The 65,597-nt window shown below is 38.6% G+C and overlaps 4 protein-coding genes across 5 annotated transcripts; 2 read left to right on the top strand and 2 right to left on the bottom strand.

Moving 5' to 3' along the window:
- The first annotated feature begins 6,683 nt into the window (after window positions 1–6,683).
- LOC113326748 (serine/threonine-protein kinase RIO1-like) lies at window positions 6,684–12,546 on the top strand. The gene is made up of 22 exons (XM_026574404.1): window positions 6,684–7,087; window positions 7,197–7,316; window positions 7,408–7,500; window positions 7,585–7,664; window positions 7,850–7,963; window positions 8,236–8,309; window positions 8,535–8,611; window positions 8,724–8,807; window positions 8,889–8,981; window positions 9,063–9,170; window positions 9,262–9,315; window positions 9,397–9,708; window positions 9,822–9,920; window positions 10,005–10,078; window positions 10,340–10,423; window positions 10,712–10,785; window positions 10,896–10,972; window positions 11,118–11,201; window positions 11,288–11,380; window positions 11,476–11,583; window positions 11,687–11,761; window positions 11,869–12,546. Exons 1-22 carry the CDS (start codon window positions 6,806–6,808, stop codon window positions 12,223–12,225), a joined length of 2,616 nt encoding a protein of 871 aa, XP_026430189.1. The 5' UTR covers window positions 6,684–6,805; the 3' UTR covers window positions 12,226–12,546.
- A 1,885-nt stretch (window positions 12,547–14,431) lies between these two features.
- On the bottom strand, window positions 14,432–16,686 carry LOC113326935. The gene is made up of 4 exons (XM_026574592.1): window positions 16,447–16,686; window positions 15,520–15,594; window positions 15,221–15,436; window positions 14,432–15,023 (listed from the first exon to the last, which is right to left on the bottom strand). The coding sequence occupies exons 3-4, from the start codon at window positions 15,398–15,400 to the stop codon at window positions 14,721–14,723; spliced, it is 483 nt and encodes a 160-aa protein (XP_026430377.1). The 5' UTR covers window positions 15,401–15,436; window positions 15,520–15,594; window positions 16,447–16,686; the 3' UTR covers window positions 14,432–14,720.
- A 16,201-nt stretch (window positions 16,687–32,887) lies between these two features.
- Window positions 32,888–34,012, bottom strand: LOC113326492. The gene is made up of 3 exons (XM_026574212.1): window positions 33,712–34,012; window positions 33,067–33,623; window positions 32,888–32,983 (listed from the first exon to the last, which is right to left on the bottom strand). The coding sequence occupies exons 1-3, from the start codon at window positions 34,010–34,012 to the stop codon at window positions 32,888–32,890; spliced, it is 954 nt and encodes a 317-aa protein (XP_026429997.1).
- A 4,142-nt stretch (window positions 34,013–38,154) lies between these two features.
- Window positions 38,155–44,038, top strand: LOC113326686 (serine/threonine-protein kinase rio1-like). 2 transcript variants are annotated; one of them, XM_026574372.1, is made up of 22 exons: window positions 38,155–38,523; window positions 38,668–38,787; window positions 38,869–38,961; window positions 39,084–39,163; window positions 39,336–39,449; window positions 39,751–39,824; window positions 40,048–40,124; window positions 40,235–40,318; window positions 40,415–40,507; window positions 40,605–40,712; window positions 40,805–40,858; window positions 40,939–41,250; window positions 41,372–41,470; window positions 41,555–41,628; window positions 41,877–41,960; window positions 42,266–42,339; window positions 42,476–42,552; window positions 42,722–42,805; window positions 42,892–42,984; window positions 43,067–43,174; window positions 43,267–43,341; window positions 43,452–44,038. In XM_026574372.1, exons 1-22 carry the CDS (start codon window positions 38,236–38,238, stop codon window positions 43,821–43,823), a joined length of 2,637 nt encoding a protein of 878 aa, XP_026430157.1. In that variant the 5' UTR covers window positions 38,155–38,235; the 3' UTR covers window positions 43,824–44,038. The 2 variants fall into 2 exon arrangements, with proteins under 2 accessions (XP_026430157.1, XP_026430156.1); XM_026574371.1 differs by having other exon boundaries at window positions 43,449–44,038.
- Window positions 44,039–65,597: the final 21,559 nt, after the last annotated feature.

Here is a 65,597-nt window from a genome sequence, read left to right as displayed (position 1 = left end):
CAGTGCTCTCCACTGTTAAGTTGTTGTTTAATTTCAATTCTATTTCAGTTCATTTCTTAGTTCAATGCAATTTTATTTTTAATTGTTAATCATGTTCTAATTCCATCTGCTAGGGCTTAGATGAAGCCTTAAGAGATTACTGAGTATTAAGTTTTAGTGACTGCTCTTGTAAGTATAACTGAAGTAGAATGTTAGTGTTCTTGGTGATTGAAGTCACCTGTGATTGGGTGTGCTGTAAGAAGACACCCAATGCTAGGGGTGAACTAGAGAATTTAGGGAAATAACCATTCACCAATGTAACCATGAACCATAGGCAGGCTTGAACCTTAACCTAGGTTCATTAGGGACAAGAGGATAACTAGAACTGATGCTTAGGTCACAAGGTGGATTCAAGATGAAACCATTCACCTCATGCTAGCTCAATTTCAGCTGAACACTATACTTGGAATGCTAGAACTGTTAGGATATAAATCCATTAAGCTGTTGATTCACTTAAGCAGTTGACCAGTAGTTAACTGCCCAAGTGAGAAAGGTAGTTAAAATTCTAGGAAAATCACTGTCTTAATGACCATGAACATGCTATCTAGACCCAACCCTTAGATGCGCAGCAGGCATAGAACCTTCACTGCCATCTAGATAGTCAGCAAGCCTAGAAGCTTGCTGTTGTCTAAGCTAAGGACAAGTACAGGTTTAAACTGGGATGACTAGAGTGAGTGGAAGGGTGGAATCAAGGTCCTAGCACTCTCATTTCTTTACTTAACCTTGCATTGTTTACTGTTTGCATCTTAATTCACTCCAACTGCTTACTGTTTTTGCTTCACTGCCCTTAGCTCACTGCCAACAACATTGGTTGTGTTTCATCACAACCAAAGCTCTCAAAACTGCCTCTTGTTTACTGTCACTGTCACTTCACTGCTTTAGTTTACTGTCACTGTTTAAAACTAGCTTAGGAAAGTCTTTAACTTCAATTACACACCCAAGTCTCTGTGGATCGACTCGCACTTGCACACATTACAACCGATAACCGTGCACTTGCGATTATAACATGTAGGTATTTTCTCTTAGCCTACCAATGACGCATGCAAGTGAGCAACAAGTTGCGCTCATTTAAAAACAAACTATTTCGAACAGGGAGTCATGACATTACGTGCATGATTTTCTGGACTCTTTTGAGGAGTCTAACCGCCTCTGGAGCCAAAAAACCAAACTAACAAAAGAAAACAGAATAAAAACATTCCCATTATCATGACACACTTTCTCATGTTTCACTATCTTACCTGAGGCATCCCTTAGTGCTGCTTGTCTGACTATAAACGTACCATGTCATATGCTACTAACGGAGAAACCCCAGTAAGGTCAACACAGGCGTGCTTCCCGTTGGCCCATACAAAAGATAAGAACATCCGCTGACCTGAGAGTTGATCTCCCTTAATGCGGATCTGTCAAAACATTGACATCCGCTTCTTTCTTTGATGTGATACCGGCTCTCCATAATATATCATACAACATGTCCTTCACATGATCGTGTATATGTTTAAATCCTGGGTCTCCCTTGCAATGAACGACATGTTCATCAAAGGCGTCCAAGCACCCCGTGATACAGGAAGGACAACGTGTATCCGAAGGGTATAAAGGGATCATCAACCTGTATTTAAGAATTGTGCGAACGATACTCCACATGTTATATTTTATGTCCAAGGCCCTCCATGGGAATAGAGAGGATGAAACCCTGGGTATGTTCTGCCTGAAGGCAGCCGAGAACTTCTTTCTGTCTATCAGACAACTCATAAACTTTGTCCATGTCTTTAATAACTTTGCAAAAAAGCGCACTTGCCAAAGTACTTTGGGCTTCAGTGGGTGCGGTGTCCTTATTGGTAAAGTTGGTAAAGTAAAAATCGATAAAAGTTTCTTAAAGAGTCTTCAGAGATTTGTGAAAATTGCCATCCATGCTTGGGATGCCTCACTAGCAGTATATAAGACGAGTCCTCCACGTCTAATAGGTAAAGAGGATAACTTCCATTGAAGATCTCAAAAGAAAGAACCTCCACATACCACAATATCCTCTATCACCTCTCTCAATCCTCTATCAAATATCTTTTCCGCCTCATAATGTTAACTGGTTGACAAATACGAAGTCCAAACAACAATTTGACTCATGCATGTGCGTAAGAGTAATAATTCACTCTAAGGATCCCGAAGTTTTGATAGAACATGCATCAGCTCCACTGACTATTATGCTCTCCTAATGTCGAGTCCCTTCACAAACCCATCATTTAGACTGACAACCCCTCTTAATAATTTAATCTTTTTAACTGATCTTGAGATTTCAGCAGGAAACATTTCTTCGTTTAACTTCTGTCCATCACAATAAGGACAAAAAATGATGCCTTCTTAATATTTAGTATAATCCCAGCGCAGGCCCCTTCGTCTGGACGACCGTAAGTGCCTTTGCCACTTCTACAGTGTCACCAATAATAATACCATCGTCAAGGTACCAATCTTGTAAAGACAATTTACATTGTTCATTTATCTTTGCTACAAGCTGATGGAGCACCAAAGAAAATAGTGATGACCCTAGGGGGTCACCTTGTTGCACTCCTGCAGAAAAATAAATGTGGTAGTCTCCCACCTACAATCTCGCAGGTTAACCATATAGGTATTATACCCATGGAAATATAGATGAGCATATCTTACGCACCTCAAGTAGCATAGTTTTTCGGTCGACTAGATAGAAAGCATTTGTGAAGTCCACACTTAACATGGTGAGGCTACTATCTCTAAGGTGTTTACCGAAAAACCTTCCCACGGCGTGCAAGATTGCCTCCGCACCTCCAGAGACACCTACTCCAAACTGAAATTCTTGTAGGTATGCTTCCATGTCCTTACCTACCCCTTTCATATCCACTTTTGATACGAGCCAACGCCAAATCGTCCCAGCAGCAATTAGACGAATGGTCTTCTCCGACTTGAGCAGGGACGGACCCAGGATTCTCTCTTGGGTAGGGCTGGATTGTAACAGTCGATAATGCGGTTGAAGGGCGCGGTAATTTTTTTTGGAATACATCACATAATTAGTGGACAAATAGAGATCTACCCGTACAATACTAAATAGGTAGGGAAATAAAAGTTAAAACGAACACAAATAACAGAAAAACAAAGTGATTACCAAAAGAAAAGAAAGTAGGAGCAGAAAGGTAACATGGAAGAAGATTATTTACTATAAACATGACTTAAATTTTGATCATCTCATAGTATGGGCTAAAAATCACATACAATTGACTAAATACAACTAACATGTGGGCTAAAGTTTAACCTAAGTTTATACATTAAAAAAAATTTACTCAAAAATTAGGGACGGGCTATAGCCTCCTTTAGCCCCTTGCTAGGCCCGTCCCTGGTCTTAAGAAGAGGTGTTAAGGGTGTTGATGCAATGTATTATGTAAGACTAAGATGTCATCTCCCACCGAGCCACAAGTTGACAACCATTTTTACCGCCTCGAATAGATTAGAAAAAACAGTGGAGCCCTCCCCACAAAAGGCGTCTAGGATATGTTATGCTCGAAGACCTTTCCTTCCACACGAAGTTGCTTTAGGGAACAATTTAATACGTCTTAGGGTAGTTCCCTCTTCTTCCAACAAAGGCGCTTCCTGCAGTGGAATGATTGGTTTCCGCGGAGAAGGAATGCATGAGTGTATCCTTCAAGCTTTGTCCTTGTATTCACATTGTTTGGTGCTACCCCTAATGAACTAATGGCTTTAACTGCATCCGTGAAATGGTCATTTGCTACTTTGCACAAACAAGTAGTAACATTAGTACCAAAGCTACCGTCCTCTTCTTTGTTATCATCATTCACAACACAAGTTGTCCTTGGTATCGATAATACCTCCCTTAAGATTTTGTATCCCACCAGGTTCACTCCAAGTTGCCAACGCTTTGAGGATTTATTTTTGTCGAATTGATTTACGATTCTAAGATTTGCACTCCACCTTACCGTTAGATCAAATGTGCAAACCCCTTGCTCCTAATCTCCCCATCTGGGCACCGATGAAAATCCTTAAAAGGTCATACCACGACCCCTTACTCTCAAATTTGGAGGTCATTGAGACACTGTATCGAATAGGAGAAGTACTTGTAGCTTCAACAAGACCTAACTTCATTTGGATTGCACACCAGCCAGGTAACGAGTAGTTTCCGTGCGGAACCAAGAACAAAAATCAAAGATTCATGAAGGAAACTGTACACAAACAAAACTAACAAAACATAAGAGGTGCGAAAACTCTAAGAAACCGCGTTCACATTGATAGAATCGATACGAGAAACTATAAAAAAAACAAGCACGTTGAACAACCAACACCACCCTAACACATTGAGATGATGGTGGTGGTGGTGGTGGTGGGAGGGAAGAAGAAGGTGGTTCAGGCGTTATTTTATGGTGGTTTCAGGTGTTGTCCGATGTTCAGAGAGTTGGTCTAGGCGCTGTGAATTTTTGATTTTTAGATTTGAAATTTAAAACTCCCGCCAAAACTGAACTGTCTCTGTTTGTCTCGAACATCTCAATGAAATAATAACAAATATGGTTTTCTTTATTAGACTTCAGATTCAGATCATACTAAACTCTCCCTCTTACTCTCTAAATTATCTCCATATTAATTTTTAGTATGATTTTGTTCTTCGTACGCAGCAAAAAGATCCCCCTCCACGAATTATTAATTTTTCTTTCTTTAACAGCAGATTCTTGTTTACAATTTATTTTTATCAAATACATTGGAAATGATACTTGATTTTAGGATTTTTGTTGTGGATGAGCTGACATGTGTTGAAGAGGAAAATGATTATTTGATCGATACGAAACATCCCGAGTTAACATTAAATAATCGTCTCACGTACAGATCATATAAAATTTTGAAGTCATTATCCAAATCAGCTAGCCTAATAAAATCTTGTCTCAAAGCAATTGCAACCATAAGCATCTTAAAGGTGGAGTTCCATCTGGTATCTACATCTAAACCAACAAACCTTGCATCAGGAAGCTTAACTTGGGCAATATCACATTCAAATCTCTCTTTCTAGCCTGACTTGACTTGACATATTTCACACGCTCTCTAATTGCATCTATAAATGAAGTATCTACTTTCATTCCACATAAGACAATCAAATGTAATACATGATTGTACACCTCATTTGGAACGAATCCCCATTAAGAATTAGACAATCTTTGCTATCAAGCCATGACTTCAGATTTGCCATCATAACATCATTGGATCTAGCATTGTTAGCAGCTACATCAAAAGTTTATTATCTATATTCCAATCTAGATCTACTGATTTCGCTACAGATACTAGAACTTCTTCAGTATGTGATGATGTCACTAAAATGTATGCTAGAGTTTTGTTAATAATTTTCCAGTTATCATCTATGTAATGCATTGTCATACAACAATAACCATTTTTTGTATGCTTACATGTCCACATATTTGTTGTTAAACTACATTTAGATGTTATTATGTCAAATTGTTCTTGTAATTGCAGTTTGAACTCAGCTGTTAGTTTCATGATATCATCCCTAACTATATTCCTAGTGTAAAGCTTAGCAGCAGGATTCAGAGACTTAACAAACTCTCTAAAATATGAATGCTCAACTATAGTGATTGGATAACCATGCTTAGCAATCATATTGGCAACAAGTATCCTAGTTGCATTTGTATCATACTTCCAATTAGCTAACTTAGTGTGAGCATTACCTGTTTTCATTGAAGTAATCTTTCTTTGTCCAGGCTTATTCTCTGGCTTTTTTCTGCAGGTAGCTAAATGAGACTTCAAGTGTATAGTTCCTTAGTTACTTGGTGCTTCAATTATCCTCTTTCGATGCTTGCATTCAGCTATAAGTATCCCAATCTCCTTCCCATTTGGTAATTTCTTCTTTCCAACTTTTCTCTCAAAATCAATCCATATATCATACCTTGTTGAATGTAGTTTTTTATTTTCTTCAGCTACAAATGGATCTTCCTCTACTTCTACTTCTACTTCCTCTCTGTGACGAATCGTAGGTGTAACAACAACAAGTGTTAAATTAATTCCTGAACCGCTGTGCGTTCTGGTAATTGTGATGCCATTGAAAGTGAGTGATTGATCGAGGAACCAACATGGTTTGATGCCCTTTCGCTTTGGGATATGATTAATTTCACAAATCTGTAACTGAGATGCCATAATTTCAGAAACCCTAAATTGAAAAATTAAGTTTTTAAGATCGAAATTGAACTCAAAACAAATAGAAGAAGAAACCTTAGTTTAATCACACATGATTGAAATAGAGAAAAAGATGATTTTCACCGAATTGAGAAGAGAATGAGTTTTCAAGAGGGAAGGTGAATTTTTTTTCTATCTTTTTCTCTCTTTTGTGACGACTGAATGAGAAGAGAATGATTTTTCTGCAAAGGATGTAGGCTAAGTATAGTAATTTGCACGTACAATACACACGTTATCGGATATAAGGCTAACAGAAACTTCCTTAACCGGTGTCATTACATTAACAGACGAGTATCTGATAACCTTTATGTCGGATATTAGCCCAACGACAGCCCTACGCAATTAATGAATGTATTTGGTTTTTTCTTCAAAAATAAAATAATTGTAATTGATTTGTTGATGAGGACGTGTCATCGTCTGTGTAAGAGGAGATTTCATCCATAAAACGGGTTCCAAGACGAACTGGGAATAAGACTAGGATTTTCACCTCTTTCTTTTCTTCTTACTCGTTCTCATCAGATCACAAAATTCGTATTTTCACCTAGCAATCTTAATTACCATGAACAATACTACTACTTTGCGTTCTCAAAACCATGATTCTTATCATCAACAACGAAGAATCCCTAAATCGAAAGGTAGAAGAAACCCTAAAATCGATTCGGAAGAAGAATTTTCGTTGTCAGATAATGATGTAATTGGAGAAGCAGCTTTAAGTTGGTTACATTATTATTTTAAAGATGATGGAGCTGTTGTTCATCTGTGTTCTAGACTACCTGGAGGTCATCTTCAGCCTACCTCTAATCGAAACCCTAACCATCAACATCGACCTTCCCCATTACAGGTACCAATATTATTTTTGTGTTGAGTTTATTTGTTCATAATCTACTTTAGTTTATTTCCTTGCAATTTTACTTTTGGTGAATAATGTTGCATAATTTGTGAGTCTCTAGGAGAGGGAAGGCAAGGAAAATATGAATACTGTTACAACTGCTATGCGTCAAAGTCTCCGAGTAGCCGCCAATGGCGCAATTAAAACCACTGACAAAAGATACTGTGCTACTCTTGAACAGGTTAGGCTTCAATTTTTAGCTGTTTTTTGGAATTTACCATTCAATTTTACTATGTATGCTTAACTCGTTTAGCTTATGTTCAAATTGACAGGCTATTGATGCAAGAACCCGTATAGTGTTGTTGAGAATGCTGAATTGTGCTGTCATTGATGACATTAATGGCTGCATTGCTACTGGGAAACAAGTAGGCGTCCTACACTGATATACATCTTTTTTCTGATATTCTCAATGTAGTTATTCTGATATTCATAAAATTATTTGTCAACAGGCCAATGTTTATCATGCGACAAAACATGATGGTCAAGAATTTGCAGTAAAGATCTATAAAACTTCAGTTATAGGATCCAAGTAAGTCTGTCCACTCATCTTGTTTTCGTTAATCAGGAGTCCTATTCTATGCCTAGTAATACCAGATATAGAAGCTTGATTTACCCGAAAGAACAAGCAATAAATCTCGAGCTGCAATATTTTTGTTAATTCATGAAAGAGTGATGAAAAAAGTATGTTGATCATGATGGGATTTTTTACTTCAGGGACAGGGATCGTTATACACAAGTGGATTATCGTTTTAGGCATCGTTACCGCAAGCACAATCCCTGGAAAGTGGCTAAGACTAGGGCTGAAAAAGAAATGAGTAACCTTATGAGGTAAAGCAACCCTCACATATCTTTTTGTTTCTTTTAGTATGATTTTTAATGTTTATAGACACTCACTATATATCTCCGTCAGATTGGCTGCTTTATGGTTGTTGGTTCATAACCTTCAAATGATGTCTAGCTAGTTTTCCTTTGCCTCCTTGACAGAAATTGTAACTGTGAGGCCTAGTACTGCATATATTTAATATGAAAAAGAAAATATTGTCTCTATAGTGTAGGATTTATGGTGTTACTTGTTAAAGCTCTCTATGTTCTGAATCCAGGCTAAAGGCAGCAGGGATCAGGTGTCCAACTCCAATACATTTGAAGCTTCATGTGTTGGTTATGGAATTCATAGGTATGTTTTCTTCTCTTAGGTTCCTCTTGATTAAAGTCCTTACGGGGAAAAGTTTCTTCTGTCCACTTTGATTGGTCGAAGTGCATCGAGACCTTCAGTTATGGCTTCAATTGTTCAGCTTATTAGTATGTAAATACCACCAAATGCATGTGAATCTTCGTCCCTTCCAACTGTTTGGTGTTTCTGGACATTTGGTTTGAAGATATTTTTTTTTATTTTTTACAGGAAAATCAGGGTGGGCTGCTCCTCGTCTCAAGGATGCAAATCTGTCTCAAGACAAGATGCGTGATTGCTATGTACAGGTGTGTCAACATCCTTAAAAAGTTATGGACTCCTCAGAATACCTGTTTGTGTTTGATTTGTTTTCATTGTTATGATATCTTAAGAATATGTACTCTTTGATGAAATGATCAGGTTATTTTGGTGATGCGGAATTTATACCAAAAGTGCAAACTGGTGCATGGAGACTTGAGCGAGTATAATATACTCTACCACGAGGTTGGTCCAACGGCCTATCTTTTCACTGTTATCTATTTATTATTTTTTAATCATCGATATGTTTTCCTTCCAAATTTGCAGGGTAACTTGCACATTATTAATGTTTCCCAATCTGTGGACCTTGACCATCCTCTTGCGTCAGACATCTTACGTCAGGATTGCATTCGTGTTTCTGTAAGTTGGTTAGGATTCAATTTTCCTTTGGTTCTGCATATAAACAAGAAGTGATGTTATCAACCCAATTTTGTGGTGTAGGATTTTTTCTGGATGAATGGCGTGGGAGTTATGACCATGTGGGAACTGTTCGATTTCATAGTAGATTCATCTATTACTGATGAATCTGTGGGATGTTATTTAGAAAAGGTTTGATGCTCCATCATCCATATTATTATGCTCTAACACCCTCAACCTGTCATAAGTATTGTCTGGCTTAATGCATTTTCAATGGTTACAGATGCAACAGAAGATTTTGTTTAGGGATAGTTTGACGTATGTGGACGATAGGAAGGTAAATAATCTTGAGCCAAGATCCTTGTCAAGCTTAACAAAAAAGTCGAAAACCTTACAATTTTATCTTTTGGCTTATAAGATGTTCAGAACGCTTGCTCAACAGAAGGACGCCGAGGAGGATGTTGACATGATCATGGATTACCAGGATGCCATGGATTTGACAATTATAATTCCAGAATTCGAGGAATCTCTTTTGCCAGGTCAAGAGCAGTTGCGGCTACTAATGCAGCCAAATAAATGGAACATAAATAATATCTTTGAACGAACAGACATCTCAACCAGCAGTGGAACAGATGAAAATGGCGATTCTAGTGATACACAGGAAACACTCCCTGCAGATAAAAAAGCAGCTCTAAAAGAGAACAAGAGAGACCGTGCTTGTGTTGAACAGGTAAGGACATTTGTTTAGGCATATAATGTTATTCGCTATTGAAATAATGTTCTTACTTGAAATAATGTTCTTACTATTTACATTTAACTCTTTGACTTATGTTAAATTAACAGGCCATTGACATTGATTCAAGAACTCGTATGGTGTTGTTCAAAATGATGAATGAAAAAATATTTGATGAGATTAATGGCTGCATTTCTGCTGGGAAACAAGTAGGCGTCGTATACATCTTTTTTCTGATATCTCAGTGAAGTTCTTCTCCTTGTAAAGTCATTTGTTGCCCCTTTTATCGATAGGTCAATGTCTATCTTGTGTCAAAACGTGATGGTCAAGAATTTGCAGTAAAGGTCTATAAAACTTCAGGATTCAAGTAAGTCTCTTCACTCATCTTTTCAGCTTGTTTTTGCTAAACATGAGTCTTATACCTAGAAATACTAGATTAATATAAGCTTGAGTTAACGGAAGAAAAAGCAAAAATTCTCGAGTTGAAAAATGCACAAATTTAAGAGAATTCTTTTAGCAAAGAGCAACCGAATATTACTGTTTCTTTGCTCACCTGCAATCTCTTTTGTTATTTGTGAAAGAGTGATGAAAAAAGCATGATGATTGATTTTTTCCATTGCCACTTCAGGGGTTTTAAGCAGGGTGACTGCAAGCAGAATCGCAGAAAAATGGTGAAGACTAAGGCAGAAAAAGAAATGAGGAACCTTGTGAGGTAAAGTTAGCAGCAATCCTTACATCTCTTTTTTTTTTTTAATCTTTATAGACTCTTCCTATATATTCCCGCCAGATTGGCTACTTTATGGTTGCTGGACAGATGCACTTTTTATAACCTAAAAAAATGACACGTAGTTAGTTTTCTTTTGCCTCCTTGACTGGAATTGCAACTGTGAGGCCTAATACTGCATATATTTATTAGGAGAATGTTTTTTTTGTCTCTGTAGTTTATTAAGACCGCAGTATAGGATTTGTGAGGTTAAAGCTCTCTATGTCCTGAATTTAGGCTAAAGGAAGCAGGGATCAAGTGTCCAACTCCAATACTTTTAACGCTTCCTGTTTTGGTTATGGAATTCATAGGTATGTTTTCTTCTCTTAGATTCCTCTCGAGTTGGGTAAGACCTGATTAAAGTCCTTCATGGTAAACTTTCTTCTATTAATTTGGTTTGAAGATTTTTCTTTTTTTACAGGAAAATCAGGGTCAGCTGCTCCTCGTCTCAAGGATGCAAATCTATCTGAAGACAAGATGCGTGAATGTTATGTACAGGTGTGTCTACATTCTTAAAAGAATATTGCTCTTCAGAATACAAGTGAACGTTTTAATGTTTGTGTTTGACTGTTTTCCTTGTTAACTTATTGCCGCCAAAAATGATGTGAAATTAAGTTTGTATTCTTTATGAAATGATGATCAGATTATTATGGTGATGCGAAATTTATACCAAAAGTGCAATCTGGTGCATGGAAACTTGAGCGAATATAATATACTCTATTACGAGGCGAGTCCAACAACTTATCTTCGCATTGAATTATATATTTTTTTTATCATCAAGCTATTATTTATGTTTTCCTTCCTAATCTGCAGGATAACTTGCACATTATTGATGTTTCCCAATCTGTGGACCTTGACCACCCTCTTGCGTCAGACATCTTACGTGAGGATTGCATTCGTGTTTCTGTAAGTTGGTTTGGGATTCAATTATACACCTACTGTTTCCTTCCTTTTTATATATAAACAAGAACTGACGTTATCAACCCAATTGTGTCCTGCAGGATTTTTTCAGGATGAATGGCGTGGGATGTATGACCGTTTGTGAACTACTCGAATTCATAGTAGATTCATCTATTACTGATGAATCTGTGGAATGTTATTTAAAAGAGGTTTGATTAATGCTCAATCATCCATATTATTATTGCTTTAAGTTTAACCCCTCTAAACATTTAGAAAGCATTGTCTGGCTTAATGCATTTACAATTGTTACAGATGCAACAGAAAATTTTGGCTATGGGAAATGTGTTCCCCGTGGTTGATAATACTGCAGATTGTATTTCTGGGAAGGTAAATATCTCACGTCATGATCCTTTTCAAGCTTAGTTAAAATTCGAAAACTTCCATATCTTATTGGTTTTGAGTCGTGCATTCCAATGACGCATGATCAATCGAAGGGCGCCGTGGAGGATGTCAACGGGATTCCAAGTGGCCAGGACATCAGATGTTTGACATATCCAAAACAGCCCAAGGAATCAGACATAAATGGTACCTTTGCTGAACAGACCAACAAGTTTGGAGCCATATCTGGGCCAGATGAGGAGCAGCAGGAGGCACCCCCCACGGACAAAAAAGCAGCTCGAAAAGAGAACAAGAAGAAAGTCAAAGAAGAGGAGGAGGCTGGCAAGAGTACACATGGGACACTCCCTGCAGACAAGAAAGCTGCTCGAAAAGATCACAAAAAGAAAGTCAAAGAAGAGAGGAGAGAGGCTCGCAAGAGTTTAACTTTACAAGATGTGATGCGAAGAAGGTAATATTAGGATTAGCATAGACGGAGCTGTGTGCTTCTCCTGGATTCAGGGCCTTAGAATTTGACATCTTTTCTTGAAGTATTGACATTGTTTTGTTTGTAAAAGAAAAGCAACAGCATGTTGATATCTATTGTGGTAGAGAAGGAATGTCAAAGACAAGTATTCAAGAATCTACTCATGGAGTATTTGCCACTAAATTTCTGTACAACATTGGCTCTAGACAGATCAGTTTCTCGAGTGGAGGAAAATGTTGCATCTAAAATTAGGGAAATAACAGTATCTTGTGCCTGTTGGCTGTAAATAATACTTACCATCACTTTTCCACATGAACCTTCCAGACCTGATATATTAGATGGCTAGCTCTGAGACTTTCTCTTAGCTAGTCAAGATTCAAGGTTTCACATATCAACGACCAAGTTTTATTGTACCGTGATTTAAAGTTGAATCGGCCAAACTATTTGGCGCCGACAAATGGGACCTGATATATTGTAAAATTTAAAGAAAATCTGATGGGAAAATGCCGAATGAATTTCCACCAAGGTTATGCGCACGGTTTTCTTTAGTTGCCTGCTCATGATTTCCAGTGCTGTTCCAACTTTTTGGATGCGTAAGAGGAGATTAGGCTTCATACATACAGTTCTGTTTCTAATGAAACAAAAAATAAAAACCAAAATGAACCGAGAGACGGAAACAAACACTAGAGCAGAAAGAAGTACTCGGACAAACATAAGCATTTTTATTTTTCTCCCTAACAGCAACTCCAATGGAATTATATATCAAATTAGCAAACTTGCCCGTTCAACACCTACAATAAGACTGGCGAACACTTGACGTGGATGGGTAAACCGATACGTCTCAGGTTGAGCTGAGCTTCTCAACCTGATACGACTGCACCAACTTGGGCCGAGGCCTGACTCAAATCGGGACAACCACATCAAGTTAAGCCCATCATAGGCTCAACTTGAGCAGATAGCTTTTTACATTTTAAAGTAAGTTTAGTTGGTTTTTAAATTATATAATTATATTTAGAGCCACTATCAAATTTTATTATTTAATTTATTAAAACATGTCCCATGAAACCACAAATAAATATTTACAATAAAGCCACATTAAAGTTTGCCTAAACCATACAAAATATTATAAGGTTTCTGAAAGTGAGTTTCGAGAGATTGAGCACGAAGAGTCTTCCTAAACCATACAAAATATTCGTTCTTAGGTCAGTCTTCGAGAGAAAAGCAGAGATGAAGAGAGGGATCATATAATTCTAGGTTTGAATACGAATTGCTCTGAGAATTTGTGAGAAAGTTGTGTTTAGATTTGAGAAATAGAAGACTATATTTAGCTGTCTCTAATCTCAGGTCGTTGTAGATATGGATTACTTGCCATACACAACACTTATCATGTTTCTTCAGGAATAAATAGGTATAAACTAGGCTGAGTCGTTTATAACTTTATTCTACCGTCTTTGTTCTCTTTTGCAGTGAGAAATTCCCTGTGATCATGTGTTGAGAGTGAATATTTTTTATTTCCGAGTTGGCCAAGTCGCCAAGATAGAGAATATTCTCTTGGTCGTGATAAGACAGAATATGCCTCAGAGATCGTGTGTAGAGTGTGAGAAGAGCTGAGATTAGGCTATTCCTCTTCATGGACGGTCACATAAGTCACGTGGAGGACGTACTATTGTCCGTAGATTCCGTTTGTTGAGCATGTGATCAAGAAAGCTTATCAATTTTTTTATGATAGACATGTACAATTCTAACTCAATTTACTAGCCGTGAATGTGTTTCAGATGCTGAAAACTAGGTTTGTGCCCTAGATGAGGCTTGTGTCGGAGTTCTGTGCTTGTACTAGACTCTTCAGACGAGCTGGTTCAGCTCAGTTTATCATGAGGCCAGCTGAGGCTTAACTTACGAGATTGAGTCTCTTTTCAGCTGGAACATGTTTGAGTTAAAAAGAGAGGCTTGCGTGTTCAATAAGGGTTACCTCAAGTCAATGTTTTTGGACAACGTATCTTCCAAAGACATGCTAGGAGTCTTTTACGATTTAGTATGTATACTGGGACTGATATGATCAGCGTACCTCGCAGGGGTGTACTAGAAATATGTCGAAAGATCTAAAGAGACAAAACAATTAACTAATATATTTTGCATGGATGCACTAGGAATTATTCAAAAGGCCTCGGTAAGTAAAATCAAAACAAGATTTAAAATTGAGATACTAATATATTTTTAATTAGATAAAAGCAGGGCTCTGAAACCTGCTGAAGCTACAAATCCGTAAAAGTTACACTTCTTTACATGTTTTGAGTGTCTTCTTCTTTACAAAAAAGATGAAACTCGAAACCATACAAACTTGCAAGTTTGACTAAACCCCAAAATACTTACATCCGATAATTAAGATCCCAAAATAGTTACATATATAAACCCAGTAAATATACCCAAAAAACTTACATGTATCCCAACCATGTCTTTCCCAAAAAAAAAGTTCCAAAAAGTCAGTCAGTGCACCTCCACAGAAAACAGAACTTCTTCATTAAAACGCAGCATCATCGGTGTGGGAAGTAGAGAAACCGAGTGTTGAGGCCAGAAAATCTTGTCGCCTATGTTAATATCACGAAAAGTACCATTGCCATCGCAGAGACTTTCATAAGGCAGACAAATTTCTTCAATGCAGACCAAATGATATTCATCATTAGTTGGAGGCCTATTCCTATCTATACATCCCAAGGAAACACAGCTTTTTCTCATATTTCTCACAATTACTTTCTGGATTCTAAGTTGACAACCACCACCATCCACACCCTGTAAATCATAGCCACATCCAATATGGCAATAAGAATTACTGATGTACAGAAGAAAAAAAATGCAAACTAAATAGGAACTGTGGAACTCATTTATCAGACATAACACCAATCTCAACCCAATAAGAAAATCAGAGCTCGACAAACTGACAATAGAAAGTAATGAATTACAGGCTAAAAACTAGTAAAGAGTGTTACCTGAGCATTAGCATTGTTGGTCTTGGAATTGCAACTCAAACCAGCCATTAGTGTCTCAACAGTTACCTCGAGACTATGGACACGATCTTCCACAGCTCTAGTCTTCAGCACTTGTTGTCGTAACTGCTTCCTAGGAAGTGCGGAAGCAAGCAGTTCAGTCTTTGATATCCCACCTCCCATTCCTCGAACACATCCCTTATCATCAACTCCAAACACCTATGAAGAAGTAAACAAAATTTGTTAGCTAGTAACTAACAACATTTTTTTGCAAACAATAATACAAATTCATGTGCACCCACCTTGGCAACTGCATCTCTGTCCAAGTGGGTTTCCTCTATATACTGCTCGGTTTCATGCAGCTCTCTTACCTGTGTCTGCAATGTACATCAGATTATATGTATGGTGTGAAAATAGAATTGCTCACAACTTGCCTGCAAGTATACAGGGACAGAAATGTAGCTAGTGGGTAGGAAAAAGGGTTGTCCACAGGGACTAGGTGGGTGTATCTTGAAATACTAAGGTTTTTCTTCACTGATTAAGTAGTGACAAGAACTATTTTGAGTTGTGTTAACACACAACTACTGAGATGATTGCAGTAGTGAATGACAATAAAGGTTGACAGTGGCTAAGTTATGAATCCACCTTGTGTCACAGCCTAGCAATATGAATTCTAGTTATGTGATTGTCCCTTTGGTTTTAGACAGGGATGTAAGTCCTTGCTTACATTTGTTCCAGGGTTCCTTTTGATGGCCTAAGTGGATTGACAACTAGAGTTCTCTATACTTAGTATTGGTTGGCTACTTGAAGAACAACCTAACACAAGCCTAAAGCCTAGTTATTTCCAAATATCCTAAACATGATAATCTACAAGACATGCTTCAAACTCACACTGCATTGGCTAAAACATCAAAGCTTCATCACACCTTAGCTGGAGATGTTTAGCTCATCACTAAGCTAACACACACAACAGGAGATAAAAATAATCTACACATGCTAAATCAACTGACAATTAAACTTTAAACATAGAACTGAACTGAAATTGAAATTGAAATTATAAATAGAAACTAAGAATGTTGTTGGTACCAGGCTAATCCCAGTATGCCTTTACCCAATATCCATACCCCCTATTTATACCCAAAATTAGGGTTCATGCACAGTTCTCCCCAAATTCCCAAAACAGTGAAATTAGGTCTAGGGTTTGAGAAATTGATGGGTTTAATCCTTACCCATAGTGCTTCTCCTGCTCCTCTTCCTTCCCATGCTGTCTGTGATGTGAGATGAAGCGCTGAAATCACCCCGTACTCACTTCCTACTCCACTGTTCTCAACCTAATCTCTCACAGTGCTAGAATCAAGGGATTAGATTGAGAAAAGTTGAGATAGGGACGATTGCGATGATGGGATTCGATGTAAGGTGACTAAGATGGACTTTGGTGATGATTGATGGCGACAGGGAGTGGTGGAGGAGATTCTCGATGGTGAAGGAGAAGGGGCTGTTTGGTGTTGTGAGATTAGGATATATGGGTTGGGTTGCTGCGGTGTTTATCAGGTTCATCAGAATTTGATATCCAGTGAGTGGAAGCGTCACATCTGGATCGGATCTAACGGCAAGATGGGAGAATATATTGAGAGACCGTTGGATGCAGAAATTCAACGAAACTGACGGCGAAGATTAGAGTTAGGTGCTTTGATGTGAAGCAGAATCTTCAGATTTCGATGCACTATGATGAAGCGACCGTAGGATGCTGAGATGATCCAATCTGACGGCTGAAGAAGGAGGCGGGTATGGATATTGGAAATGGGTTTGGGTAAGGGTTTTGGACCTTGAGTATGCCAAGCCCAAATCTTCTTTAAGAACGATTCTTCCTTGTTAAGCCCATTTCTAGCCTTTTGGTCTTGCACACAACATTCTTCGCGGCTTCCTTGTGTGATTCCTCTCGGCTTCCACCACTTTTCTGCTCTTTTCGCTCCGCAATTCATCCAAACTTTATTTATAACCTAAAAATACAAAATTAATTAATAAAAATATTTATTCTTGAAAACAATGAAAATACAGAATATGGGATAAAATATAGAATTAATGCACAAAAGATGAGTTAAATGCCAATAAAAAGGGACAAAATTATACAATATTTGGCACTCATCAAATACCCCAAACCTGAATTTTACTTGTCCTCAAGTAAAACAAAACTAAGGAAATCCTACCTATACCACTGTCGCTGGTCTCTCGAATGCATTTAGCATATGCACTAAGCCTTTTAAACCACTAAGTGTCCCTAGTGGACGAGTTGAAGTCGCGTGAAGGTTTGCTTAGAACTTACCTACAAAGTTCTAGGACAAAATATAAGCTCAGATTCAATGAAATGTGACATGTGCAAGACAGTTTAAGCTCACAGCAAAATGGATATGTCAATCTAGCTGTCAAAGGCACAATCCTAGCACTGATAACAACTAAAGACAAGTGATAAGAGTGTAAAGTGTATCTATACATGTTAAGAATGATCAGAAGTTATGAATGGCAATCGCTAAGAGATAGTTTTTAGGCTAAGAACTGAATTCAAAAAAGAGATAGTTTTGAATGTTCACCCAATGAGTTGGTGATATTTCAGTTTACTCGCGTTATACATCAATGGTTGCACCTTCCTTGCTTATTACAAGACTATTTACAACAAAAAGATAACTCTTATTTACATAGACTACTCTCTTTTATTTTTGGACAAGAGAGAAATATTTTCTTTAACATGACAAAATATAAAACTTGATTTCTTTTTTTTTTTTTTTTTTTGGAGATAATGTGAACAACAATTTACATCACACTAACAATTTTGATTAACAGAAATTAAAATTTACATGACACTTTGCAAGAGGTAGCCCTTTTCGATGCACCCGGTCAAATTCAATGGTTGCTTTTCTTAATGTATCCTCCAACTTCTATCCCAGCCAACCAAAGAACAAGTTAGTCAAGTCTCATTCAGTATTCTAAATGATTGGCAGTCTACTTAACCGATCAAACACCTACCCGAGGCTAAACATGTAATGGTAGATCGTGCGTGTGCAAATTTCTTATCAACATGTGAATTGTGCTAGAATCAGGGGTGCCTTATCATCTAGACTAAGAACCCTACGTTAACATATATGCACATGAATCAACGTTTCAAGGTAACTGAGCTTGATTTTTAATTTTTAATTTTTTTTCAAAAAAAATGAAGAGGTATGTTTTCCTATTATAGCATATTATCAGGGTATCTACATCTACCCCCAAACCTAAAAGAAACAGTGTCCTCAATGTTTCAAAAAGAAAAGAAAAACTGTACATGAAAGAACGGAAATCACAAGAAAAGAAAGAGCATGGAATGTTTAACCTGGTTTATGTACAAGGGTGGACCAGCTTAGTCCACATAGACTGGGTCCTCCAGATTGGTTTTTTCAATGTCAGGTGGAATTGGTTCAAGGAATGGCTTTAATCTCTGCCCGTTGACTTTGAAAATGTTGTTATTGGCAACATCTTCCAGTTCCACAGGTCCATGAGGGAATACTGTGCGTACTAGGAACGGGTCTGTCCATCTCGAACGCAATTTGCCCGGAAAAAGATGCAACCGCGAGTTATATAGCAAAACCTTCTGACCGGGTGTGAAAGACTTGCGAAAAATGCGCTTATCATGAAACACATTCATCTTCTGCTTGTACATCCTGGCACTGTCATAAGCATCATTTCTCAATTCTTCCAACTCGTTGAGTTGGAGTTTCCGTTGAAGACCTGCCTTATCAAGAGAAAAGTTAAGTTTCTTGATTGCCCAGTAAGCACGATGTTCTAATTCCACAGGTAGATGGCACGGTTTTTCCATACACTAGACGATAAGGGGACATGCCAATCGGAATGACCAATCCTTCCTAGATGGGTTAACCGTCTTCTCTAGAATATGCTTAATTTCCATATTGGACACCTCTACTTGTCCACTCGTCTGAGGGTGACACGGAGTTGCAACCTTGTGAGTTATGCCATACTTGTTTACTAAAGACTCAAAGTACTTATTACAGAAATGTAAACCACCGTCACTGATGATAGCTCTAGGGGTACCAAAACGTGAAAATATGTTTCCTTTCAAGAATGAAAGTACCACCTTGTGGTCGTTTGTTTTGGTTGTGATGGCTTCTACCCGCTTAGAAACGTAATCAACTGCGACTAGGATGTACAACTTGCCGTCAGAAATAGGAAATTGACCCATGAAGTCGATCCCCCAGACATCAAAAAGCTCAACAATCAGAATAGGATTTAACGACATCATGTTTCTCCTCGAAATTCTTCCTAGATTTTGACAACGTTCACAAGCAACACAGTAATCATGGCAGTCTTTGAACAACGATGGCAAATAGAACCCACACTGCAAGATCTTTGCAGCGGTTTTCTTGGCACTGAAATGGCCTCCACATGCTTGGTCATGACAGAAAGATATCACATCTTTCTGTTCAGTGTTGGGGACACATCTCCTAATGATTTGGTCCTGGCAGTACTTAAACAAATATGGGTCATCCCAAAGGAAATGTTTAACTTCATCCAAGAACTTAGAGCGGTCTTGTCTCGACCAACGTGAGGGCATTCTACCTGTAGCGAGGTAGTTAACAATGTCAGCAAACCAAGGAAGGTCTGAGACAGACATCAGTTGTTCATCTGGGAATGACTCTCTAATCAGCTCGAATTCATCAATAGACTCTATGGTTAATCTAGACAAATAATCAGCAACCACATTCTCACAACCTTTCTTATCACGGATTTCGAGATCGAATTCCTGTAATAAGAGTATCCATCGAATAAGGCGAGCTTTAGCATCCTTCTTGGAAAGAAGGTACTTCAACGCCGCATGGTCAGTGTATATGATGATCTTAGATCCTATCAGATAAGATCTAAATTTGTCTATTGCGAAAACAACAGCAAGAAATTCTTTCTCGGTAGTTGAATAATTGAGTTGAGCATCATTAAGGGTTTTGCTAGCATAGTATATCACATATGGTAGTCTATCGACACGATGTTCTAAAACAGCACCAACATCATAATCAGAGGCATCACACATGAGCTCGAACGGTAGCTTCCAATCTGGTGGTCAGACTATAGGAGCGGTAGTGAGAAGAGTTTTTGATTCCTCCCATGCTTTCACACAAGCATCATCGAAATTGAAGGCAACATCTTTGGCGAGTAGACTACACAGAGGTCTTGAGATTTTACTAAAGTCTTTGATGAATCGCCGGTAAAAACCAGCGTGACCTAAAAATGATCTAATCTCACTCACAGAGCGAGGTTGTGGTAAATATTGAATGAGGTCAACTTTTGCTTTATCTACTTCAATTCCTTTTTCCGAGATGATGTGTCCTAGAACTATGCCTGAGTTCACCATGAAATGACATTTTTCCCAATTCAAAACCAGATTCAGTTTCTTACATCTAGATAACACAATGGCAAGATGTTTCAAACATTCGTCAAAAGAGGAACCAAACACAGAGAAATCATCCATAAAGATCTCGAGAAAACTATCTATCATGTCAGAAAAAATGCTCATCATGCAACGCTGAAAAGTAGCAGGTGCATTACACAACCCAAAGGGCATACGTCTATAAGCAAATGTCCCAAATGGACACGTGAATGTAGTTTTTTCCTGATCTTCTGGTGCAATGTGAATTTGGTTATAACCGGAAAAGCCATCTAGAAAACAGTAGTGACTTTGTCCAGACACACGCTCTAGCATTTGGTCTATGAAGGGAAGAGGGAAGTGGTCTTTCCTCGTTACTGTGTTCAACTTCCTATAGTCAATGCATACTCGCCACCCTGTGGTTGTACGAGTAGGGACTAATTCATTCTTTTCGTTCCGAACTACAGTAATGCCTGACTTCTTAGGCACAACTTGAATGGGACTAACCCATTTGCTATCTGCTATCGGGTATATGATACCTGCATCAAGTAGTTTCAGGATTTCTCCTTTTACTACATCTCTCATGTTAGGATTAAGTGTCCTTTGCATTTCCCTAGATGGTTTGGCATTCTCTTCGAGATTAATGTGATGCATGCAAACAGTGAGACTTATTCCTTTGAGGTCTGAGATGGTCCATCCTAAGGCCTCTTTGTGTTCCTTAAGTACTTCTAAAAGCTTACTTTCCTGTTCCGTGTCTAAACATGATGAAATAATAACAGGTAAAGTATCATACCTAGGAATGCATACTTCAAAGTACTAGGCAATGTTTTCAATTCAAGCTTAGGTGGTTCAACAAGGGATGGAACAGACTTGGAATCTGACAGTGGGAGTTGTGTTACTTTGTTCTGCTATTTAGTGACATCCATTTGAGGTACAGTTTCTAGCAAGGATTGAACGTTACTAATGTATTCGTTATCATACAACTCCAGATTAAAATTCTCCAAACATGCTTGTAGGGGGTCAATTGATAAAACACTAGTCAAAGAATCTTGTACTATACTTTCAATCATATTGATCTCATGCACATCATCATCATCAAGATCCACAGGTTGTTGACTAACATTAAACACGTTTAATTCTACAGTCATGTTTCCAAAAGACAGTTTCAACACTCCGGTACGGCAATTAATGATCGCATTAGACGTGGCCAAGAAAGGACGTCCTAAAATAACAGGAATGTGACAGTCTGGGTTTTGTACAGGTTGAGTGTCTAAGACAATGAAGTCTACAGGAAAATAGAATTTGTCAACCTTAATCAAAACATCTTCCACCACTCCACGAGGAATCTTGACAGATCGGTCCGCCAGTTGTAGAGTGATAGATGTTGGTTTCAACTCCCCAAGACCTAACTGCACATAAACAGAATATGGCAGTAGGTTAACACTTGCACCTAAGTCTAATAATGTTTTATTGACCTTGTGTTCTCCTATGGTGCATGAAATTGTTGGACAACCTGGGTCCCTAAACTTGAGTGGAGTTTTGTTCAAAATGATGGAACTCACCTGTTCAGCTAAGAAAGCACTTTTATGCACATTAAGCTTGCGCTTTTGTGTACACAACTCTTTAAGGAATTTAGCATATGCTGGGATTTGCTTAATTGCCTCAAGAAATGGGATGTTGATGTCAACTCTTTTGAACATCTCTAACATCTCATTATAGTGGGTGCTTTTATGTTGTGGAACTAACCTCTGAGGAAATGGGGATACCGGAACATGAGGTGGGAGAGGGATGTTCACAGTGGTAGATTTGTCGGATTTATAAATGTTTTCAGACTCATTTCCTAAGTTGGAGGTTTTCTGTGGTGGTGTAGGCAGTTTTAATTTTGAATCAGACTCATTAGGTTTGCCTACATTGTTCTCAATAGTTTTACCACTTCGGAGAGTGGTAATGGCATGGACTTGATCAGGTGAGTTTTCATTGCAGGATGTTGTGCCTGTTTGAAATATACTCTTTGGATTTTGTTGGGGTTGGCTAGGGAGTTTACCTTTTTCTCTCTCACTCATTGCATTACAAATTTGACCCATCTTTTGTTCTAGATTTTTCTGACTTTGCACAAGATTCTGGACAATCTCCTCAATGTTGGATAATTTCTTGTCAGCAATTGGTTGAGGGTATGACTGATGCTGAGGGTTCATAGGGTATTGATACCCTTGATTGTTCTGATATCCCTGATTGTTTTGATAGCTTTGGGTGGGTTGAGATGGTACTTCTTGAACAGGGCCTTTGGACCATGAAAAGTTTGGGTGGTTTCTCCATCTTGGATTGTAGGTCTGTGAATAGGGGTTATGCTCTTGTTTTTGAAACATAGCATATGCATGTTCAAGCCTAGCTTCCTGGACTGCAAGTAAATCTGGGCAGCTATTGAGTTCATGGTTGGGATCATGACAAGCAGCACATACAGACATTTCGACATGTTCTCGGAGAGTAGTGGTGGAAGGTTTTGTATTTTTCTGTAGTTCCAACTCTTCTATTCTCCTAACTAATGATGCAATCTTTGCATTTCCCTCAAAATCTGACTCAATCCTAAGAACCTTAGCTACAGGTGTAGTCTTTCTGGGTTCACGAATGGATTCCCACTGTTGCGTCTTTTCAGCTACTTCAATCAAGAAGTCCCAAGATGCATCAGCAGTTTTGTCTACGAATAGACCATTGCACATTGACTCAACCGTTGTTCGGGTGGACACATCTAGACCCTCATACAAAATTTGCACAAGTCTCCATTTTTCAAAACCATGATGGGGACATTGGAGCAATAATTCATTGAATCTCTCCAGGTATCTAGCTAGTGTTTCACCCTCTAATTGTACAAAGCTATTCAGACTTTGACGAATTGTCGCAGTCTTGTGATTTGGGAAGAACTTTTTGAAAAACTCCTTTGTGAGGTCGTCCCATGTCATGATTGATTGTGGTTGTAAAGCATACAGCCAGGCCTTTGCTTTTTCTTTCAAAGAGAAAGGAAATAGCCTTAACTTTAAGGTTTCGTTGGACATTTGAGTGAAACGCAGAGTTCCATAAAACTCCTCGAATTCTCTCACATGGTGATAAGGGTTTTCATTTTCAACCCCTCTAAAGACAAGAAGCATTTATATTGTGCTAGATTTTAACTCATAATGGCCAGTGGCTTCTGGTAGGACAATACAGGAGGGATGACTTTCCCTAGTTGGGTACATGTAGTCCTTGAGACTACGGGGTTGGATTACTTCGTCTCCCATTGTTTCTGGTTGGTCTGGGCTGTCTACCTCAGAACTTAGAATTTCAATTGGTTTTTCTTGGTTAATTCTAACAAGTCTGTTTGTTTGATCTCTAAAGGTCACAATCATGTCCCTATAGATACATCAATTAACATGTTATTCAGACAGAGCAATCGAAAACAAATTGGGTAACAAAAAGTCCAAAGTTTGGTTTAATTGGGTTTGAAAATTTTGGTTTTAAATGGGTGAAATTGTTTTCTTTGGTTTTTAGACTTTAAAGATAAAGCCTATATGGGAATTTTGGTTTTTCAAATGGGTATTTGGTTTTGAAGAAGGTTTAGTTTTGGCCCAAAAATTTGGTTTTGAATGGGTTAGTTTTGGTTTTAATTGGATTTGGAATTTTGGTTTTAGGAAGGGGAGTATGGCCCAGTTGGGAATTTGGAGTTCGAAGCCCACTGGTTAGTTGAAAAACAGGTCCAGCGTTTGAGGCCTACGTTGGTTTTACTGGGCTGGGAAGGAGGTTGCGGCCCACGAAGCCCAGTTTGTGTTTGAAAATTTAAATTCGTTTTGGCCCAATTGGTTAAGGCCCAATGTTTGCTGGAAAACTAGGCCCAGTTGGGCTTGAAGAAGTTTTGAAAACTTTAGTTTGGGTACAGCTCAGAATTCAGAAACAGAAAAATATTACAAGCCCAATGAATTAAACACAACCACACTTTCTTTTCTTGGGTTTAGGCTTACTAGTTAGCACAGCCCAGCTGCTCAGTAATTGTAGTTGCACAGCCCAGTTGGGCTTTTGTTCTTTTCCAGCAGCTTTGTGCTCAGCCCACAATCTGGCAGCAGAAACACAACAGCTTCAGCTGCACCAGCTAAGCCAAGTTGCTTCAAGGCACAGCAAGAAGGGCACAGTTCAGCAGCAATGACACCACAGCAGCAGCAGCACCACAAGTCCAGAGGCACCACAAGGCACAGAGCAGGACTTTAGTTGTACCTGCAGCTCAGCGAAGAAGATTAGGTTTCAAAGCAACTCAAACTTGTTCAACAAATGCAGAGTGACTACTGCATAGCAATGGAGTTTAAGGACAAATGCACAGGACAAGATGCAAAGTGATAATATGCAAATTAGATGACAATATAACCAAATTGTAGTTGCAACATGGCCTAGATGGCTGTGAGATTCAATCTGAGCTGCAACTCAGGGCAAGCAAAATGATGCTACAGCTTATGCTAGTTCAGGGCAAGTTTCAGTGAGATGTAGAGTTACAATCTCACTGAGTAAATATGCATACTAGGATGCAGGACAATGGCTTAAGTGAAGGCTACAACATGAAATGCAAGGTTAACAACAGGATTCAGGGGATGATGACAAGTTACAGATGCAAAGTTACAGGTCAAAGTTACAGGTCTAGGTTAAGCTACAGATGCAAAGTTACAGATGCTACAGATACTAAGTTATTCTTACAGCTATTATGATATATTCTAAATGCTCAAAGCTACAAAGACAGTTGGAACAGTAAGAAAACAGGGAACTAAACACATATATACATTACTTGGGTTGAAATTAGTGAAGTAAATATAGAAATCCCAGCTACACCGCTACCGAGTCCCCGGCAGCGGCGCCAAAAACTTGGTGTGAAAATAGAATTGCTCACAACTTTCCTACAAGTATATAGGGACAGAAATGTAGCTAGTGGGTAGGAAAAAGGGTTGTCCACAGGGTGGACCAGCTTAGTCCACATAGACTGGGTCCTCCAGATTGGTTGTTTCAATGTCAGGTGGAATTGGTTCAAGGAATGGCTTTAATCTCTGCCCGTTGACTTTGAAAATGTTGTTATTGGCAACATCTTCCAGTTCCACAGGTCCATGAGGGAATACTGTGCGTACTAGGAACGGGCCTGTCCATCTCGAACGCAATTTGCCCGGAAAAAGATGCAACCGCGAGTTATATAGCAAAACCTTCTGACCGGGTGTGAAAGACTTGCGCAGAATGCGCTTATCATGAAATACTTTCATCTTCTGCTTGTACAGCCTGGCACTGTCATAAGCATCATTTCTCAATTCTTCCAACTCGTTGAGTTGGAGTTTCCGTTGAAGACCTGCCTTATCAAGAGAAAAGTTAAGTTTCTTGATTGCCCAGTAAGCACGATGTTCTAATTCCACAGGTAGATGGCACGGTTTTTCCATACACTAGACGATAAGGGGCATGCCAATCAGCGTATTATATGCTGTTCTGTAGGCCCATAAAGCATCATCCAATCGGAATGACCAATCCTTCCTAGACGGGTTAACCGTCTTCTCTAGAATATGCTTAATTTCCATATTGGACACCTCTACTTGTCCACTCGTCTGAGGGTGGTACGGAGTTGCAACCTTGTGAGTTATGCCATACTTGTGTACTAAAGACTCAAAGTACTTATTACAGAAATGTAAACCACCGTCACTGATGATAGATCTAGGGGTACCAAAACGTGAAAATATGTTTCCTTTCAAGAATGAAAGTACCACCTTGTGGTCGTTTGTTTTGGTTGCGATGGCTTCTACCCGCTTAGAAACGTAATCAACTGCGACTAGGATGTACAACTTGCCGTCAGAAATAGGAAATGGACCCATGAAGTCGATCCCCCAGACATCAAAAAGCTCAACAATCAGAATAGGATTTAACGACATCATGTTTCTCCTCGAAATGCTTCCTAGCTTTTGACAGCGTTCATAAGCAACACAGTAATCATGGCAGTCTTTGAACAACGATGGCCAATAAAACCCACACTGCAAGATCTTTGCAGCGGTTTTCTTGGCACTGAAATGGCCTCCACATGCTTGGTCATGACAGAAAGATATCACATCTTTCTGTTCAGTGTTGGGGACACATCTCCTAATGATTTGGTCCTGGCAGTACTTAAACAAATATGGGTCATCCCAAAGGAAATGTTTAACTTCAGCCAAGAACTTAGAGCGGTCTTGTCTCGACCAACGTGAGGGCATTCTACCTGTAGCGAGGTAGTTAACAATGTCAGCAAACCAAGGAAGGTCTGAGACAGACATCAGTTGTTCATCTGGGAATGACTCTCTAATCAGCTCGAATTCATCAATAGACTCTATGGTTAATCTAGACAAATAATCAGCAACCACATTCTCACAACCTTTCTTATCACGGATTTCGAGATCGAATTCCTGTAATAAGAGTATCCATCGAATAAGGCGAGCTTTAGCATCCTTCTTGGAAAGAAGGTACTTCAACGCCGCATGGTCAGTGTATATGATGATCTTAGATCCTATCAGATAAGATCTAAATTTGTCTATTGCGAAAACAACAACAAGAAATTCTTTCTCGGTAGTTGAATAATTGAGTTGAGCATCATTAAGGGTTTTGCTAGCATAGTATATCACATATGGTAGTCTATCGACACGATGTTCTAAAACAGCACCAACATCATAATCAGAGGCATCACACATGAGCTCGAACGGTAGCTTCCAATCTGGTGGTCAGACTATAGGAGCGGTAGTGAGAAGAGTTTTTGATTCCTCCCATGCTTTCACACAAGCATCATCGAAATTGAAGGCAACATCTTTGGCGAGTAGACTACACAGAGGTCTTGAGATTTTGCTAAAGTCTTTGATGAATCGCCGGTAAAAACCAGCGTGACCTAAAAATGATCTAATCTCACTCACAGAGCGAGGTTGTGGTAAATATTGAATGAGGTCAACTTTTGCTTTATCTACTTCAATTCCTTTTTCCGAGATGATGTGTCCTAGAACTATGCCTGAGTTCACCATGAAATGACATTTTTCCCAATTCAAAACCAGATTCAGTTTCTTACATCTAGATAACACAATGGCAAGATGTTTCAAACATTCGTCAAAAGAGGAACCAAACACAGAGAAATCATCCATAAAGATCTCGAGAAAACTATCTATCATGTCAGAAAAAATGCTCATCATGCAACGCTGAAAAGTAGCAGGTGCATTACACAACCCAAAGGGCATACGTCTATAAGCAAATGTCCCAAATGGACACGTGAATGTAGTTTTTTCCTGATCTTCTGGTGCAATGTGAATTTGGTTATAACCGGAAAAGCCATCTAGAAAACAGTAGTGACTTTGTCCAGACACACGCTCTAGCATTTGGTCTATGAAGGGAAGAGGGAAGTGGTCTTTCCTCGTTACTGTGTTCAACTTCCTATAGTCAATGCATACTCGCCACCCTGTGGTTGTACGAGTAGGGACTAATTCATTCTTTTCGTTCCGAACTACAGTAATGCCTGACTTCTTAGGCACAACTTGAATGGGACTAACCCATTTGCTATCTGCTATCGGGTATATGATACCTGCATCAAGTAGTTTCAGGATTTCTCCTTTTACTACATCTCTCATGTTAGGATTAAGTGTCCTTTGCATTTCCCTAGATGGTTTGGCATTCTCTTCGAGATTAATGTGATGCATGCAAACAGTGAGACTTATTCCTTTGAGGTCTGAGATGGTCCATCCTAAGGCCTCTTTGTGTTCCTTAAGTACTTCTAAAAGATTAATTTCCTGTTCCGTGTCTAAACATGATGAAATAATGACAGGTAAAGTATCAGAAGAACCTAGGAATGCATACTTCAAAGTACTAGGCAATGTTTTCAATTCAAGCTTAGGTGGTTCAACAAGGGATGAAACAGACTTGGAATCTGACAGTGGGAGTTGTGTTACTTTGTTCTGCCATTTAGTGACATCCATTTGAGGTACAGTTTCTATCAAGGATTGAACGTTACTAATGTATTCGTTATCATACAACTCCAGATTAAAATTGTCCAAATATGCTTGTAGGGGGTCAATTGATAAAACACTAGTCAAAGAATCTTGTACTATACTTTCAATCATATTGATCTCATGCACATCATCATCATCAAGATCCACAGGTTGTTGACTAACGTTAAACACGTTTAATTCTACAGTCATGTTTCCAAAAGACAGTTTCAACACTCCGGTACGGAAATTAATGATCGCATTAGACGTGGCCAAGAAAGGACGTCCCAAAATAACAGGAATGTGACAGTCTGGGTTTTGTACAGGTTGAGTGTCTAAGACAATGAAGTCTACAGGAAAATAGAATTCGTCAACCTTAATCAAAACATCTTCCACCACTCCACGAGGAATCTTGACAGATCGGTCCGCCAGTTGTAGAGTGATAGATGTTGGTTTCAACTCCCCAAGACCTAACTGCACATAAACAGAATATGGCAGTAGGTTAACACTTGCACCTAAGTCTAATAATGTTTTATTGACCTTGTGTTCTCCTATGGTGCAGGAAATTGTTAGACAACCTGGGTCCCTAAACTTGGGTGGAGTTTTGTTCAAAATGATGGAACCCACCTGTTCAGTTAAGAAAGCACGTTTATGCACATTAAGCTTGCGCTTTTGTGTACACAACTCTTTAAGGAATTTATCATATGCTGGGATTTGCTTAATTGCCTCAAGAAATGGGATGTTGATGTCAACTCTTTTGAATATCTCTAACATCTCATTATAGTGGGTGCTTTTCTGTTGTGGAACTAACCTCCGAGGAAATGGGGCTACCGGAACATGAGGTGGGAGAGGGATGTTCACAGTGGTAGATTTTTCGGATTTATCAATGTTTTCAGACTCATTTCCTAAGTTGGAGGTTTTTTGTGGTGGTGTAGGAAGTGTTAATTTTGAATCAGACTCATTAGGTTTGCCTACATTGTTCTCAATAGTTTTACCACTTCGGAGAGTGGTAATGGCATGGACTTGATCGGGTGAGTTTTCATTGCAGGATGTTGTGCCTGTTTGAAATATACTCTTTGGATTTTGTTGGGGTTGGCTAGGGAGTTTACCTTTTTCTCTCTCACTCATTGCATTACAAATTTGACCCATCTTTTGTTCTAGATTTTTCTGACTTTGCACAAGATTCTGGAAAATCTCCTCAATGTTGGATAATTTCTTGTCAGCAATTGGTTGAGGGTATGACTGATGCTGAGGGTTCCTAGGGTATTGATACCCTTGATTGTTCTGATATCCCTGATTGTTTTGATAGCTTTGGGTGGGTTGAGATGGTACTCCTTGAACAGGGTCTTTGGACCATGAAAAGTTTGGGTGGTTTCTCCATCTTGGATTGTAGGTATGTGAATAGGGGTTATGCTCTTGTTTTTGAAACATAGCATGTGCCTGTTCAAGCCTAGCTTCCTGGACTGCAAGTAAATCTGGGCAGCTATTGAGTTCATGGTTGGGATCATGACAAGCAGCACATACAGACATTTCGACATGTTCTCGGAGAGTAGTGGTGGAAGGTTTTGTATTTTTCTGTAGTTCTAACTCTTCTATTCTCCTAACTAATGATGCAATCTTTGCATTTCCTCAAAATATGACTCAATCCTAAGAACCTTAGCTACAGGTGTAGTCTTTCTGGGTTCACGAATGGATTCCCACTGTTGCGTCTTTTCAGCTACTTCAATCAAGAAGTCCCAAGACGCATCAGCAGTTTTGTCTACGAATAGACCATTGCACATTGACTCAACCGTTGTTCGGGTGGACACATCTAGACCCTTATACAAAATTTGCACAAGTCTCCATTTTTCAAAACCATGATGGGGACATTGGAGCAATAATTCATTGAATCTCTCCAGGTATCTAGATAGTGTTTCACCCTCTAATTGTACAAAGCTATTCAGACTTTGACGAATTGTCGCAGTCTTGTGATTTGGGAAGAACTTTTTGAAAAACTCCTATGTGAGGTCGTCCCATGTCATGATTGATTGTGGCTGTAAAGCATACAGCCAGGCCTTTGCTTTTTCTTTCAAAGAGAAAGGAAATAGCCTTAACTTTAAGGTTTCGTTGGACATTTGAGTGAAACGCAGAGTTCCACAAATCTCCTCGAATTCTCTCACATGGTGATAAGGGTTTTCATTTTCAACCCCTTTAAAGACAGGAAGCATTTGTATTGTGCTAGATTTTAACTCATAATGGCCAGTGGCTTCTGGTAGGACAATACAGGAGGGCTGACTTTCCCTAGTTGGGTACATGTAGTCCTTGAGACTACGGGGTTGGATTACTTCGTCTCCCATTGTTTCTGGTTGGTCTGGGCTGTCTACCTCAGAACTTAGAATTTCAATTGGTTTTTCTTGGTTAATTCTAAAAAGTCTGTTTGTTTGATCTCTAAAGGTCACAATCATGTCCCTATAGATACATCAATTAACATGTTATTCAGACAGAGCAATCGAAAACAAATTGGGTAACAAAAAGTCCAAAGTTTGGTTTAATTGGGTTTGAAAATTTTGGTTTTAAATGGGTGAAATTGTTTGCTTTGGTTTTTAGACTTTAAAGATAAAGCCTATATGGGAATTTTGGTTTTTCAACTGGGTATTTGGTTTTGAAGAAGGTTTAGTTTTGGCCCAAAAATTTGGTTTTGAATGGGTTAGTTTTGGTTTTAATTGGATTTGGAATTTTGGTTTTAGGAAGGGGAGTATGGTCCAGTTGGGAATTTGGAGTTCGAAGCCCACTGGTTAGTTGAAAAACAGGTCCAGCGTTTGAGGCCTACGTTGGTTTTACTGGGATGGGAAGGAGGTTGCGGCCCACGAAGCCCAGTTTGTGTTTGATAATTCAAATTCGTTTGGCCCAATTTGTTAAGGCCCAATGTTTGCTGGAAAACTAGGCCCAGTTGGGCTTGAAGAAGTTTTGAAAACTTTAGTTTGGGTACAACTCAGAATTCAGAAACAGAAAATTATTACAAGCCCAATGAATTAAACACAACCACACTTTCTTTTCTTGGGTTTAGGCTTACTAGTTAGCACAGCCCAGCTGCTCAGTAATTGTAGTTGCACAGCCCAGTTGGGCTTTTGTTCTTTTCCAGCAGCTTTGTGCTCAGCCCACAATCTGGCAGCAGCAACACAACAACGTCAGCTGCACCAGCTAAGCCAAGTTGCTTCAAGGCACAGCAGGCAGGGCACAGTTCAGCAGCAATGACACCACAGCAGCAGCAGCACTACAAGTCCAAAGGCACCACAAAGCACAGAGCAGGACTTCAGTTGTACCTGCAGCTCAGCGAAGAAGATTAGGTTTCAAAGCAACTCAAACTTGTTCAACAGATGCAGAGTGACTACTGCATAACAATGGAGTTTAAGGACAAATGCACAGGACAAGATGCAAAGTGATAATATGCAAATTAGATGACAATATAACCAAATTGTAGTTGCAACATGGCCTAGATGGCTGTGAGATTCAATCTGAGCTGCAACTCAGGGCAAGCAAAATGATGCTACAGCTTATGCTAGTTCAGGGAAAGTTTCAGTAATATGTAGAGTTACAATCTCACTGAGTAAATATGCAGACTAGGATGCAGTTACAGCTATAGAGAGTATGCATGACAATGGCTTTACTGAAGGCTACAGCATGAAATGCAAGGTTAACAACAGGATTCAGGGGATGATGACAAGTTACAGATGCAAAGTTACAGGTCAAAGTTACAGGTCTAGGTTAAGCTACAGATGCAAAGTTACAGATGCAAAGTTACAGATGCAAAGTTACAGATGCTACAGATACTAAGTTATGCTTACAGCTATTATTCTATATTCTAAATGCTCAAAGCTACAAAGACAGTTGGAACAGTAAGAAAACAGAGAACTAAACACATATATACATTACTTGGGTTTAAAAACTAGTAAAGAGTGTTACCTGAGCATTAGCATTGTTGGTCTTGGAATTGCAACTCAAACCAGCCATTAGTGTCTCAATAGTTACCTCGAGACTATGGACACGATCTTCCACAGCTCTAGTCTTCAGCACTTGCTGTCGTAACTGCTCCCTAGGAAGTGCGGAAGCAAGCAGTTCAGTCTTTAATATCCCACCTCCCATTCCTCGAACACATCCCTTATCATCAACTCCAAACACCTATGAAGAAGTAAACAAAATTTGTTAGCTAGTAACTAACAACATTTTGTTGCAAACAACAATACAAATTCATGTGCACCCACCTTGGCAACTGCATCTCTGTCCAAGTGGGTTTCCTCTATATGCTTCTCGGTTTCATGCAGCTCTCTTACCCGTGTCTTCAATGTACATCAGATTATATGTATAAGTGGAAAACATAACTACAAGGAAAACCAACAAAGAAAATATATGCTGGTCAATATAAAACCAACAAAGAAAACTGGACTTACGACATATTGTATGCATTTTACATCGTAACAATCAGAGTCCATTACATCAAGTGCTTCTTGAGGGATTTCTTGGTAAACATTTGTTGCCAAGTATACAACAGTTCTTGACACACTGCCAGTTGGACTTTGTTGTTCCATAATATGACGACGACGTGCAATGCCATCTCTTCCAGTTGTATGCAAAACCTTGAGTAGCTTCTTTGATTCCTTACCTATCTCCCTTAGTTTCTGATCTTCTTCCGAATCATGCATTTTCACAAATTTCTCCCAATCATCGCTCTTCACACCTTGTGGTCTATTGTTCTTTCTTTCGGCAACAGTAGAAAATCGGTCACACCATTTCTTTAAAATTGTCTTTATGTTCTTCCATGACTTATTTTCCATCCTCAACGCCTTACACTTGATAACTTCAGGTACCTTGTACTCATTCTTGATGACTCTCCAGATTTCTTCCTTGAGACCACATGGAACAGACCTCCAATCCTCAATACATGGTGGGACAATATTCCTGGCTATCGTTCCAACTGTGGTAGCATATTTCTCAGAACCATCCTCTATTGGTTGTTCCAGAGCATTGAATTGAATTTCCAAAAGGTGATCATCTACAGAAAACAAAACAAATGGAAGGTCAATTGATAGCATTATATATATATGACATAAAGGAAACGGAAATAAAGTGTCGTATGTTACCATTAATCCTGTTTTCCTCGGTATTGTCAGCTTCAATATTTTCTTGATGAAAAGCCTCATGCCATCCATTTACCTCAGCCTGATTCCCATTTCCATGGATTGGAGAATGATCACCATTTGAAGAAGACACACGATGACTCCCTTCACTTGGACTTGCAGCAGCGTGATCACCATCAGTTGATGGAGACCCTTGTGAATTGAGCAAAGCCCTCGTCCAGTTAGCTTCACTTGACCTAGGGGTAGTACTTGCAGACCTAGTACTTGCAGATCGGGAACGACTACTTGTCGGATGTCTCGGCATAGTTACCTGAAAAAATATCAATTGAAAAGCTAACCACCACAATACAAACCTAACTAGCTTGGAATAAAAAACAACATCATTCTAAATCATAAAGTATACTTGAGAGCATTCAAGTCATTCAACAACATTTCAATCTAAAACTTAACTATCCGGAGGAATCAAGTTGCCAATAAGATATAAAAACTGGTATGTAAAATACATTTAACACGTGCCAAACTATAATGAAACTAGAATCAAATGACTGGACCTATGGGGATACAACCAAATTATAATTAAGACATCTGAATATAAATCTCAATAAAGAACTTAAACTTGAATCTTGAGTCTCCAATGGCATGGGGTAGTTTTAAGTGGAAAAAACTCACCTCCAAACACTAGATATACACTAAATAGATAATGAACTACTACAAAGTCATCTTGAAGTGCATAAAATTTCACATGACATCAGTAAAGGCTATATAGAATAGCAGCATTAACACATGGGTACTATCTAAAACAATATAAGAGAAGCATAAACGATAATTTGGATGGAAAGACACTTATATCACTGAATGAGGCTAACCTGGTCCAAAAACTCATTTGTTTTATCTCTATATTATCTTCAATAACATGTTCCTTTTCAAAAATAATAATCAGAAATGAAATTGACGAGAACATACCATGGTTATGCAAAAAGAACAAAAGGAACCCATCACATAAAACAAACATAACCAATTAACATAGAAAAAACTATACTAAAAGGGTTACAACCCTAAAACATGATTTTGTTCAAGCAACACAAAACCCAAAACATGATACACAAACCAAATCAACATCATAACTTAACTAACCCTAATACATGATCCACATACTAGATTTAAACTCAGAAATTAACCAATTATCACCCAAATCGAATAAAATCAGCTATACCTGATGAAAAACAGAACTGCAACTTAAGTTGTTGAGAACTACGTGAAATCAACCAAGAAAACAACAATTGTTAAACCCCCGTGAAAAAAATCGACCAGTAAAAGAAAAAGAAAACTTAAATCCAAATCCAAATTCCTAACTGTACCTGATGAAGATTTGAACTACAACTGAAACTGGCGATATTTACCTGAAATTAAAAAATAAAACACTAATTGTTAAAACCCCATGAAGGAAATCGATCATTTAAAGAAAAAGAGAAGAGAAAGAAAACTTCAATCAGAAACCCTAACTACAACTGAAAAATGTTGAGATTTACCTGAAATCAACAAACGAAACACTAATTATTAAAACCCCATGAAGGAAATCGTTCATTTAAAGAAAAAATAGAAGAAAAAGATAACTTCAATAAAAAAAAAACCCTAACTGTACCTTATCTGAACTACAACTGAAACTGTTGAGTTTTACCTGAAACCAACAAACAAAACACTAATTGTTAAAACCCCATGAAGGAAATTGATATTAATAGAAAAAGAGAAGACAAAAAAAACTTCAATCAAAAAACCCTAATTATAGATGTACCTGATGATTTTGAAAATCAAACCTAGTTGCTACACAAGATGTAAAAGGTTAATCTTAAAGAGGTTTTCTAATATAAGGGCTTAATTAGATTTCATTGATGGAGTTCAGAGAGAATAAGAAGATTTTAGGATAGGTTTGGTTTTTTCTCTGAGTTTTTTTTTTTCTTTCTTTCTGTAAGTGAACTAATGGAGAGAGAGAGTGGATGTGGGGAGATATATATCCATCGATACTAACGAGGTGAGAAAGGGAGGGAAACGGGTTAGATTTCCCGCCTAAAAAAGTATCACTGGTTCAACTAGGTCTAGCCGTCTCGGTGTGGGTTAATAACTCGGGGACATGATGGTAATTAATTTTTTTATATAACGACTGTTTTTAGCGCTCTGGGATGTGCTCCGAAAATTTATTACATCCTAGACTGTCTTGAACCGTCCACGACCCATTGACCGCTGATGAGGGTCAAGGACGTGGGTTGGGAATACCCTCTTTCCCACTTGTGATTAGGTATTCATGATACTTTTACTAACATTATAACCTGCATAATAAGAATAATTGGTAGATGTTTTGAAATTACTTTTAATATTGTACATACTTTTATGTCTCTACAAATCACATGGACTCTTTATGAATCTCAATTTTGGTCTCTACAAGTAACAAAGACTCTCTAAATTATTCTTAGAGATTCACTAGAGATCTTTAGATTTTCAAAGAATCTTCGGGAGTCACTCAAATATAAAAGTTATGAAAGTCTATAAAAATCTCATTTGACTACCTCCATGTAAGACTAGAAAATAAAATCAAACTAAATTAAGAAACAAGTCTAAACTAGGAAAGAAAATCCTAAATTAAGATATAAACTAGAACTAGGAAAAGGAAATCCTAATAAGACTTATAACAGGAAATAAATAACTTGTACAGTAGGATGTCCTACATCATAATGCGATTACGTGGCTACAAGGGCTAAACTTTAAGCGAGGTTGCTGATAGAGGGCACCGGTCTATGGGATTTGACAACCCTCCCCGGTGAATTGGTATCCCATTAGAACCGATTCTTTTAAGTAAGGAGTGCAAAATCTACTTATAAGGGATTGCCAGTGGTTTGAAACTCGTACGGGACGGTCTGTCCGAAAGGAAACCCACGAACCAGTAGTGAAATCGGGTTGGTTTGATTGTGACCCACTAATAATTACTGGCCTTTCTCTTGTGTACCGGGTGAATAGGACAGTCGGACCAATAAACCATCTGAACCGGGTTTTTTATTTGTCCAACAATAATATAATTTGTTCTAAAGTAAAAATTAAATGAACGTGAGACTCGAACTGTTGACCGCAAGGTCTTCAGAAAAGTGGCCGAGGCCGAGGTATTTATTTTAATTATGTGTAATACAGTGAGATTATTTAAGTTAATTGATAAGTTAAAGGCAATTAGATTCAAAATAATTTTAACAAAACCATTACATTTAAATCAAACTTAACTAATAAATAAGGATTAAAATTAGTTACATCAAACTAATCAAGGCGGTATTGATCTTCATTTTCTTCCGGGGCATCATTGGCATTAACATCGTTTTCCACATTTTCATACTAGCCACGTTGTCCAGGGACTTGTTTTTCCATATTAATTTCCCTGTTCCGTATAGCAAGTTGTTGTTGATTCATTGTTGAAGTGTTCAATGAGAGTTATTTGTTCATCGTAAAATCCATGTAGTGTTGTTCTCGCGAAAGAGGACTTTTTTGAAGCTGACTTATCGCATTTCCACGGTCCCAGCTTCTATCTTGTTATACCTTCAGCTCGAATTCCTTGTGCACACTTCTTCTACTGCTCTTTGGGCTACATCCCTCGCTGATTTTCCATCTTTCTGACCTCTTCCTCTCTTGACATTGGTGTTAACGACAAGATCAAAGTTGTGTTGTTCCTGAATATTTGGAGACCCAACATATGGAGATCCATTTTATTCCGTTGGGGAAGCAAACCCACCATTTTGAAAATCCAGTGAGATTGGACGATGTGGTGATTTTGTAGGCACTTGATTAGCTACCAAAAAATATGGATTAAACTTGTTAAGCACCTTCAGAATGGTGAAACACGACACATGTTGGAAACCAGATATGTGGGATATTTGCCACTCTTCCCGACATCTTCGTTCCACATCTAGTTCATTTTCACCACTTCTTTTGTAGCGCCACATTTGTATGATCAAAGCTACGTATCCATTGACGTCTTTGCTAATTGTATGAAAACGATGAGAGAACCGCTCGACATCACGACTATTGATGTTACTGGTTCCTTAGCAAAATCCTTGAAAATATTTCCATAAAAGTATTCTTTTCTTGCTGGCAACCATTGATTTGATGTACTGTAAATAATAGATACAAAGGGAGGATCCATGGACACTCTTAAATGGACAAGGTCGAACAAAATTTGCGCCATTTTCTCCGGCAAACTCAAACGACAATGAATTTAAGTCTAATATTTTATTGATATGTTCTTATTACAAGACTCTACATTCTTATCAAAAATGAATGCAATTTGAGATAACACAAATGAAAACGGGTGGCACCCTGCTGACCGGAAAGCATAGATGACCACGTGTCATCAACTCATCATATGTGTAAGAAGGGATTCATTACTCATACATAAAACGGGTTCCTAGACGGACCGGGGATAAGTACCCTATAAAACACCTCTTTCGTTCTCACAAAATCCGTCTGTATTTTCACCCAGCAATCCTAATTACCATGGACAATTCTACTACTAGTTTTCGTTCTCAAAACCATGATTATCATCAACAGCGACGAAGAAGCCCTAAAGCGAAAGGTAGAAGAAACCCTAGAATCGATTCGGAAGAAGAATTTTCGTTGTCAGATAATGATGATGTAATTGGAGAAGCAGCTTTAAATTGGTTAGATTACTATTCCAAATATGATGGATCTGCTGTTCATCTGTGTTCTAGACGACCTGGAGTTCATCTTCAGCCTATCTCTAATCGAAACCCTAACCATCGTCACCGACCTTCCCCATTACAAGTACGAATTTTATTTTTGGTGGATTTTTTGATAATCTACTCTAATTCAGCTTCAATTAGGTTTATTTCCTTGCAATTCTCCATTTTTTGGTAGATTTTTTTTGTTTTTTTTGACGATGCTGCATAAATTTGTGAGTCGTCTTAGGTGAGAGAAGGCAAGGAAAATACGAGTTCTGTTACCACTGCTATGCGTCAAAGTCTCCGAGTAGCAGCCAATGGCGCAACTAAAACCACTGACAAAAGATACTGTGCTACTCTTGAACAGGTTAGGCTTCATTTTTTAGCTGTTTTTTGGAATTTACTATTCAATTTTACTATGTCTTTTAGCTTATGATCAAATTGACAGGCTATTGATGCAAAAACCCGCATGGTGTTGTTGAGAATGCTGAATTGTGCAATATTTGATGACATTAATGGCTGCATTTCTACTGGGAAACAAGTAGGTGTTGTATACATCTTTTATTCTCAATCAAGTTTTTCTCCTTGTAGAATCATTTGTCTACCCCCCCCCCCCCCCCCCCCCCCCCCCCCCCCCCCACCCCCCCTTTTTTTTATCTACAGGCCAATGTTTATCATGCGACAAAATATGATGGTCAAGAATTTGCAGTAAAGGTTTACAAAACTTCAGTACTAGGATTCAAGTAAGTCCACTCATCTTTTCAGCTTCTTCTTGCTAATCATGATTCACATCCCTAGTAATAGAAGATTAATATAAGCTTGATTTTACCGAAAGAAAAAGCAGAAATTCTCAAGCTGAAAAATGTCCGATTTTTTTAGTAAAAAGTATGATGATGATGGGTTTTTTTACTTCAGGGACATGGATTGTTATATACAAAGGGATTGTCGTTTTAGGCATGGTTACTGCAAGCACAATCCATGGAAAGTCGCTAAGACTAGGGCAGAAAAAGAAATGAGTAACCTTATGAGGTAAAGCAATCCTTGCATATCTTTTTGTTTCTTTTAGTATGTTTTATATCATGTTTACAGACACTCACTATATATCTCCGTCAGATTGGCTGCTTTATGGTTGTTGGACAGATGCACTTCTGTAATAACGTGTGAATGACATGTAGTTAGTTTTTCTTTGCCTCCTTGTCCTTGGCAGGAATTCTAACTGTGAGGCCTAATACTGCACGTATATTTAATAGAAAAAATTGTCTCTGTAGTGTAGTATGATCTCAGGATTTATGATGTTACTTGTTAAAGCTCTCTATTTTTCTGAATACAGGCTAAAGGCAGCAGGGATCAGGTGTCCATCTCCAATACATTTGAAGCTTCATGTGTTGGTCATGGAATTCATAGGTATGTTGGTCTTCTCTTAGGTTCCTCTTGATTAAATTCCGTACGGGGTAAACTTTCTTCTGTCCACTTTGATTAGTCGAAGTGCATAGAGACCTTGTATTATGGCATCAATTGTTCAGCTTATTGGCATGTAACTACCACCAAATGCATGTGAATCTTTGTCCCTCCAACTGTTTTGGCGTTTCTGGACATTTGGTTTGAGGATCTTTTTATTGTTTTACAGGAAAATCAGGGTGGGCTGCTCCTCGTCTCAAGGATGCAAATCTATCTGAAGACAAGATGGGTGATTGTTATGTTCAGGTGTGTCAATATCCTTAAAAGTTGTGGAGAGAATATTGCTCCTCAGAATACAAGTGAACAAAATGTTTGTGTTTGATTGTTTTCATTGTTATATTTAATGAAATGATCAGATTATTATGGTGATGCGAAATTTATACCGAAAGTGCAAACTGGTGCATGGAGACTTGAGCGCATATAATATACTCTATTACGAGGTGAGTCCAACGGCCTAACATTTGCATTGCATTGCATTATTTATTATTATTTTTTATCTTCAAGCAACTGTGTATGTTTTCCTTCCGAATTTGCAGGGTAACTTGCACATTATCAACGTTTCCCAATCTGTTGACTTTGACCACCCTCTTGCGTCAGACATCTTACGTGAAGATTGCATTCGTGTTTCTGTAAGTTGGTCCGGACAATTGTGCATCTATTGTTTCCTTTGATTTTTTTTTATATATAAACAAGAACTGATGTTATCAACCCAATTGTGTCTTGCAGGATTTTTTCAGGATGAATGGCGTGGGAGTTATGACCATGTGGGAACTGTTTTATTTCATAGTAGATTCATCTATTACTGATGAATCTGTGGAATGTTATTTAGAAAAGGTTTGATGCTCCATCATCCGTATTATTATGCTCTAACCTCTCTAAGCGTTTAGAAAGCATTGTCTGGCTTAATGCATTTCCAATGGTTACAGATGCAACAGAACATTTCGTTTAGGGATAGTTTGATGTCTGTGGAGGATTGGAAGGTAAATAATCTTGAGCCAAGATCCTTTTCAAGTTTAACTAAAATTCAAAAACCTTACAATTCTATCTTTTGGCTTATAAGATGTTAAGGACGCTTGGTCAACAGAAGGACGCCGAGGAGGATGTTGACAGGATCACAGGTTGCCAGGATGCCGTAGATTTGACATTTATAATTCCAGAATTCGAGCACTCTCTTTTGCCAGCTCCAGAACAGTTGCAGTTACTAACGCAGCCAAATAAATGGGACATGGACAATATCTTTGAACGGACGGACATCTCAACCAGCAGTGGAACAGAATCCGGAATAGATGAAGATGACGATTCTAGTGATACACAGGAGACACTCCCTGCAGCTCGAAAAAAGAACAAGAGAGAATGTGCTTCTGTTGAACAGGTCAGGACATTAGTTTAGGCATATAATGTTATTCGCTATTGAAATAACGTTGTTACTGATATATCCTGAAGATTAACTTTACTATGGGCGTTTAAATCTATGACTTATGTTAAATTTACAGGCCATTGACATTGATTCAAGAACTCGTATGGTGTTGTTCAGAATGATGATACAAGAAATATTTGATGAGATTAATGGCTGCATTTCTGCTGGGAAACAAGTAGGTGTCGTGTACATCTTTTTTCTGATATCTCAATGAAGTTCTGCTCCTTGTATAATCATTTGTTGTTCCTTTTATCGATAGGTCAATGTCTATCTTGTGTCAAAACGTGATGGTCAAGAATTCGCAGTAAAGGTCTATAAAACTTCAGGATTCAAGTAAGTCTCTTCACTCATCTTTTCAGCTTGTTTTTGCTAAACATGAGTACCTAGAAATACCAGATTAATATAAGCTTGATTTACCGGAAGAAAAAGCAAAAATTCTCGAGCTGAAAAATGCACAAATTTAAGAGATTGTTTTTTAGTAAAGGGCAACCGAGCTCACCTGCAATCTCTTTTGTTATTTATAAAAGAGTGATGAAACAAGTATGATGATGGGATTGATTTTTTTTACATTGCGACTTCAGGGGTTTTATGCAGGGTGACTGCAAGCAGGATCGCAGAAAAATGATTAAGACTAGGGCAGAAAAAGAAATGAGGAACCTAGTGAGGTAAAGCTAGCAGCAACCCTTACATATCTTTTTGTATTTTCTAATATGTTATTTCATCTTTATAGACACTCGCTATATATTCCCGTTAGATTGGCTGCTTTATGGTTGCTGGACAGATGCACTTTTTATAACCTATAAAATATGATATGTAGTTAGTTTTCTTTTGCCTCCTTGACTGGGATTGCAACTGTGAGGTCTGATACTGCATATATTTATTAGGAAATTTTTATTGGTCTCTGTAGTTTATTTATTAAGACCACAGTATAGGATTTGTGAGGTTAAAGCTCTCTATGTTCTGAATTTAGGCTAAAGGAAGCAGGGATCAAGTGTCCAACTCCAATACTTTTAACGCTTCCTGTTTTGGTCATGGAATTCATAGGTATGTTTTCTTCTCATAGAGAGTTGCGTAAGACCCGATTAAAGTCCTTTGTGGTAAACTTTCTTCTATCTATTTTGATTAGTCCAACTGTTTTTGCCGTTTCTGGAGATTTGGTTTGAAGATTTTTTTTTTATAGGAAAATCTGGGTCGGCTGCTCCTTGTCTCAAGGATGCAAATCTATCTGACGACGAAATGCGTGAATGTTATGTACAGGTGTGTCTACATTCTAAAAACTTGTAGAATGAATTTCGCTCTTCAGAATACAACAGACAAAATTCATAAGAAAACATTTAATGTTTGTGTTTGACTGTTTTCGTTGTTAACTTATTGTGCCAAAGATGATGTGAAATTAAGTTTGTATCTTTTATGAAATGATGATCAGATTATTATGGAGATACGAAATTTATACCAAAAGTGCAAACTGGTGCATGGAAACTTGAGCGAATACAATATACTCTATTACGAGGCGAGTCCAACAACTTATCTACGCATAGATTTTTTCTTTTTTTTTTTAATCAAGCTATTGTTTATATTTTCCTTCCTAATCTGCAGGGTAACTTGCACATTATTGATTTTTCCCAATCTGTGGACCTTGACAACCCTCTTGCGTCTGACATCTTACGTGAGGATTGCATCCGTGTTTCTGTAAGTTGGTTCGGGATTTCAATTATACACCTACTGTTTCCTTTTGGTTTTATATATAAACAAAACCAATTGTGTCCTGCAGGATTTTTTCAAGATGAATGGCGTGGGATGTACGACTGTACGTGAACTACTCGATTTCATAGTAGATTCATCTATTACTGATGAATCTGTGGAATGTTATTTAGAAAAGGTTTGATGCTCCATCATCCATATTATTATGCTCTAACCCCTCTAAACGTTTAGAAAGCATTGTCTGGCTTAATGCATTTACAATTGTTACAGATGCAACAGAAAATTGTGGCTATGGGAAATGTGTTCCCCGCGGATGATAATGCTGCAGATTGTATTTCTGAGAAGGTACATATCTTACGTCATGATCCTTTTCAAGCTTAATTAAAATTCGAAAACTTCCATGTCTTATTGGTTTTGAGTCGTACACTCCAATGACGCATGATCAATCGAAGCAGCCAAAGGAATCAGACACAAATGGTACCTCTACTGAACAGAAGAACAACTTTGGAGCCGTATCTGGGACAGATGAGGGGCAGGAAGATTATTCTAGTGATTCAAAAGGAGTAGAGCCTTACGATATTACACAGGAGGCGCTCCCCGCAGACAAAAAGGCAGCTCGAAAAAAGAACAAGAAGAAAGTCAAAGAAGGGAACAAGAAGGCTCCGGAGAGTACACAGGGGACACTCCCTGCAGACAAAAAAGCAGCTCGAAAAGATCACAAAAAGAAAGTCAAAGAAGAGAGGAGAGAGGTTCGCAAGAGTTTAACTTTACAAGATGCGAAGAAAAAAAAGAACTGGGTAGGTAATATTATTAATAGGTTCCCCTAATTTATAGGATTAGCATAGACTAAGATGCTTCTCCTGGAAAATAACAGTATGTTATGCCTGTTGGTGTATTGATTTTAAAATATACTGCTAGTAGTTGAGGAATGCGTTTGCTAGTAGTTGAGGAATGCGTCTAATATCTGTAACTAAATTATGAAGTCTCCAGTCTAGGTTGAAGCTTCCATTATTAACTGCGTCTGCAACTATCTTTGAGTCTAGCTCGAATCCGACTTGCTCTAGGTTGAGGTCTTTGGCCCAACAAACTCCTGACGCACTTTGCTCCTTGCAGCATACCTGCATGATATGAACCATCAACATTAAAAGTAACAAAATCCCCAGGAGGAGGGATCCAGTGGAGATTCTCCCGATTCTGTCTTGTGTTTCTCCTGAGTAGTGCCATAGGCATTACGGTGTTCCTCTATGAACAGTCTACAACTGAAAATTATCTTACCAGGCGTGCTGTTAGAATTTTTAAAAACTGACACCTTTCGGATCATATGCACCAAGCAGTGATTGCTCTTGTAACTAACTCAGATTCTGTAATCTGGTTTTGCTGAAGGCTGTCGGACCAGCTACATATCCAATCACTCAGATTGGGAATATCATTACCCTACAACCCGTAACTGAAAACCAAACTGCACGCGAGATGTTGCAGTTTATAATAACATGGGCAGGAGATTCAACACAGAAAGGACATTGCGGATCTATGTGCTGCATATATGTTACAAGCTGATCTCTTGTTGGCAGAAAACACTTGATACATTTCCATAAGAACTGACGAATTCTTGGGAGACGGTTCAATTTTCATAGCCGCTTGAAGATCTTGAATCAATCCATTCGTTGCCATTTTAGTGTAACAAGTATGAAAGGTGTAGGGGAAGGGGGTGGGGGATATATATCATTTTCGATAAGCTATTCCGATTTTGCTACCGAACCTGAAACGTGCCAGAGACAGACATGGTGCCGTTTCCAAAGCTGTAATTATTGCTACTGAATCAGCAGCAGGTGCGTAGGCAATTTGGCACAAGCCAACTCCTTTTACTAAATGGTAAGACCCTTTACGTACGCCACTTTCTGGCATTTTTGTATTCAACTAGAATTTTTTTTATCTTGATTACGGTGATCTGTGAATTCAAATTTTACTGGTTCAAAATCAGATACGATATTCAATGATACATCGGTGAAACCCGGGGACAAATCGAAAGAAAACATATGTGTGACAAAATACGGAATTAAGACAAAAGTTTTAAAAAATGACATGGCACAAAAACGAAGGCTTCACAAACAGCAGTGGTTTACATAGCTATATGGATATTCAAGCCAATCCACCACGTGATTTACATACAGTTAAACCTCTATAATTTAATAGTCTTGGGACCACTAGATTTTATTAATTTAAAAAGATATTAAATTATCGATAAATTAATAATTTATTGTATATATATTTTTTTATTTTTTAACTAATGAAATAAATTACTAATTAATACAAAATACATTACAAATTCGAGTCTGGCTCTTTCAAGAAATTAGTTGGCACACGGGAAACAAGTTGTGTGCCAATCCCTCTCTGAAGGGCCACCCCTATCCCAGGAAAAGAAAATTTCCAACTCTAACATTGGCACCATGACTAACCGAGAAATTACGTAATCTTTTAAGAAAGTCGATGGTCTCATCCCCAAGTCCACCGAGAGTGGTAAAGGCTAAAGTTCCAAAACCGAACCCTTGAGCATTACACTTTTCCAGATACTTCTTACGTTTGCGCGAGACAGCTTTGTCAATGGCTTGACCGGGTACAAAGGAACGAACTCCATTCCCTGTGAAAGGTGAAACGACCGTGACATCGAAGCAAACATCACGACCACTATCCCAATTTAAAACCAAAACATCCGCCGGTTTTAAACTGGTGCCATTGTCTGAGAGAAAACCAAGGTCCACTTCTTTCCTTGCCGGAACACCCACTCGATAACATATATCAGCCAAAGTATCACGAATAAGGTCGTGTCTGAACTTCAGACCAAGGTCATTTTTGCAATGCACAACATGGTCTCCAAATTTGTCCATCTCGGCCGAGCAACTAGGACAAATCCCATCATCTTAAAAAAAAAAGGAATTCCCAACCTATATTTGAGAATTGCACTGAAGTGTCGTGGACCAATATATTCTGACCGAAGCCTTCAATGGGGACAGCCAGCAAATAGTCTTGAGCATGTTTTACCCGATTACAATGCAATAGAACCTTATCACGCTCTGTCATGGGGAAGACGGTAGGCACCAATTTAACCACGGTATCAAAGTAAATAGTTGCGAGGGAACTCATAGAGTGGACGGGTGCAACTTCTTCTAAACCGGGAAGAGGTAAGGTGGCACTGCATACTGTGTTAAAGTCATGTAAGGCAGTAGTAAAACAAGAACCAATAGGATCAGTACCTGAATGACGCAAAATGGATCTCTATAAGGCAAAAGTCTGAAGGCAGGAGGCAAGGTAGCAGTAATTGCGGGTATCTGACATAGAGTAAGTACCCAACCCACCATATTTAAGGGGGAGAGTAACAAATCTATGTTGAAGCAACCCATATCCAGGGCCATCACCCGTGATTAAGCGCCGTAAAAACTGAAAGAGATGGGCATCAAAAGTCTCCGATGCCGAATCCATATAGCCCGGTGATGTGATTGTAGATTGTGGTAAATAGAGTATCGTTCAAACTCGAACTTGTGAAGGATTTTTAGTCTTAAGTTCAAAACTAAATAGAAACTCAGACAAATATGATAAAAATAATAAGAAAACACTAAGGCTTAAGATTCCACTGTTTTTCCAAATTTAAAGTGATTAAATCCAATACTTATATTATGCAATTTTTCCGTTTAATTCGATTCTAAACTATTACAACAAGTAGATTTCCAAAATAACAACTGTAAATCCAGAGCATAAAGCATCAAAACCTAAGCTAAGCATGCTATATCAAAATAAATCACAACCGCTTAACGAAAATCATTCAAACAATTATCATTCAAGGCAAAATAATCATTTTAATATTTGCAATAAATAAGATAAATAGAAAATACCACTCTTTATTGGAAAATAGCTTCCTCTATCGCCTCAGCAATGGGGTTTAGCTCCTCATATTAATAACTTGCTCAAGATACATGATTATAACCAAAAAGTTGATTAAAAGATGAAGAAATACTAAAACAGGTAGTTTATGACTCACATAAAGTGTCGCAGATAAACGATACAAAGAAACGGCTTCTGTCTCCGTTCTTTAAGACCGTCTGCCGCAGTCGTGTCAATGCTGAAGAACGACGGACTCTGCGAGTCGGTTCTTCGTGTTCTTGAAGGTCTTCAATGGCGGCAGCAGCAGCAGAAGAGGTTCCTGGATGTTGATTGTTTACACTTTTCTGAGGCTCTAAACTTCTCCCTATGGTTTCTAATACCTTTATGGACTCGAATCCGTGCTATTTATAGCCAAAAGGTGAATCAAATCTTCCCAAATTCTTTTGGTTTATCTTTTTTTTCTCTTCGGCAGCAAGTCACGATAAAATCTCTGTGTGCGGTTCCTGTTGCGTCTTCTGTTGTTTAAAACTTCTCCAAACTCTTTATAGGATATAGTATAATAAATATGAAGGTATATCTACACTTTAGTCACGCTGGAATTCCTAATCCGACTCAAACAGGACCCAAACTCTTCCCGTCTCTCTGTTCAGCTCTCACGGCTTATCCAGCCCAATTCGATCATCCCAATCACTCCTACAAACCCTTTTACGCTGTAAAAAGTCCATCCCAATTGATTTCCACGATTGAATCTCGTTAGAACTCGATCAAAATTCGAACTCTAAAATCTGCAGACGTGATAATTGTTTTTCCCGCCAAAAGAAATTATTTGAATTTGAGAAAGAATGCCCCCTATCCAGCTCTGGTGTGCGAATAGCAAGTGGTCACCCCTTATCAAGTGGGTGCCCCTTATCCATTTGAGGGGTGTAAATAACACATATCCTTGGGGTGCCTTTAGTAATTTTTCTGGGATGTTTTCCGCACTTTTTCGGGGTTCCTCCGGGGTATTTCTGGGGTACTTCCGGTCCACTTCTGGGGCGCTTCCGGTACACTATCAACGGAGGTCCAAATGCCACATTTTTAGCCAATTCGCTGTAAAAGCTTATTTCTCCAAAAACACCTACAAATAAAATAAAAGAACCAAATAAGTACAAAATCGAGCACTAACACTATATAAAATTGAGATATATTAGACACATAAATGCGTCTATCAAATACCCCCAAACTTATTATTTGCTAGTCCCGAGCAAATATAAAATAAAATCCTAACCCATTGTCGCAGGCATCGTCGATTGCATTTAGCGTATGCAATAAGCTTTTAAACCCCTAGGTGGCCCTAGTGGCCGAGTTATAGTCTCGGGAGGGCTTACCAGAGTTATATCCACAAAATCTTTACTTCAGATCCTAGCTATCTATGCAGAACCTTGGAAAGCACTAAAGAACCTCCTTGGTTGGCATACTTATTGATTACAAGAGGAAGTATCCTGATGCGAAATTCCAATTGCTGACACGAGTTTGCACTCAAGCATACTAAAATTCATATATAAGTGACAGAGCTCTACCCAGATAGTTTCTGGACATCATAAACCGGAGTCAACCAATCACATGGATAGATTAAGAAGATGGATGTAGAGAAAAAAGTGGATGATGTTGACTAAGGTGAACCTATCCTAATGGAATGAGATACTGGTCTGGACTAATACAACCCACTGGCATATACAAGGGTACCAGTGGTCGATAATCCTAACTCTAGGTCAACTCAGCTGGCATATACAAGGGTACCAGTGGTCAACTTTATTGTATTTATTCCGGTTGGTCTAATGGTCTGGTCTAAATACTTTTTTTCTTTTTTTTTTTTCAATTTTTTTTTTTGGGTATCTCAGTCACTCTATTTCACCCTAGTAATGGTAAAAAGAAATAAAATAAAAAGAAGTGATCAGGATTCTTTCGATGTTTCCATCACGAGGATATGGCGAAACTACCATGTTTTTTTACTAACACCTGAGCTCTGTGCTTTTATGAATAGACTCTTCTAGATGTTTCCATCTAGTCAGATTGGTTCCTCAACTCCTACAACCAAAATGCTTCCATCCACTTAGATTGGTTAGTGCCGACCTTTATATGCATAAATTTCTAGGCTCTGGAGTTTATTAATGCAACTAAAAAACTTCTCCCGTACCCCCAAACTTAAATCTAACATTGTCCTCAATGTTCTAAAGATACAATTAAAAGCATGAATAAGGAGAAACTGTTACCATTCGAAGCAAAAGAGTTTAAGGAAAGATATTACCGTGTTGCGTGAGTTTGGGTTACCTCCCAAGAAGTGCTAAGTTTAAAGTCTTCAGCCAGACTTAGAAAAGGATTAGTCAACTAGAACCGTATAATAGTAGCCGAAATAACTGCAGGTCTTCAAAACCAAATAGAGCTGACCAAAGGAAACTGCAGTGAACCAACGAAATTAACAAGCCTAGCATGCCCTTACCTAGTTTCCTGATTAATAAATTTATATCTAATTGTGGTTCAGGTTCAGGTTCTATGAAAGGGTCTAAATAAAATATTTTCATCGGGTGCGTTTATTCATAGATGAGATCCGAATCATTAGGTCCTAGAGTCTGTAGAAACTCAAATAAAAACTTAGAATCACGAAGTAATAACCTAAATAGTTGAGGATCCTCTAAGTCAATCAGATATGACTTACATAATTTACCACAGTGAGAGTAGTGGTCATTCTTAAGCAAATGTGTCGATTCTAATTTCCTAAAGCATTTAGGTTTAGTCTCACAACTTAATATTCGACACATTTGAAATATAAACGTTCCCACATTTGGAAGAAAACTATTTGGTGGGAAAACAAAGTCAATCTGGGTATCATAGCCTGGGCAAACCACATCAACCAGAGGATGGGTTTCTAACGTCTGAACTTCTTACTGGACATCATTAGGTTCGGGAAAACGAGTATGAAGGTAATCTTGTAAAATGGTCGAGGCAGAGATATCGAGTCCTATGTGAGGGGAATTTCTGAGAGTTAAAGATAAGGCACTAGGAAGGTGATAATCACCCCCAAACTTAGAGTTTTCAGTGTCTCTAGATAGACTAGTGACAATCTCCCTAATTTCTAGATCATCAGATTCTTGGAAATGGTCAATTGATTCTTCTAAGTTATTATCAGGTAGTGCATCTTTACTCATCTCTACGGGTCTATCTTCTTCGTCTAAGACTATTGTTTCTAAGTCGTTAGACTCTAAAACAACATTTTCCGAATAAACCTGTTCCTCTAAACCACTATCGGCTTCGTAATCAAAAGGAAATACTACATCATCTAAAATGGTGGTATCCCTAACCAAATCCTCGTCCTTTTGAATAGGTGAATAATCATAAAAATTATTTGGATTTGAACTAGAAATAATATTATTATTAAGCTCAGTTGGAGTAGAAAATTCCTGATCACTATGCCTATTTATTTCAAATTCTTCATCAACACTATCCTCTTCATAATCATTATAATAACATGAAAATGGTTGAACCTCATCTAAACAACAAGTAGTGTTACCAATTCTAACCTTGTCATCTTGATTATGCAAATAACTATCCTCATTTTCAAAGGTACTATTGGAAACACTATATTGGAAATTAAGACTATCTTAAGCAGTTCTATCCTGGGCCTCTAATAACATTTTCTGAGTTGACTCACATGATTTCCTGACTTTATCTAGGAAAGAAGGTTCACACGTTGAATTGTTTTCGCCCATAACTAAATTATTCATTCATGTTGAACTACGTGTTGACGCAAGTAATTTTTGTGCTGACTCAGCTAACTGACAAGCAGACTCTAGTAAAGAGGAATTATAATAATTTTGCTCGTATGACCCGTGGGCGTGTGGATAGGAATTGGGCTCACTATGGTACGAGCCATAACCTTGAAAATATTGGTGTTCCCACTCACTATTTACACTATGGTCAAAGTTGAAATGTCCATTTTGAAAATTAGTCAGATAATCATTGTATTGGCTATTATAATACCAGTTCGACATTCTTAATTGCAAGGGAATTCTACACAATCACAAACAAGGCCGACTCGACTTCACCAAAGCAAACCTAAAGATTTCTAGCAAACAAAAAGCATGATGGCTCCACTTAGATTGTTTCTAGACTAGCTTCTATCTCTCGAAGGGGAATTCGTTACAGTTTGAGTAAACCCCTATGGATCAATCCAAGCTAATGTGAGATGAAACTGAGGCGAGGGAAGCTCAATGGAGCTTTGATACCCAAGGCCTCACCGGCGTTACAAGGCGGTGCGTTTCAACTTCCAGAAGTCATCATGAACTTTGAAGTTGCTTAAGAGGGTAACCAATATCTTTCGAAATTTTTTCCTAACAAGCTCGATACCCTATAGGTCTCTTTCTAATCATATTTTAAAGCTTGGGTCTGCGTTAGGTTTTGTTTTCCTAAGGCGGGCAAGAAGGGAGCGGTGATGAAATCCGAACCCTTATCTTGTTTAGGCCAGGCCTTTCCCTTTACTAGGAATATAAAAACAGTCCGGTTCGTCCTCAAACAATTATCACCTTAAGGAGTACAGTAACCCGCTTGCAGGAGATTCGCGAATGTTTCGATTGGACTTACCTCCCGTACCAGACAGGGGATGAACCGTTGAAGTCGACTCGGGCCACGACTCCTATGTCATGTACGAACCCGAGGGGCCGAGAAGATATAGTAATCGCCGTCCTTCCCTGCAAACAGTTTAATATTTAAATATACCCTTCCGTAGGGTATAAAAATAATGTCCCAAAATTTAAAGTCCAAAGTCCACAAAAAGAAACAAAAAAAATTACAAAATAGTAAAGAAAACCCTAAAAAATAAAAAAACTAAAAAAAATGTCTACTTTTCCGTTCTTTTCGCTTTAGTCTTTTTCTCCAAGTCTTTTACGATATCACCACACTCTTTGGCTCAACTTTCTTTATGATCCAAAACCTGTAGACAAAGATAAATACCCAAAAACGTAAAATAGAACAAAATAAAAATAAAAGAAAAACTAAAACTAAAAACAAAAATAGATCTAAAACCCTAAAAACAAGTCCGCGTCGGCGGCGTCAAAAATTGATGTGATTGTAGATTGTGGTAAATAGAGTATCGTTCAAACTCGAACTTGTGAAGGATTTTTAGTCTTAAGTTCAAAACTAAATAGAAACTCAGAAAAATATGATAACAATAATAAGAAAACACTGAGGCTTAAGATTCCACTATTTTTCCAAATTTAAAGTGATTAAATCCAATACTTATATTATGCAATTTTTCCGTTTAATTCGATTCTAAACTATTGCAACAAGTAGATTTCCAAAATAACAACTGTAAATCCAGAGCATAAAGCATCAAAACCTAAGCTAAGCATGCTATATCAAAAGAAATCACAATCGCTTAACGAAAATCATTCAAACAATTATCATTCAAGGCAAAATAATCATTTTAATATTTGCAATAAATAAGATAAATAGAAAATACCACTCTTTATTGGAAAAAATAGCTTCGTCTATCGCCTCAGCAATGGGGTTTAGCTCCTCATATTAATAACTTGCTCAAGATACATGATTATAGCCAAAAAGTTGATTAAAAGATGAAGAAGTACTAAAACAGGTAGTTTAAGACCAACATAAAGTGTCGCAGTTAAACGATACAAAGAAACTGCTTCTGTCTCCGTTCTCTAAGACCGTCTTACGCAGTCGTTGATTTTGTTGAAGAACGACGGTCTCTGCGAGTCTGTTCTTCGTGTTCTTGAAGGTCTTCAATGGCGGCAGCAGCAGCAGAAGAGGTTCCTGGATGTTGATTGTTTACACTTTTATGAGGCTCTAAACTTCTCCCTATGGTTTCTTATCCCTTTCTGGACTCGAATCCATGCTATTTATAGCCAACAGGTGAATCAAATCTTCCCAAATTCTTTTGGTTTATCTTTTTTTTCTCTTCGGCAGCAAGTCACGATAAAATCTCTGTGTGCGGTTCCTGTTGCGTCTTATGTTGTTTAAAACTTCTCCAAACTCTTTATAGGATATAGTATAATCAATATGAAGGTTTATCTACACTTTAGTCACGCTGGAATTCCTAATCCGACTCAAACAGGACCCAAACTCTTCCCGTCTCTCTGTTCAGCTCTCACGGCTTATCCAGCCCAATTCGATCAGCCCAATCACTCCTACAAACCCTTTTACGCTGTAACAAGTCCATCCCAATTGATTTCCACGATTGAATCTCGTTAGAACTCGATCAAAATTCGAACTCTAAAATCTGCAGACGTGATAATTGTTTTTCCCGCCAAAAGAAATTATTTGAATTTGAGAAAGAATGCCCCCTATCCAGCTCTGGTGTGCGAATAGCAAGTGGTCATCCCTTATCAAGTGGGTGCCCCTTATCCATTTGGGGGTGTAAATAACACATATCCTTGGGGTGCCTTTAGTAATTTTTCTGGGATGTTTTCCGCACTTTTTCGGGGTTCCTCCGGGGTATTTCTGGGGTACTTCCGGTCCACTTCTGGGGCGCTTCCGGTACACTATCAATGGGGGTCCAAATGCCACATTTTTAGCCAATTCGCCGCAAAAGCTTATTTCTCCAAAAACACCTACAAATAAAATAAAATAACCAAATAAGTACAAAATCGAGCACTAACACTATATACAATTGAGATATATTAGACACATAAATGCGTCTATCACCCGGCAAAGTAGTACTCAAGGTGAAGTACAGTATGGAGACTCCTGTGCAGTTCTTAAACAACAACAATTCGCATTGGGGGTCCCCTAGCTTGCTTACCGCCTCCATCAAGATGACAGTTTTCTGAACCCTGGCATGAACCATGTCCGTGCAATAGTATGAATTAGTGCTCACTGGCCCTCCCAATAGGTAACACTGTTATATGGTCTACTAATGTGGGAAGGAAACAACTCAAGGCTCCTACTGTCTGGAGAAGGCCAATAAAGCTCGGTCTTACCGATATTCATGTGAAGCCCCAGCCCCACCCCTTCCTCTTGAATGATCTTAAAAGCCTTAGCAACCTGCAGTGTGTCTCCAATGATGGTTTTATCATCTAGGTACCAAGCTTGCATCTCCAAAGAACATTGTTCCGCTATTTTCTTGATCAAGGGGTGTAAGGTAAGCGCAAATAAGAGTGTCCCCAACGGATCTCCCCGCTGAACCCCTTGAGCCGATGAAAGAACATTTTCCAAGTAGTATAGTCGAGTCGGTTCTACATAACAAAACTCAACCCAACGAGATATTGAAGGCACTGAGACCTAACCTCTTTAAGCATTGTTGTACGGTTCACAAGGTTAAAAGCGTTTGAAAAATCAACCAACAACATGGACATAAAATTATGTTCACCTTTAGCTTCAACCAAGCGATTGACAGCATACAAGATGGCTTCACTACCCCCAGAAACACCCACCCCAAATTGGTAATCAGAAAGATAAGAGTTCATGATCTTACCAGTATGTGTAGCGGCAACCTTGGAGACTAGTCTTCTCCAAATAGTGCCTACTGCTATAGGCCTTAGACCTTCCCCTGGCTTCATAAGTGGCGTGAGAGGAGCACTAGACACGTAAATCCCCAAAGAAGGAGGGCATTTACCATACAACAATAAATTCACCACATCTGTAAGCACAGTGATCAGTTCATCAGAAACTGCAGCAGCTGCACCACTTAACGATTCAAGCAAGTGTTGCGCCCTTAGTCCATCGCGGCCGCACGAAGTTCCCTTCAGAAAGCTATTCAGTCTGCCAAGCACTAGTTCTTTGGAAGCTATGAAAGGCCCCTTCCCAACATGCTCAGAAGGAATGAGGGGGTAGCGGCATATGGGTGCTTGTTTCTGAGTTCAGCAAGGGTGCCATCATTCGAAGGACCAACCCCATTTGAAGTAAAGGTATGAATTGCTGCAGTATACAACCCATTCCTTAGTTTGTTGCGACACAATTTCAGATTCGTTTCTTCCTGGTTCTCTTGAATTTTCTTCTTCCTCTTACGCATAAGTCTCTGAAAAGCCCCATCTTCAACAAGGACCCTATCGATAAGCATTTCACATCCATTTGGTTCACACCATTGTGATAATGCTACGTTTATAGCTTCAATCTGATGTTTCTTACGAACACTAGATTGATTAGGTGGATCCTATTGTTGCAAGAATTCTCCCCAGACATTGGAGACAAAAAGGGTGCAGAAAATGTAGTAGCAGACCAATTGTCTAGGCTAGTTGTTAGTTCCCCTAATGACTCACTTCCTATAAGGGATAGCTTTCCTGATGAACAATTGTTCTTTGTTACCCAATCGCCTTGGTACGCAAATATAGTGAACTATCTTTTTACTGGTCGAATGCCCTAACATTGGGGTAAACAAGATCGTTCTAGGTTTTTAGCCGAGGTTAAGCACTTATTTTGGGATGATCCTTATTTGTTTAAGTATTGTCCAGACTAGATTATTAGGAGATGTATACCTGAGAGTGACCAGTCCAGTATTATTTCCTTTTGTCATGATCATGCTTGTGGGGGTCACTTTAGTGCTAAGAAGACTGCTGCTAAGATATTGCAGTGTGGATTCTATTGGCCTTCGTTGTTTAAAGACTCCCACAGTTACTGTGTTGCGTGTGCACGTTGCCAGAAATTAGGAACCATTTCCCGTAGGAACATGATGCCCTTGAACCCGATTCTGATTGTTGAGGTCTTTGATGTGTGGGGTATTGACTTTATGGGTCCGTTCCCTAATTCTTTTGGTAACCTATACATACTTGTTGCTGTAGACTATGTCTCTAAGTGGGTTCGCAACAACTTTCTGAAACACCGTTTTGAAGGTTCTGGCGAAGTGCATCTTGCACTTGACTGGGATGCTGGATACTGTACGAATTTGTCTCTGTATAACTGAGTCCAAAAGTTCTAGACTAAGTGTTGGAAGTGAGTAGTCTGAAGGACTTGAATCAGCAATGTCAGAAGCCCTAGTCTCTGGAATACTGAGGCCCGAAATAAGGAAGTCAACTCTGGCGCCATTATCAGGTGCCTTCGTTTCATCTCCTGAATGCAGTCTACAATATCGACTCCAAGCATGTAAGTGCATACACTTAACACACAACCACATACGCATCTATGTAAAAAAAACTTCCCATTTGCACAAAACTTCAGCACTGTACGTATAAAAAACTTTTCAATTTTAAAGATAAATTAATAATGTATTAATTTAGAGAATATTTCCTATTGATAAGGTCAATAAATTGAATTTGACTCATTCAATTTGAACGATTTGGAATGTGAAATGACGACAAAAAAATTAGATATTCATCCATTGGAATATAATTTGTTGCAATATCATAATGCAACTCCGGGTCTTATGAGTGCATTACGAACTATTAGGGATGAAATACAATTAGATTTGAACTTCAAAAAAATACAACAACTATTGATTCATTATTTCCTAAAATTTGATACGTATAAAAAACTTTTCAATTTTCTTATTAGTAATTATTAATTTTTAAAATAGTTGGGACCTATAAACTTAAGGGGAATTTTTGAAACGTATTAAATTATTATATTATCGAAATTATTATTTTAACACTATAGGCCCTAAAAGGGACTAAGAAATTTTATTATTTTAGCGAGATTATTATTTTAGTGAGTATTAATTTACAGAGGTTCTACTGTATTTTGTTTTCCTCTCTCAGTCGTTCTTTTCGGTGCTTGTCTTTTCCTATCCATGCAACTGGTTTGATTTCTTGGAAATGAAACTCGATGGTATTAGAGCATCTTCAATGGAGTACGAGTATTTATCATATGTGGAGAACTAAAAAAAAAGGTATTTAATAACATAAAATCTAAATACAGATCTTGTTTTGATAAGCATCTCCAGTGATAGTTATATCCATATCTATTTTGATATACGTGTCGCTTATTTATAGAAACAAAATCTAAAAAATTAATTAAAATAATAACAAATTGATGACGTGGGTATGGATGAGAGTCTCCAAAAACTCATATTCTCCTCCAAACTCAAACTTCCACCGCATATTAAATTTTGATTATCCAACCACCACTGGAGAGGTTTTTTTTGTCGAGAGTTTCTAAAATCCTAGGTGGCATCAATATTTTTTAAAACCCATACTCCATTGGAGATGCTCTTATCCCCAATGCATATATATTAATGAATGTGAACGGTTCCGGTGGATCCGCCGACAACCTTATCTCTTTTCCTTATTTTTTTTCTCATTTTTCGAAACAATAAATAAAATACTTGGTGTTGCTGATGAGTATCATAACTTTATAACCCAATGGCTACTGGTGACATCTACTTGTTCTTTCACATGCTTCTAAATAGAGAGCACCGTTACAAGCCGCCACGTGGACATATGGAAGACGCGAGAATCTGGTCAAAAGATCTTGTAGCAAGCCCCGAGAATCTTTGTCAGAGTTTTGTCAAATCAAGTCAGAATCATCATTATTAATGGAATGACGAAGTATGATCCACATGCGAGATAACATTCCACAACGAATCAATTAGAGTAACCAACAATATATAAGAGTGATGTCGTTAAAGGGCGAAGTATGATTACTTGGAGAGAAAGACAAGATGCGAGGTATGAATATTGAGGAGCAAGAAAGGAGACAGGTGTCCCGACAACCCATGTGAAGGTAGCGAAAGAAGGGGAGAAACTTTATGAAAAATAGTCCGGGCGAATCATAAAGCAACCTCGTCGTGACATGGCGAGAGAAAGTTAGCTGTACTCCATTAGGGTCGATTAGCCTATAAATAGAGACTCTAGGGCAATGTAAGAGGGATCGGATTGGAGAAGGGTAGAGAGTGTGGAATCAGGGTTTCTTTGTATTATAGTTTCCTTGTACTCAAGAACTTGTATTCATCACTTTGAGATCCTTAATGAAATCTTGGTACTTCGTGTTCATCATGTCTTAGTTTGGTGATACTTTCTATTTGGGTGTACTACTGGGTTTCCAGTAGTTACATTTTGGCGTCCAGAAACAGGGAACTTAGATTGGGTATTCATCCTAATCTAAGAGTTAAAGAAAGGTTGAAATTGTTCCGAGATTCAGGAAAGTTGATTGGGATTTAAGATCTAAGAAGAGAAGATTGGTGAAGCGGCGGAGAAAATGGATGACTCCGGCAAAGGTTGAACGATGAAAATAAAATTTAGACAGATGAAGCCGCTAACAACACTAAGAAGGCGCAAACGGTTGGAGGCCCGTAAGGGAGGAGTGAAAGAAGACGCATCCATACAAGGTGAAAGGCAAGGAGTCGCAAGGTGGCGAAAAAACAAATCGAATGATGAAGCGGAACTCGTGATGGAACCTGTTCGGATCTTGAAAGCCGGGACTGCTCTGAATCGAGAAGAGGTGATGAAGGAGGATGACGATAAGGGAAAGACAACGAAAAGGCCGAGTAAGACATGCGGTGGAGGAAAGAAACGAGCAAGGTACGGTCTGGGAAAACAAGCCGGAGCGGCAAAACGAGGTAGCCATGTGACACGAGAAGATCCCGGAGGCGAAGACGAAACAATGGATGAAATCTCGTGGGAAGGAGATAATGAAACAAAGGAAATAACATCATCGTCTCGAAGGCAGATCCGGTACCAAGAAGGAGACGCTTACGAGGGATACGAGGAAGAATCCGAACGAAATATGCGGAGGATGCTAGAAAGATATTATAGGGAGAGGGACTTAAGGAGGCTATTGGCAGAAGCGAGATGTGAAAATCTAGAGCTGATAAAAGAGGAAGAAAGAAGGCGCGAAGAGGAAGATGAACGCAACAAACGGGGAGAAAACGCTTATGACGTAGGAAAAGGAACCGTGGAACATGAGATATTATATGAGCTACGAAGATTGAGAGTGCAAATGGGACATTCGTAGAGACAAAGAGAGATAAAGAAAGAGGTGAGGTGAGATAATCAAAGGCCACGAGCCGATAAGGCGATAAGGCAAACAAACAGAGAACGAGAGGTCGCCAAAGCAGGGGAAGGTAGCCTGAACGGAATTAAAACTTCCAAAGATTAACACGACCATGAAAAAGATATGGGAGGAGGTAGTATTGACTGAGGAGATTCCGGCACCACCCAATTTGGGCACAAAACCAGCACTGGGGAGTAAGAGTTATGAATTTTGCAAATATCATAGTTTTCACGGGCACCATACGGAGAATTGCAGGAGTTTCAGGAAGATCATACTTCGTTTCATTGAGAAGGGGAAGCTAGCATATAACGTAGAAGATGGGGAATTCACACCGTACTCACGTCATTATCAGGAACCAAAGAGAGCCAACTTGAACATGGGAGGGAAGCAATTTGACTGTAATTTCATAGCGCATTCAAGGAAGGATTTCCAAGAATTCCAGGATAACGTGATTTCAAGGGTGTACAAGGTAGATTACGAAGGGATCGAGATATATACTTATGCGAAAGAGGAACCCTTAGAAGAATAGAAAAAGTGGGAGATATCATTTTCAGCGAAAGACGTGCCAGAGGGGAAAATTCAACATATGAACTCACTGGTCATCAGCTTGGCTATCGCAAGAATCGCATCAAATGGAGAGAGTCAACGAGATAAGGAGGCAACCTGGGCTGTGGATAAAGTTCTAGTGGACATGGGAATTTCAGTGGATGTTTTGTTTTATCATACCTTTAAGGCTCTAGGGTATGAGGACTCAAACATGATACCTTATGCGTATACACTATACGGATTCAATGAAACGACGACGAAACCAAAAGGTGAAATATGTTTAAAAATACTTGCAAGAGAATTGGAAACCAAAGTTACTGTTTGCTTGGTGGATGTGGAGTCCCCCTATAACGTTCTCATAGGAAGACCATGGATACACGGAATAAAAGGAGTCGCATCGATCCATCACCAATTGTTGCGGTTTCCTATCCCCAGTGGAATCGGTGAGATACGTGGAAACAACGTGGAGGCCGAGGAATGCAGTCAAAATGACGTTGGAAATTATAAGGACTGAGCGAAAAAGAAAAATGAGCGAAGGAAGAAAGTATTGGATTTGAAAAAGGATGAGGAATTGCGAGTATACATGGCAAAGACTAAGAAAGGATGGGCGATACCAAGTGAAATGCCAGAAAAGGAAGGATAACCTCATAGAACTATAAAGGAACCCACCCCATTAGGGGAACCAGTCTTAAATTTCACAGCGGTAGAACCAACAAGGGATATAAATGTGGGAACCGAGAAGGGACCAAAGATCATAAAAATTGGGACGATGATGGAAAGTGAAGAAGAAAGGAGGCTGGTGGAGCTGTTAACAGAATATGAAGACATATTTGCGTGGAGCATGGAGGAAATTCCAGGGATCGACCCGAGCGTAGCGTTCCATGGACTAAAGTTATACCCAACAATCAAGACTGTAAGACAACGAATAAGGAAGATTGCAACGACCTAACATGAGCAAATCGACAAGGAACTCCAAAATATGATGGATGCGGGCATCATAAGGACGGAGAAATATCCAGATTGTATTGCGAATATGGTGATTGTATCAAAGAAGAACAACGACATAAGAATTTGCATTGATTTTAGCGACCTGAATACTGCATGTCCCAAGGACAGCTTTCCTCTGCCAAATATACCTCGAATGGTGGAGGCAGCATCCGGGTATAAAAGGTTATCATCTATGGATGGGTATTGTGGATACAAGCAAATATCGCCGGCTGAGGAAGATCAGGAGAACTGATAGACGTATTTATGTGTCTAAATTGTCCTCAATGTTTCGTATTGTGAGTACTCGTTTTCGTCCTTATTATGGTGTTTTGTGTGTTTGCAGGTATATTTTGGAAAAATCGGCTCGAAAAATTATGCGGAGCATCCCCGGAGGACATTTGTTATTCGGACTCTCATTTTGGTTAAGGGGAAACCCAATTACTAAGGGGAACCTCAGTTGGGAATTTTCTATTTACACTCCACAGACGGTTAGGGGGCAGTCATCTTCAAGCTTTTGAATTTGCGTTTTGGCGGGAAATAAAGCTTTCAACTGGCAGAATTGTGATCGTCAAAATGAAGGGGTTATGAGTTGATTCAATGGCTGAAAATTGGTAGAGAGTTGTGATTTAGCATAGGGAACACATTTTGAGTATCTAATTTGATCGAAATTGTATGGAATTCGCAAACCAATTCATCAAACTCAAACAGGGAAACACACACTAAACACGAGCTCAAACGTGTTTCTGCTGTGCATGGAGCATTGTGGAGGCATATGAAGAATTATGAAGCGTGAATAATATGATTAGGAGCGTACAGGGAGTGAGTTAACGTGTGGAGGATCTAAATTTGGTAATTATTCCTATTTCTGGGCAGCGAGCAATTAGAGGATTAATGGGAAATTATACGCATTGATGTTGGTATTTTTGGGCTCCAAAACACTATAAATACTATCCTAAGTCGTCCAAAAGGGATGAGGAAGTAATTGGTAGAGAGTTAGAGCCGAGAGAATCACCAGAAGAGTTCACAGAGAAAAAAGTTCTGCTGCTGTCAAAGGAAGAACACGAAGAACATTGTACAGTCCAGGAAAGTCGTTGACTAGTGTCTCTGATTTGCGACAATTTCGGTTCCTTTCCCGCGACTTCGGTGTTGCGCTTACAGCACTCCTAAGTGCCGTTCTTTCCTGACGCCTTCTGTTGGTCGCAAAGAACAGTCTTAAAACGATTTTTTTCTTATCTCATCATTTGTAATCAACTTTTGAGCATTAATAAAATCTTTTGAGTATTTTTCCAACATGATGATGAACTAATTCTCCCACAACCAAGGAAATTAGGAAGCTATTTATGCATGAATGATTGGTAACTATTTCATTTTCTCTAATTTATAATTTATAATTCACTCAATCACTGTTTTTGCAGAGTTTTCAATTGTTGCATAATTTTCGTCATTAGTTGTGATTCAATTAGATAGGTTATACTTTGATTAGATAATCTATACTTAGGGGATACAATTAATTTTTGAGAATTTGCCTGATTATATGTGGATTAAGAAATAAGGGACTTAAAAAAATAATTAGAGTTTTGGGATAATTATCATCATCATTTATGCGTAATAGTGAAATCAGAGTCTTGGTTATTTTCTCATATCTTGAAACCAATTTTGCCATAAGTTTTCTTTACTTCTAGAAGTTATTTAAATCTAAAAAAATTATTCCCTTCACAAGTTCGAAAAGAACCCAGTTTTACCACTATCGTTACAACTTTTGAGTTACATCAAGTTTTTGGCGCCATCGCCGGGGACCTGTGCTTAGGTAGAATATTTTTTTTAGGTTTATTATTTTTTTTTTTAAGAATTTTTTGTTCCTTTTTACGTTTCTTTTTGTCTTTATTTTGCAGGTTCAAAGTGAAAACTAAGGACTTGGATAGGAAAAAGCTTAAAGCTTAAAGCGAAAAGAAAAGAAAAGAGGACAATTTTAGGATTTAGTTTTTAATTTTTTTAATTTTTTTTTTTAGAGTGTGTGAGGAAATTTGTAATCTTGCTTTTTCTTTTTTTGGACAGGACATTTGGACTTTAATTTTCAAACCCTACGGAAGGGTACTTTTAAATACAAATTGTGTGCAGGGAAGGACGGTGATTACAATATCACCTCGGCCCCTCGGGTTCGCACACGCCATATGAGTCGTGGCCCGAGTCGACGACAATGGTTCATCCCCCGTCTGGTATGGGAGGTAAGTCCATCGAAACACCCGCGAATCTCCTGCAAGCGGGTTACTGTCTGCCTTAAGGTGCTAATTGTTTGAGGACGAATCGGATTGTCTTTATTTTCCTAGTAAAGGGCAAGGCCTGGCCTAAACAAGATAAGGGTTCGGATTTCATCACCGCTCCCTTCTTGCCCGCCTTAGGAAAACAAAACCTAACGCGAACCCAAGCTTTAAAATCTGATTAGAAAGAGACCTATAGGGTATCGATCTTGTTAGGAAAATTTTTCGAAGGATATTGGTTATTCTTTTAGCATACTTCGAAGTTCATGATGGTTTCTGTGAGTTGAATGCGTGACTGCGCCGCCTTGTACTGCGGTGAGGCCTTGGGTATCAAAGCTCCACTAAGCTTCCCTCGCCTCGATTCAACTTACTTTAACTCGGATTGATTCCAGAGGGGTTTTCTTAAATTGTAACGAATTCCCCTTCGAGAGATAGAAGCTAGTCTACAAACAATCTAAGTAAGCCATCATGCTTGTTGTTTGCTACAAATCTCTAGGTTTGTTGTGGTAAATTCGAGTCAGCCTGCTGTGTGATTGCTAGAACCTTCATGTTAGGATTTTTATTTCTTTTTGATTTTTTTTAGTGTATGCCCGATTTTGTTAATAGGGCTTGGAAAAGAGATACTCTAGGTCGATTGATTAGCGAAAAACCTAGTAGTTCTTCTGATATAAGCAGGGAGCTCGAAGATTCTTCTTTTGAGAGCCCTGTTTTTGGAAACTTCAGTTTTGAGAACTTATCTCTGAGAGACGAAAGTAACCCTAGTACTCCTAGTCCTTTGGTAGTGCCAGAAATGGCAACTTTGAAAGCTTTGTTAAACCCAACTAGGACCTATCGTCCATCATGTATCAAGTTAGCTGAGACTGAGGCAACTTATGAACTGAAATCTGGGACCTTACAGATGCTCTCAGTCTTTTTAGGAAAAGAAAATGAAAACCCCTATTTTCATATTAGGGAATTTGAGGAAATTTGTAGTACTCTACGAATTAAAAACCTAGATGATGATGCTCTGATACTTAGGTTATTCCCCTTTTCCTTAAAAGATAAAGCCAAATCGTGGCTATATAGTTTGGCTTCTGAGTCAATTGAAACCTATGACCAACTTACTTCTGCCTTTATACAGAAGTTTTTCCCAAGGCACAAAACATCGTCTGTTAAGACACAAATATGTACTTTTGCTCAACAACAGGGAGAATCCTTATATAGGTATTTAGAAAGGTTCAATGACTTAATATCTCAGTGTCCTCATCATGGTTTAGAGAAAGTTAGGTTAGTTCAGATCCTCTACGAGGGTTTAGATTATTCAACAACAACCATGGTTGAGTCCTTATGCACAGGTGGGTTTGAGAATAAAACTGTTGATGAAGCGATGACATTTTTGAATGAAATCGCCGATAAGACCCAACAATGGGAACATAATAGGGAACCCCAGAAAAAAATTCTTCTAAGTAGAGGAAATGTCAATAGGATAGAAGGATCTTATGAGTCAGATGCTAAAATAGCTGCCATAGCCAAAAGGTTAGAAGCCTTAAAATTAGGTCATTCTAGTGGTAGTAGTGGAAGAATAGAGCCTTTTTGTGAAGGCCATACGATTGAAGAGCAAGCCAATGCTCTTTATAACAATACTAGATTTGATAATTGACAGAAGTTTGACCCATATTCAGAAAACTATAACCCTGGATGGAGAAACCACCCCAACCTTTCTTGGTCTAAGGGCCAGAATCAAGGTAGTCTAGTAACTCTCAGGTTCCCCCAGGTTTTGGATATACTAAGAATCCTTCACCTCCAGCACAGTTTCAGAACCCTTCAGATAAGAAGATTATGAGTTTAGAAGAGTCTCTTGCTTTATTGACTCGTAACACTATGGAGTTTCAGCAATCCGTTGCTCAAGGTTTAGATTATAATAAGAGAATAGGTCAGGCTAACTCTCAGGCTATTTCCGAGTTGAAAACCCAGGTTAGTCAGATAAATGAGTCTTTAAGAGAAAGAGGTAAGTTTCCTAGTCAAACTCAACCGAACCCTAGACCATCCGATCATATAAATGCTATTAAAACCCTTAGGAGCGGTAGAGTAATAGACAACAAGGTTTCCATTCCTGATAGTGAACATACTGTAGTTCACCCTTCTGAACCAGAAACTGAGGAGACTGATAGAGTTTCTAAAGAGACCAATGAGGGTCCTGTTGAGACTGGTTTTGTTCCCAGAGCCCCATTGCCACAACTGCTAGTTCCCACGAAGAGGGAATCCAACTTTAATGATATAATGGAAGTGTTTAAGCAGGTCACTATCAACCTTCCATTATTAGATGCAATTAGGCAGATTCCCTCTTATGGACTTGTGTACGCGAAAGCGTAAGATCAATGTCCAGAAGAGAGCCTTTATAGCTAGTCATGTGAGTTCTATTATTCAGAATACCACTACTCCTAAGTATAAAGATCCAGGGTCCCCTACCATTGCTTGTACAATAGGTAAATACCGTTTGGAGAAAGCGTTGCTTGACTTAGGATCCAGTGTGAACTTAATGCCATACCATGTGTACCTTAAGCTAGGACTTGGTGAGATGAAACCTACCCAGATGACACTTCAGTTAGCTGATAGGTCCGTTAAAATTCCTCGTGGTGTGACCGAGGATGTTCTTATAGAGGTCGACAAGTTTATTTATCCAGTGGATTTTGTTATCCTAGATAATCAACCTGTCCCTGACCCAGAGAACCAAATACCAGTGATTTTAGGTCGCCCGTTTTTAGCTACATCCAATGCGATCATTAATTGTCGAAATGGTATTATGAACTTGTCTTTTGGTAATATGACTATTGAGCTGAACATCTTTCATATTAGTAAGCTACCCTCTGAACTAGATGACTCGAGTATAGAAGAGGTGAACATGATAGGAACATTAGTCGAGGAGTCATTACCAAACACTTTGTTAGAAGATCCATTAGAGAAATGCCTATCTCACTTTGGGATTGATTTTGATGATGATAATGTGATTAATGAGGTGAATGCTTTGTTAGATTCAACCAC

Source organism: Papaver somniferum, unplaced genomic scaffold (genome assembly GCF_003573695.1).
Source record: "Papaver somniferum cultivar HN1 unplaced genomic scaffold, ASM357369v1 unplaced-scaffold_10, whole genome shotgun sequence".
Taxonomy (NCBI): domain Eukaryota; kingdom Viridiplantae; phylum Streptophyta; class Magnoliopsida; order Ranunculales; family Papaveraceae; genus Papaver; species Papaver somniferum.
The sequence above is the reverse complement of the archived record's forward strand: the minus strand, read 5'-3'. Positions and strand labels throughout refer to the sequence as shown.

Excerpts from the sequence above, each read along its gene's own strand:
- LOC113326748 (XM_026574404.1), top strand. The coding sequence starts at position 6,806 with ATGAACAATACTACTACTTTGCGTTCTCAAAACCATGATTCTTATCAT. Across the intron at positions 8,310-8,534 it reads GTTGGTTATGGAATTCATAG|GAAAATCAGGGTGGGCTGCT; the intron begins GTATGTTTTCTT and ends TATTTTTTACAG. Across the intron at positions 11,202-11,287 it reads ATAATATACTCTATTACGAG|GATAACTTGCACATTATTGA; the intron begins GCGAGTCCAACA and ends CCTAATCTGCAG.
- LOC113326935 (XM_026574592.1), bottom strand. The coding sequence starts at position 15,400 with ATGGGAGGTGGGATATCAAAGACTGAACTGCTTGCTTCCGCACTTCCT. Across the intron at positions 15,024-15,220 it reads CCAACAATGCTAATGCTCAG|GGTGTGGATGGTGGTGGTTG; the intron begins GTAACACTCTTT and ends TATGATTTACAG.
- LOC113326492 (XM_026574212.1), bottom strand. The coding sequence starts at position 34,012 with ATGCCGAGACATCCGACAAGTAGTCGTTCCCGATCTGCAAGTACTAGG. Across the intron at positions 33,624-33,711 it reads CGAGGAAAACAGGATTAATG|ATGATCACCTTTTGGAAATT; the intron begins GTAACATACGAC and ends TGTTTTCTGTAG. Across the intron at positions 32,984-33,066 it reads TCCCTCAAGAAGCACTTGAT|CATATATTTTCTTTGTTGGT; the intron begins GTAATGGACTCT and ends TATATTGACCAG.
- LOC113326686 (XM_026574371.1), top strand. The coding sequence starts at position 38,236 with ATGGACAATTCTACTACTAGTTTTCGTTCTCAAAACCATGATTATCAT. Across the intron at positions 42,340-42,475 it reads TTTGGTCATGGAATTCATAG|GAAAATCTGGGTCGGCTGCT; the intron begins GTATGTTTTCTT and ends TTTTTTTTATAG. Across the intron at positions 42,985-43,066 it reads AGGATTGCATCCGTGTTTCT|GATTTTTTCAAGATGAATGG; the intron begins GTAAGTTGGTTC and ends TGTGTCCTGCAG.